This window comes from Pollachius pollachius, assembly GCF_949987615.1.
Source record: "Pollachius pollachius genome assembly, chromosome: 9".
Classification (NCBI taxonomy): Eukaryota; Metazoa; Chordata; class Actinopteri; order Gadiformes; family Gadidae; genus Pollachius; species Pollachius pollachius.
Window position 1 is genome coordinate 3,771,659 of NC_136942.1, and position 72,089 is coordinate 3,843,747.

The 72,089-nt window shown below is 45.1% G+C and overlaps 1 protein-coding gene across 1 annotated transcript; it reads left to right on the top strand.

Annotated features, from left to right (window-relative positions):
• Positions 1-19,704: 19,704 nt before the first annotated feature.
• LOC307080378 (solute carrier family 23 member 1) lies at positions 19,705-51,390 on the top strand (the record flags this gene model as incomplete). Its single annotated transcript, XM_079743056.1, has 12 exons — positions 19,705-19,776; positions 27,395-27,574; positions 33,055-33,212; positions 34,091-34,265; positions 35,388-35,569; positions 36,525-36,642; positions 42,047-42,203; positions 43,858-44,111; positions 45,429-45,593; positions 46,769-46,877; positions 50,921-51,016; positions 51,203-51,390. The coding sequence occupies 12 exons, from the start codon at positions 19,705-19,707 to the stop codon at positions 51,388-51,390; spliced, it is 1,854 nt and encodes a 617-aa protein (XP_079599182.1).
• Positions 51,391-72,089: the final 20,699 nt, after the last annotated feature.

Consider the following 72,089-nt stretch of genomic DNA (forward strand, 5'->3'; position numbering starts at 1 on the left):
GAAAATCAGCGCCCGAAACCACGACAGCGATGAGGCCGCACGTTAGCCTCACAACAGCCCAGCTTGATAGAATGGCTCTACTATTTCGAAACGCACACGCAATTTCTAAAAAGGGAAGACCATTTCAAGACTTCGAATGGCACTGCACGTAAGTTAATTTTTTATTTTTTATTAGGCCTAATGCAATAGTTTGTTGCTGTCGAAAAACGAGCATGTTGGGTAACCTTAGAGCTCTGCTCACTTGTTTGGCAATCAGCTGCTTTCTGTCAGTCTGGTCAAAACAGATGTCAAGTGTGTGTGCTAAGACGTAGGGCTGTTCCGAGTACCATTTTACAGGCTTAGAATACTCGTTGGATATGCCGAGTGAGTATTCCAATACTCGTTCAAAAACATCATTAATAATTGAACAGTAAAAAAGTCGGGGTTCCTTACTTTGCTGTTGTTCCGTTCCAAATCAGCTGTCATCTGTGCCATCATAGCCCTTACAGGAACTTATCAATTCATCCCGTAACGTGCATATAAACCCATACAAAGATCCAATGTTTAGTCGTTTGTGTCCATATTAAATCCATCATTGACCGGGTATTCCTTTGACAAAAGCCAGTCTGTGAATGCGCAATAGCAGGGCTGCATAGCGAACGTACACAAACAGATACGCTAACGAGTTCATATATATATATATATATATATATATATATATATATATATATATATATATATATATATATATATATATATATTTTTTTTAATGTATTCTGACGTTTTTCAATGTGTCTTGCACTTAAGTCATTGTTTCTTGTTCTTGTTTCTTCATGGCCTGTTTTCAAATGTTTAATTTTGAATTCATAGGCAGAGTATGAGTCTTCCTATACCGAGAGGATACATCTGTTGCATTATAGGGGCAGATTTCATTATACATCTGGTTGAATTGAAGAAATGAAAAGGCCATTGCACTAAAAAAAAAATGTTCCTATTGACTTATGATGGTGTAGCCATGTTGTTTTATTGTTAATATGTCAATTTGTTTTTTATTAAATACTTTGTATAGATGAATTATCCCCAAACTTGTCATCGTAACACCTTTGAAGTAAAAATGATTTAACATGGCTGATACCTGTGTATTGTTTATCATATGCGGTAAGAGTGTTACATTTTCAACTCAGTTCCTTGGTAGCACCTACTTACAGTAAAAATCACTTCTGATGGATAAATGATGTGTATGAAAAACACTTTTCTTATCTATTGTTACTATTATATTGTTTAAAATGTCAGCATATATTAAAAAATATATATAGCGTATAAAAAGTGGCTGGTAAAAAAGATGAGTGGCTGGTCGATTTTTAAATCTACCTGCCACAGTGGATGGTGGGCAAAAAAGTTAATTTCCATCTCTGGTGCGTGCACAAAATTAACTCAAATGCGTCACACTTGAATTCATACATTTGCACAGCAAATGTATGAAGAAGTAGAAAAAAAGAAGCCAGCATATCATGTCACATATCTTAGTTACCGAGATACCAAACTGAGTCTGAAATTCACAAATCGATTCCTGGAAGCCCTACGACAGCCCTCATTGATAGTTTGTTTCAGAGATTTATTTCTCGAGCTTGACATAGATTGGTTGATGGAATGTCTTTAGTTGTACTATTTTATACACTTTTAACCTTTTACCCGAGTGTTGTAGACAACCTTAAGATGAACTGATGTTCATCTTAAGGGGGGGTTGTGTATAAGCCTGCAGATTTGCGGCCAAACGATTACCCTTTACACAAACCACAATCACCTCAATGGATCGTATATTATTTTTTATTTCCAACTTTGTGGCAAAGCCTTTAGCCAATGTTGAGATATCATAAATGCAATGCTTAATCAAAGCAGTACGAATACATAAAACAGATCCATTTTCCATCAGTAATAAATCACGTAAAATAAACATTGTCTCTCTGGATGAGTTCAGTGGGTGTTCTTACTGGCTCATATCTGCGGTCTGGGCTGCCATTAAACTTTATTTACTTGACTCATGACCCTGGGGTCACGTGCTTGGCCTCTGCGAACGGCGCGGCCGTTATTTGAAGTAGACCACTTCTCGCTCTCCCAGCGGTATTGTAACGTTGCTCCACATTCCTGTGTTTCCCGGTAAACACAGAGGAGTCTTGAACGCAGCCCTGAGAGGAAGTTCAGGGGGTCAGTGGAATTTGTGCGAGCCCTCTACGCACACCTGATAAGAGGCCCCGTTCCCCAAGCTTGTTGTTGTCGTCGTTGACCTTTTCATCTCCCACGACCACACAGAAGGGCAGACAGAATGGCTGCCGGGACGCTGGGTTAAAATGGGGCCCTCTTGTGAATGACGTGAGGGTGTGGTAGTAAATAAGCGAGGGTACCTGTAAATGACGATGTATTAACATCACTGGGAGGGCTCCTCCTTTGTGGGGCCTGGGGAAAACGTTTAGATGGTGTGGTAAAGAGAGTAAAGACAAAGATAAGTTTAAGAGACATTGAATATATTTGGGTTGATTCAGACAGACGGAACACACACAATGATATCCGCGATGATGAATTCAATTTGACGTTCAATTTTTTTCCCCTTTTTGCTTCCTAATCTCAATAGCTCAATGAGAGCCGATTTATTTCAGATTAGTGGATGAATGGATAGCGGATTTTTAACACATATTGAAAAAAAATATCTCTGCAGAGTGCGTCTATCTCCAACTTTATTACAGTTAATTACCCGTAACCCTTAATAACCCACAAATAATAAAGTATCAAGCGGTTTAGAACCAGAGTCATACTCTTAATGCATTGCAATGCGTCTCTTACACAAGAACGCATGGATCGTTGTAATTTTATAGGTCTATATCAGTAGAATTTGAGAGGCAACAGCTTGCTCCGAAAGGCAACCAGGGCTGATGTCACCGCACACCAAAACGTTGAAGACTGATGTCTTCCTTCTTTCCAAACCAAATTGAATCAATATGTTGTGTAGCCTGCATTCATTGCATCTGAATATTTAAGTGGAACATTATGTTCAGAAAAAACAATGGACCGTAGTTTGTATTGTAGCTGGAATCCAGTCCCCTTTTAAGATAAGACCTCTGCATAGGATTTCAAGATGAAAAGAGGAAGCAAAGGACCACAGAGACAGTTTGCAGTCGGGGTCACTTCTCTTGTGACCTCTGATGTGACCTCTGACCTCAGAGATTCCTGTTGACGCCTCAGGAATGTGGCGGCAAGGCAGATGTTTTTGCTGGCAGGGAAGTCTTACATTCGTGTTTCTGTTTCTCCCTCTACCACCCTGTTGTTTGCCAACGACATGTGCTTATTAAACATCGTTGCTACGGCCTTCTGAAACACTATTATGCAAATCATATGCTGATTCACAAAACAGCCATTACTGTTGACGTGTATGCATTATTTAAGGATTTCAACAAATGTGTCCCAGGATTAGGATTCTATAATATTATTTTTAAGGAAGCCCACACCCCTTGTTGTAAACAACTCAAATGTATTTGCAATAGTAGTGGTATAGTAGTAGTATTAGTATTGAATAGTGATTTGTCAATGCGGCCATTCAGTGAAGCGCTTATTCAGATGTGTCTTTCTTTTGTCTGCGAAAAATGAGAACAAACTACTCGGTTCATGCTAGCGATTAAAATAGTCTCACACACACATAAACATACACACTCATACTCACAAACACATACACACACACACACATACGCACACACACACACACACACACACACACACACACACACACACACACACACACACACCCCCACATCATCATGTGGTGCTAACAGACACCCAATTATTTACAGATTTACACCCGCTTATTCAACACCACACAGGAACTGACCTTCTGATGGAAAACACATGTGTGTGAGGGTGTGTGTGTTTTTGTGTATGTGTTTTTATGTGGGTGTGTGTGTGTATGGGTGTGAGTCTGACGCTATTTTAATCTCTAGCATGAATCGAGCAGCTTGTTCTCATTTTTCAAAGACAAAAGAAAGAACACATGAATCAGAATGAGCCATTGACACATCACTATTCACTACTAATACTACTACTACTATCACTTCTATTGTAGGTACATATGAGGTATTTACAACTAGGGGTGATGGTGTACTTAATGTTTTTTTTTATAAAATCCTAATTCGAAATCTAAATGTTAATGAAAGGAAAAATGCATACCGTTTTTGAAACACTTCATTGTACTGTAAACGGATAACGACACACACACACACACACACACACACACACACACACACACACACACACACACACACACACACACACACAGACTGCTGTCTTGAATGATGTCATCACTAGGCGTCCATGCATAATGCAGCCTCCTGTCTGAGAGAAAGGGCACAAACAAGGCTTTTTAATAGGGTGGTGGTGGTGGTGCTGCTGGCGGTGGTGGTGGTGCTGGTGCTGGCGGTGGGGGTGCTGGTGGTGGTGGTGGTGGTGCTGGTGGAGGTGGCGTTGACGTTGGTGCTGGCGGTGGGGCTGGTGGCAGTATTTGCGTGATGGTTGTGCTGGTACTTTGATGGGGGTGGTGGTAGTGGTGGTGGTGCCGTTGGTGCTGGTGGCGGTATTTGGGTGATGGTTGTGCTGGTACTTTGATGGTGGTGGTGGCCCTTATCGCTGGGTTCCCACACTGGCCTGGAGTACCCTCCTCCGTCAGCCCTTCACTGGGCCCACGGGAAGCAGAGAGCATGGCGATGGGAGACACGGTAGTCTAGGAGAAGAGATCCCCAACTGGGAGAGCAGAACATGTACCCTCAGCCCTACGGCACTGGAGCAGATTCCAGAGGGATCAATGATGGATCAATAACATGATGACACCCAAACTATTAGACCGAATAGATCCCTAAAACAGTTGTTTATAAGTGATAGATGTTCCAATCGATAAAGAGGGTCCTGTGAATCCCCTTGAGAGTGTTACTGTGAATACGGGCGATACACGTAGAAGTGTATAAAATAAAAACACACCTCCCAGATGAAAACATAATCGCTCAATAGCGAGGCAGTAAGTGCTTGGGTTTCACATCCGTACCCTAAAACCTTGATGACTTGAAAACATCCTGTCCTTTCACAAAGTACACATTTGGTCATGGTTATTTACCCAAGACGTGGGGGTCCGGGTGAGTAATTATGGATGAACGGCACAGGAAGCTATGGTCTCTCCCACAGGGCCGTTTACTCATGAATACCGCAGAGCTCTGCTCTGTTCATTCACCGTGGGCTTCCTCACCTGCTAGCCAGCGCACGTGACATCACCTGCCGGTAATATCAGCCAATCAGAGGGAAGACAGCTGGCACGATAGGCCCACGGGAGACGCCGGTAAATGCTTGGAAGACGGAGCTGAGTTCACTCTAACACACACACACACTTAGACATACACACAAATACACACATACACACACACAAACTCACACTGAGACACACACAAACAGACACAAACACACACACGCACACACAGACGCACACACACACACACAGACACATACCCTCTCTCTCTCAGACACACTCTTGTCAATGCACACACTAACACATTCAAGGGAAATACACAAGCATTCATAAACACACACACACACACACACACACACACACACACACACATATTTTGCACAAGGTCTGTGTCTCAGCTGACTCTATGGTAAGTGGACCAGAATGCTTGCATTGTGGGATAATGACATGTTATCGTTCAGATGTGGTTAGCACCACTACACCACAGGGCTTCCTTCCGGATGCTTCTGGTCACGCACGTCAACAAGATACCACACACAGTGAGTGAGCTGAGTCTCTCAGTCATTCCTTCCTCCCGTTGGGCCAGTTTAGGAAAAAAGACGCATGAAGCCATCAGCCACCAACAACTGCCACATCCACCGCCTCTGTGTTGTGTTATGACCTGGACTGTCCTATTGTTTGCATTTGAGGCAGATTACGGTGCATGTATGTGTGGAGTCTGAGAATCAGTTATGCTGGACATGGGGACATCTGCAGCACTATATATAAAATGAATACATAACACTTTATGAATCACAACAAACAGACTTTTTGTGTTTGTGTTTGATCACACTGCCTCCCCCATTCTCCGGTTGTCCCGGTCCCCCAGTCCTTCTCTCTCACACACACACACACACACACACACACACACACACACACACACACACACACACTCACACACACACATAAATACGCACCTATAACACACGCACGCACACATTTGCACACACACAACACGCTCACACACAACACATGCAAACACACACATACATAAATAAGCACCTACACACAGAAAAAGGTACTCACACACACACACACACACACACACACACACACACACACACACACACACACTCACAGCTAGTGTGTGGGTGCGTGATGCGGTGTTGGAGGTGCTAACTGCAGGTGGCTAGCTAACCACAGGTGGCGAGCTATCTTTAGCGCTGCGTTCTCAGCTCTTCTGTCCTCCCTTTGTGTCTGTTGGCGAGCTGGGTGGAACCAACATGCCCCCCCCCCCCCCGCCTACCGGTCCACCTATCTGGTCGGCCGGATTTGTCTTCAGAAGATTGCAACGAAAGACGGAGGCTGACACCGGTCGTGGCCTGCAATCATAGGACTGACCTCATGGGTTTTGTCCTGTGGTTTTTATTGATTTATTTTTCTTTGTTTGTGTGTGGTGAAGATCAAAGCTTGCGTACTGTGTGTGTGTGCGTGTGCGTGTGTGTGTGCTTTGACTAATGAATCATTTCGCAAACGATTAGATGAAAATTGATGTCCGACAGGTCGACTGCAGCCAGACACTGAATGGACACTTCTTTAACCGGTAGATAGACATTCTTGCAGAGGCAGTCCTTCCTTCAACTGTTGTCCTTTACCGGAAAGATCCTGGAAACACAAACATGTTTCGCAACATACAATGCTGATAGCATTAGCAACAGGCCTCAGCTGTCGCTTTGCCCACACATTCTTAAAAAGAGTTAAACAGTAATATTAGCCAACTAACACCGGAGGCTAATCCTGGCAGAGCTTTATGAAATCCATGCTGATTAGCGAATTACCTAAATGCCCTGAATTATCGATGTAAATTTTCTGCAATGCTGTTTTCCCATTCACAACAAAGCTCCCTTTGTTTAGATGAGATTGGCCACTTCTCAGTAAAGTCATTAGAGCGACACAAATTATGGGTCTGCATTACACAACAATTTGAGACCAATTAAGAGCTCCGGAGGTGGATGTCGAGGAAATGAAGCGGGAACAACGATGAGCTAGGCTAGTGGCATGCAACCTCTAAAGACTTGTTATCTTTATTATGAAGAAAATAGGAAGACAAAGGACAGAAAAATCCCCTACTGTTGGTTTATGTTTTACACCCTGGTGCTTGTGGGCATTAGGCTGTGGGCCGTCTGGCCATTGGACCAGCTGGTCAGGTCTTTCTCCCTCTGTGGTGTGCTTTGAGTGAGGTTTGGAAATGTTATTTTGAAATATATGTAATTTTTAATATATATATATATTTTTTTTTTTTGTTTGTTTGTGTATGCGTTTTGTTTGTGTGTGTGTGTGTGTAGGTGTGTGTGTGTGTGTGTGTGTGTGTTTGTGTAGGTGTGTGTGGGGGGGGGGGCTTTGAGTTGCAGCCTGATGGAAGACATCACATTCATTGACCATATGTGGTATGAATCATTCAGGAAGTCAACCCATCAGTCACTGAGAGATTGGAAAGGTATGAGTTGAGTTCCTTACCATTAACAAAAGCTTTTCTACATTATTAGGTCTACAATTAGAATACAATGAATACATATGAACCCTGAGCCTTCAAAATAAAAGTAGATTTATATTGTTCAGGCTAATTCAGAAATACTCATATGTAGATCACTGGAGTCAAGGCGGAGATTATTATCATTATTATAGTCGGTTTATGTGGGTTTGCAAAAACAACCAACTCATTTGGGCTCATTTCTAGCCGGAGTTAAGCACAGGATTGATTCTCCTGTGGATAAAACACACAGAGATTATACTAATGACCTGGTTCAGCACACTATGGTGTTAATACGGTACAAAAACGTTGTCTTTTCATAATAAAGAATAATGATTTTACTTTAATATCGGTTAAATCCTAGGTTTCAAATTTCTGTGTTTAAAAGTTATTTATGTGATATGTGGGTTGGTGACAATAGTTGAAACAGTAATTATACTATACTCAAGAGGCTAAACAGTTTACTCGCCAAAATAATATATTTCTTTATATTTGGTAGCAATCAAATGAAAAGTATTTTGTAAGGGATTGTGATTTGACCGCCATAAATAGCCCCACCCCGGCGAGCCACTGCTGTAAATTCCATTTCTGAAGTGCAGAGGTTTGATGTGTTGAATAAGTCTGCCTCACAAGTCTACCTCTAAATTGCACTGCGCCAGACAAGCTTCCTGCATCGAAACCTTGCAACGCCATACCTTCTCTCTACCCTGGATTATAATAGACTTTATTCTGCAGCTTTGAATGGAAGAAGGGTAGCTCACCTATCACCTAGGCTTACACCGCTCCGATGAGATTTCCCCTAAGAACATAATCCCATCAAAACAAACGGTCGAGCTCAGTGCCAGCTACAGAGCCGGATGCAGTGCTGTCTCCGTTTCCTTTCTCCGTAGCTTTTTAGTGTGGCTCTGCAGCTTTTCTGGGTCAACCCACTATCTACCTCCGGATCTCCCCCCACGGAAGGCATTTCCCCCCTAGCGTTCTGCGCCTCGTCGACACCGAGCCTGTGTGTGTGTGTGTGTGTGTGTGTGTGTGTGTGTGTGTGTGTGTGTGTGTGTGTGTGTGTGTGAGCGTGCATTTCTGTAAGCAGGTGAAGAAGGAGTATCCTTTTGTGTAATACCCAGGTCACAGGTTAGCTTCAAGCTACTAAATCAATTCTAATATAACTGTCTTCCCTTTTATACGCTTCGCTATAACAGTTATTTAAATGTAAAAACTGAAAAGCAATAAAATAGCGAGGGAGCTGGCGTCAAATAAAACAAAGTACATTTTAAATCACATCCATATGCAAAGACACTGATTTTCATTCCATTCCTCTCCCCCCACCCTCTCCCCACCTGCATAACGCTGCTGAATCTGGGCTCATGCCGTTTCCCTGGTGATCTGGCGGCTGAATGGAGAGAGGAAATATAAATGAATGAATGTTCATTCTTAATCTACACTAGCTTCTCTCTCTCTCTCTCTCTCTCCCTCTCTCTCCCTCTCTCTCTCTCTCTCTTTTTTTCCTCCCTCTTCTCAAAGGTCTGTTGCCATGCAGATTAAGTGCCGTAATCTTTGAGTGTGTGTGTGTGTGTGTGTGTGTGTGTGTGTGTGTGTGTGTGGGTGGGGGGGTAAATGGAGTTGGATGTTTCATTCTGGTTCATGTCGCGGTGGCCCCTCCTCCCGCTCCTTCATCATCATCATCATCATTAGCAGCAGCAGCTCCAGCTGCTTCAGTGATGAGGTCATCGCTCTATCTCTCAGTTCATTCAGAACAGCAGCGCGATGTGTGGAAGGGAGAGAGAGAGAGAGAGAGAGAGAGAGAGAGGGAGATAGCTGCAGAGAGAGAGAGAGAGATAGTGATAGTGAGAGGGAGAGGGAGAGAGAGATAGTGAGAGGGAGAGAGAGAGGGGGAGAGAGAGAGAGAGAGAGAGAGGGAGATAGCTGCAGAGAGAGAGAGAGATAGTGATAGTGAGAGGGAGAGGGAGAGAGAGAGAGATAGTGAGAGGGAGAGAGAGAGGGAGAGAGAGGGGGAGAGAGAGAGAGAGAGAGAGAGAACTGCAGAGAGAGAGAGAGGAGAGATGGAGGGAGGGAGATAGGGAAAGAGAGGTGGAGACAGCTGCAGAGAGAGAGAGAGAGATTTAAAGGATGGATGGAGAGAGAGGTGGGGGTGGGGTCAGGAAAGGACACGCAGGACGAAGACAGATAGCATCCAATGTGCCGCCATTGTGGTGAATAAACAAGTGCTCTCTGTGAGGGGATTAAAAAAATAACCCTTACTGAGACAGTGAGAGAGGAAGATAAAGAGAGGGGGGGAGAGAAAGGGCGAGCGAGATGCAGCTACTGCAGTGATCGTCGGGCAGCGCATCCTTTCAACACCATGGCAGAAGCCTTAAGGCCTCACGTGATGACATCGATGGGCGATAGGTCCCTTGCGAAAGGTGTCTGCTGTGAACCACAAAGGACGATGGCTGCCCCACAAAAGACTACAACAGCCAAGGACCACCACCGACTGCGGCCAGTTGCATCTCAGTAGCCTCTCTCCCCAGTAACCCAGCCTCTCTCCCCAGTGACCCAGCCTCTCTCCCCAGTGACCCAGCCTCTCTCCCCAGTGACCCAGCCTCTCTCCCCAGTGACCCAGCCTCTCTCCCCAGTGACCCAGCCTCTCTCCCCAGTGACCCAGCCTCTCTCCCCAGTGACCCAGCCTCTCTCCCCAGTCACCCAGCCTCTCTCCCCAGTGACCCAGCCTCTCTCCCCAGTGACCCAGCCTCTCTCCCCAGTCACCCAACCTCTATCCCCACTAACCCAGCCACTGTACTACCCAACCTCACACACACACACACACACACACACACACACACACACACACACACACACACACACACACACACACACACACACACACACATCGCCACACCTTTGTTGCTATGTCGCATTAATACTCGCTGGTACCGCCGAACACACAGCCATTTCCTGCTAGCATAGGTGAGGTACCCAGCGGGGGGGGGCTAGCCCTCAAATGTTGATTAGTATGTGGGTATGTGATGTCTATTAAGTTTTGGATTTGAGCTATCGTAGCAATGATGCATACGTATCTCATATCTAGGTGCTGGGAGGCCCACACATTCGGAACTTAACCATCTTGAAGATTTCTTGAAATTCCACAGTTTCCTCTGCATGTAATAACATGCTATTCAGATTTCTCTCTTAAAATAACCACATTTTTGCACCAAACGGCTGCAGAGACGTTATCAATTATGCAATGCATTGTTGCATTTATGAAATTACTAAATTAAATGTTTTCCGGGAATTAACATCATTTGAACAGGATACAATTTGCCTACACGAAAAAAAAATACAGTGCATTGAATTAGAAATAATGAATGATGTCCTCCACAAGTCTGTGGTTCTTCACCCATTCGGTAAGGCCCTGTCATCCCATTGTGTATTATTATTATTCAATTATAACACTTCAGGCACTCAGAAATTGGTTATAATTGATTTTATGATTGAACGTTATGCTAAATCTATTTCTATGTATAGGACTTAATTTTGCTTAAAAGGTAGTATGTTGGAGAGCTACTGTTGGAGACCCTGTCTGTAGAAAAACCAAGCAACTGTTTTTTGGATTATCCTCTACTGACACTTAGTGGACAATAAGGAAACAAGGACATGAGGGAATGGTGGAGAAGGTGGCGGTCATGTTGAGATAACGCTTGGCCGAATGTTACAATGCTGAAACAATGTTATTTAACAACATGATAGCATGTTGCTAAACAATGTTGCAATATAATATGGTAGCTTTAAATTCAGAAGAAGCTGGTGATGCAAATTGGACACTTATTAGTAAAGATGTTTTGATAAACACCTGCAGTCTAAAAAGAACGAGACCACCAAACTCGACAAAAGAAAAGGGATTACACAACTTCAAAGTTGGTAAACTGGAAGCCAATGCATTTTTCACTTGGTCATGTTTAGGAAGTTTGTTTGAAGTCTTCATTTAAGGTTTCCCCAGCATGTCATTTTTGGAGGATGTTATCAAAAGAGACTTTAGGAGAGTCCTCAAGGGTGTTCTCACATTCCCACAATTCTCTGGTGATGGCTTGGGATTGAGGCTGGGTCACTGGGGAGAGAGGCTGGGTCACTAGGGAGAGAGGCTGGGTTACTGGGGAGAGAGGCTGGGTTACTGGGGAGAGAGGCTGGGTTACTGGGGAGAGAGGCTGGGTTACTGGGGAGAGAGGCTGGGTTACTGGGGAGAGAGGCTGGGTCACTGGGGAGAGAGGCTGGGTTACTGGGGAGAGAGGCTGGGTTACTGGGGAGAGAGGCTGGGTTACTGGGTGGCAGAGTTAGCCAAGAATGTGGATAATGGGGAAATCTTATGTGTCCCAAATGCAGAGATCAGACTCAGGGAAGGCACCAAAAGATGCTGATGGGAACCAAACCTATGGGGCAGAATAGGGATACTTACAACCCCTTCGAACAGAATGACTAACACAGGGGACAAACATTTCACTAACGACATAAAGGAAGACAGGTAGGGACCACTTCGGCTCGGACATCATGTGAGCATTTCAAATCCAGAGGAATCGATTTGTGTGCCAGGAGAGAGGCAGCATATTGGTGGGGGCAGGGGCGTAGGAATGAGTTTAACATTGGGGGGGACACATATTGGAAACCTGACAGATCCGTTAATGGTTTGTACAGAAATATGTCATAAATGAACTACACTGAAAAAATTCACAAATATATTTTATTCTACTAAAAAGATACATTTATAAATGTAAAGGAAAACACATTCTGAATTGCAGTAATGAACTGATAAATATCAAATCAATTCTTTGATTGCTCAATCATCCAGTTTTTTAGGATAAGAAGCGGTGACAAGACGCTGTGTTGCGCTTTCAAAATAAAATAAAATATTTTTCTCCCCCTGGTATAATTTTTAGGTGGGACAAATGCGCCTGTCTCCAATATTGGAGGGGACACGTCCCCTTCGTCCCCCCCGGTTCCTACGCCCTTGGGTGGGGGCAATTTCTATATTGCCGTTTTTGTTATAAATCAGCATCAAATCAGTCCATGACCTCAGAGCTCACCGAATCCCTGTCAACTCAAACGTATCTCTCTTTTATAGATGAACACAGAGCCGGTTACACGGGGTGGAACTATATACTCGGAAAAAACACCTGGAAATGGTGGGAGAATATTTGTAATAAACCAGTATATTGGTGATGTATCTCGGACCAAAGTTCAAAATTCACACGTGCCAAACCTTTTAAAACAGCGTGCTGCGCTCTCATGTCTGTCACAGTCGACCTCTGCACATGGTTCCTTTATTTATTTCCTTCTTCCGCCTGTACCTCGCCATGATCAGATATATAATCTCTTACACCTATGTGTTAATCAGTATGTTTGTGCCTTCATATGGCCTGGATATTTAATTAGACATGGGGTTATCTATGGATTTGTTGGGTTAGGGTTCATTGAGAAGTTAACACATGGACCTACCTTGCACTTGCCTATCAGGTCTAAAAGAGTCTATTGTAGTGCCGGAGGAAAAGGAGGACGTAGGCAGCGTAATAATAACTGTTTTAATCCAAAAACGACAGAGCAGAACAATCACTCGCAGCGCATGGCTAGAACTCGTGCAACCGCAACACCCGTCCCCCTAGACCCCCGTGACTCATAGCCAGTTCCCTCCCACTCGATCAGTAAGAGGGGAACACGAGCCCATAATGTAGTCACTACACCAGCCCCCCCAGTGTTCACCTCAATATTCAAAATCCCCGCGGCGAGGAGGGCGTATGGCCCGGCCCCTACGACTGTAGGCAAAGTCAGGAGGTGCGGGAGGAGGTGAGACATCGTCCATCACATCCTCTTGTTGTGCGGGGCGGGGGGCAGCGTCGACCCGAGGGCCGCAAGCTGTGGGGGTTTGTAGGGGTTGGAGGGGGGAACGGCCACGGCGTGGCAGGGGGGGGTAGGACTGGGGGGCGGCCCCTGAGCGGTGGCAGAGCCAAGTCCGGGGGCAGTTCAAGGTCCAAGTGAGCCGGTTTGAGGCGATCAACAGACACACACTCCGGCGTACCCCCCATATCAACCATGAAGCTCTTGGCTCCTGCCTCGATGACACGGAAGGGTCCGTCATAGGGAGGTCGTAGCGGAGCCCTGTGGCCGTCGTGGCGGATGAAAACGTAACCCGCAGACTGCAGCTCCGGGGGCACCCGCGAAGCTGGGACGCCATGCCGCGTGGTCGGGACCGGAGCAAAGGCCCTGGCACTGTCCAGCAGGGAGGCGCGCTGAGTGGAGGCGAACCAGGGCTCCGTCGGCTCGGGGATGAAGTCACCAGGGACCCGCAGCGGCTGTCCGAACACCAGCTCAGCCGACGATGACCGGAGGTCCTCCTTGGGCGCCGTCCTGAGCCCCAGCATGACCCACGGCAGTTTGTCGAGCCAGTTGCTGTCCGTGAGGCCGGCCCGAAGGGCGGCCTTCATGGAGCGATGAAAGCGCTCCACAAGTCCGTTAGCCTGTGGGTGGTAGGCGGTAGTGCGGTGGAGCCGGACCCCCAGATTCTCTGCCACCGCCGCCCACAGCCCCGAAGTAAACTGCGGGCCGCGGTCAGAGGAGAGGTCAGCAGGAGTGCCGTAGCGGGAGACCCACACCGCGATGAACGCCCGGGCCAGGTCGGGGGCTGTCGTTGAGGAGAGTGGGACTGCTTCCGGCCAGCGGGTCGTCCTGTCCACCATGGTAAAGAGGTAGGTGAAGCCGTGCGAGGGGGGCAGGGGTCCCACCAGGTCCACGTTGACATGGTCGAACCTCCGCTCGGGCACCGCGAACTGTTCCAGGGGGGCCTTGACATGGCGATGCACCTTGGCGCGTTGACAGGCAGTGCAAGTGTCGACCCAGGACCTCACATCCCTCTTGAGCCCGTGCCAGACGAACTTCGCTGACACCAGCCGTGAGGACGGTTTCCTACCCAGGTGAGATAAACTGTTCACCGCCTCGAAGACGGGGCGTCTCCAGTTGGCGGGGACTACTGGCCTTGGCTGACCCATGGAAACGTCGCACAGGAGCTTGGCCCCTGTGTCACTGAAGAGCACCTCCTCCAGGCGCAGCCCTGTGTTCGACGACTTTAGAGCTTGGACGGAGGGGTCGGCAGCCTGATCCACAGCCATGCGGGAGTAGTCCAAGTTCAGCTGGACCGCACCGACCACCGCCCTGGATGTCTGTGGTGAACTCGGAGATGTAGGAGAGTTGGCGCTGCTGGCGGTCGGACCAAGGCTCCGTGGTTTTGGACATGCCGTGTGTGAGCGGCTTGTGGTCCACGTAGGCCGTAAACTCACGGCCTTCCAGCAAAAAACGGAAGTGTCTGACCGCGAGCCACAACCCGAGGAGCTCCCTGTCGAAGGTGCTGTACTTGCGCTCTCTGGGAGACAGCTGGCGGCTGAAGAATGCGAGTGGCTGCCAGGCATCCCCAACCCACTGCTCGTACACCGCCCCCACGGCAAAGTGTGATGCGTCCGTGGTGAGAGCAGTGGGCGCAGAGGGTGAGTGGTGGGCCAACATGGCCGCGCGGGCCAGGGCCGCCTTGGCGTCCTGGAAGGCCTTGACACGTTCCGCCGTCCAGTCGACCGGTTGTTTCAGAGCCTTGCCCTTCTGGGCCTCGTACAGTGGGTGCAGGATGTGAGCTATGTGGCGGAGGAAGCGATAGTAGAAAGTCACCATCCCGATGAACCCCTTGAGCTCGCTGACTGTGCAGGGGCGTGGGAAGGCTGCAACAGCTTCTACCTTCGAGGGTAGGGGGGTCACACCCTCCGCGGAGACCTGATGCCCGAGAAAGTCAAGGGTGTGTCGTCCGAACTCACACTTTGCCGGATTGACAATCAGCCCATGTTGGCTGAGTCGCGTGAAGAGGGTCCGGAGGTGGGACAGGTGCTCCTCTTCTGTGGTGCTCGCGACGAGGATGTCATCCAAGTAGACGAAGAGGAAGGGCAGGTCCTGGAGCACCGAGTGCATGAGGCGTTGGAAGGTCTGCGCCGCATTCCTCAGGCCGAAGGGCATCCGCAGAAACTCGAAGAGACCGAAGGGGGTGACGACGGCTGTTTTAGGGACGTCCTCTGGGTGCACCGGCACCTGATGGTACCCCCGTACCAGGTCCACCTTGGAGAAGAAGCGTTTGCCCGCCAGATGCGCTGAAAAGTCCTGGATATGCGGGACTGGGTAGCGGTCAGGCTTGGACGCGTCGTTGAGGCGGCGGTAGTCCCCACATGGGCGCCACCCACCGTCTGGCTTAGGGATGATGTGCAGGGGAGACGCCCAGGGGCTGTTCGAGCGTCGAACAATGCCTACCTGCTCCATGTGCGCGAACTCCGCCCTGGCGACGGACAGCTTCTCCGGGTTGAGGCGCCTGGCCCTGGCGTGGAGGGGAGGCCCATTGGTCTCGATGTGGTGCTCCACACCATGCTTCACCGTGGGAGCGGAGAAGGTGGGCTTAGTGAGGTCAGGGAATTCGGCGAGCAGCCGAAGGTACTGGTCGCTGTCGGCGAGCGTGTTGGACAACCCGCTGTAGATCGCCTCCCCCTGCGTACAGGCGAAGGAAGCGAAAGTCTGCGAGTTGACCAGGCGCCTGTTCCCCACGTCCACCAACAGGTTGTGGGCGCACAGAAAATCAGCGCCCAGGAGGGGAAACGTGACAGCAGCGACGACAAAATCCCAGGAAAAGCGTTGTCCACCGAAGCAAACATCCACCGCTCTAGTGCCATAGGAACGGATAGGCGTGCCATCCGCACCCACCAACTGCGGACCGTGCTCCCCCTTCGCCACCTCCGATCCCCCTGACGGAATGATGCTCCATTGGGCACCCGTGTCACAAAGGAATCCGCGACCGGAAATGGTGTCTTTTATGAAGAGCAGCCTGTTGGTGACACCAGCGCTCAGGGCTACTTCCGAACGCCGGCCCTGCCGTTTCCCGCCAGTCCAAAGGAGCAGGGCGAGCGGCATCGTTTGGCCTTGGCGCCAAAAGTGGCGTGGTAGAAACAATGGCCCGCAGCGTTACCCTGCTGGCCCGAGGGTCCGGCGTCGTCCTTCGCTCTCCTGCGACGGTCCGGCGGTGGAGCAGCCGCGGGAGCCAGCAGGTCCGGGGACCGTTGAGGCATGGCCAAGACGAACCGGTCTGCCTCCCTGGCCAGGGCGCGGGGTCCAACGATGGTGGTGTTAGCAAGCGCCATCCTGACCTGAGCTGGCAGTGCGCGCATAAACAGCTCCATGAAGAGGATCATGGGGTCTTCTGTACCGAGCAGGTTAAGCATCTTCTCCATACGTGCAGAGGGCCTCTCGTCTCCCAAGTCCGACATGTCAAACAAGCGGCGCACCCTCTCCGCGGTGGACAGCTCAAATGTCTCCAGGAGCAGGGCCTTGAGGCGCTCATACTTGTTTGTCGCCGGGGGGGCGGACAGAAACCCCACCACACGCGCTGCGGTGGAGCTGCCTAACATAGCCACAGCATGGTTGTACCGGTCGTCGTCGTCGGTAACGTCGCTTTTATAGAAATGTGCCTCTACTATAGTGAACCATGCAGCAGGCATTGAGTCCCAGAACTCTGGCAGCTTAAGAGTGGGGGTGCGCACGACCTGCGTCACCCTGACAGGAGACGGTGATGTCTGCCGCTTTGAACGTCTTCCTCGGGCGGACATGTTGCAGAATTGCAGTGTTCGCTTGTGCGGTTTTTGTAAACGAATAAATTACAAAAACGAACGTCGGGGTCACCAATGTAGTGCCGGAGGAAAAGGAGGACGTAGGCAGCGTAATAATAACTGTTTTAATCCAAAAACGACAGAGCAGAACAATCACTCGCAGCGCATGGCTAGAACTCGTGCAACCGCAACACCCGTCCCCCTAGACCCCCGTGACTCATAGCCAGTTCCCTCCCACTCGATCAGTAAGAGGGGAACACGAGCCCATAATGTAGTCACTACACTATAATGTATTAAAGAATTTAATTAACTTGTTCATGCAGTGTACTGGGGCGGTATTTTGGCACAGGATCCACCAAACATTTTCCCATTATTTTGCCATGTACAAAATGTAGATGATTAACATTCTCTCTTATTATAGTTCATTAATTCAGCAGTTTCCCTTTTCAGTCATGAAACATAGGCTAGCCGCCAGACGTACTAATGAAAGTGAGAAAACATGCAGGCAGCAAAGAAAGTTGTTTATAAGTGAATGTTATGGCCATCAATATATGGCGAGATATATATGCGTGTATATTCTTCTCAAGTGTTCTGACTCTTTAATCGATATGGCGGGGTCATTGTGCCCTGCCCTTTTAAACTAAAACTAATATTTTGTGAAGCCGCCAGCGATACAAACCTGTCTGGCAGATGTTTAAACCTTGTGTTGCGTCAGGTGAGTTCCTTATGATTCACTGTATCGAATCTTCAATCTCCAACCCAGCGTAGAGAAAAGCATGGATAATACCCTGGAAACGCCTACTCCAGACTACTTCACACAGACTCTTGTGACCGTTGCGCTGCGGACTTGAATCGATTAGGCGATCAGGAAATGCGTTTACCGTTCGGTATGTGCAGGGCCGGCCTGGAGGTTTGCGTGTCCCTAGGCGAGATATTGATAATAGCCCCCCCCATCATAATCATTTCATTTAATCAATATAATTATTCTATAATATAACGGTTAATTGTTGGGTGTCAATAATACATATTGTACTTTGAGAACCAGAACTATCTAGACTACAAGGACTAGAAAGTCCTTGTAGCGTCTGCAGAAATCACTATATTAGCCACGGCAAAGTGAAATACTATACAAAATGGTAAAATAAGACCCAGTTGTACGTCACCAATAGCCATTTATAATGTCGTCAACCTGTTTTAGGCTGTGTTCTTCATCACTTTTTATCATTTTCGTTGAAGTTCTCTTTACATCCTGACAGCAATCAATAAATCAATGTTATTGTTGGTAAATCATAACATTGTTAGCATGTTGATAAACAGAGAAAGTCCTATGGCCAATGGGCATTTCATTTTGAGACTTTAACATCTCTTGTGGGTGCGGGCTTGCGTCTTATAGGCATTAATGGACGCTTGCATCCTTTTTCCTGCGGGTAATTTTTCTCACGGCTAGGATGGATCCATTTATATACCCGGCCACCTGCGTGCACCATTCCGGTGCACTCATTGCACATTACCAGAGTCTTCCAAACTGCTTGGTGGACTTAATTCTGAAACCAGCATGCTACTCACGTGTTTTGGAGGAGAGGCTTTGAAGGGAGGGCTGAGGCCTGGGATTTTTCCGTTTCAAAATGTAACTTGGTTTCTCCAAATTGCCTACCCTACCTTTAAGAGAAATGCTGATTCTCGAGAACATGTGACACGTGACAACGTGTGTATTTTTGAGCACATTGGGATTGTAACATTATTATAGTTTTTGGTTATTTAGTGTATTTACTTTGGCTCATTGGGAGCCCACTTGCTGGTTGGAGGGGTGTGACAGGCATGGGAAAATCACAGGCTTCACATGACCGGCACAGGCTGCGACACTAAATTGCCCCCCCCGTGTGCACGGTGAAGCCTAGCCTGGACCAGTCAGAGCAAGGGGAGCAGAGTACAGTAGAGTCCCGAGCAGGAGGGTTCCCTCATTCCCCAGGGAAATGCGTAGTCTCAAGCGTGTACAAATAGAAAAGGCTCTAGTGTTTCGTTCGTTTTTCACTTTTTTCGCTGTTTACTACACTCTCTGAAGGTACTAGGGTCCACCTAATCCTCTCTCTCAAGTGCTCTTGTTCTCTCTCTCTCTCTCTCTCTCTCTCTCTCTCTCTCGTTCCCTCTCTCTGCTCACCTGGATCAAGGAATGGTCTTTCAAAAGTTCCTCTTCTGAACCACTCCCCAAGACTCTTGTCTTTTTTGTTTTTCGATTGTTATTATTTCCTTCAAGTTTTTTTTGATTTCTGGATTCGACCATGCATCTTTCTACGGAGCACAAGATTGAGCTAGGACTGACAGAGCAAGGCACGGACAACCTTGCCTTCGCCGTGAGTACTCCTGTAGTCTACTGATGTCTTCATGTCTTTCAAGACACACACTTCTCCCTATCATCTCCTATTGGACAGGTCCCCTCATCCTCGTCACCCATAGAGTCTAAATCAGACCTGTTGAAGTTTGGGTTTCTGTTGAAGTTAGTTTTCTTCCCCGGTGGTAATGTTTCAAACCTCCATTCTTCTTGAACAGTGGTCCCAGGGTTTTTTTTCACTGCTTGAGAGGAGAGCAGAGGCATTAAGGGCATCATGCATAAATGCCGAGGCAGGAGTGTGGAATGGGCTTGGACCAAAGCCTGCACCGACACAGGAATTCCAATTCAGGCTATAGTTCCGGCTATGTTACGATGTATCAAGCTGATTTAAGCTTGGAGCAAAATGTAAAGAAATAAAAATGTAGGCCTAATTCCATTTATGGATCATCAAAAGAAACAGGTCAATAATATCTAAAGACATAAAGAGAAAGATGTAAATATAGAAGAAGGAATTAAAGGGTTTGTTGTGAACGTTGTAAGGGCAGAGGTCAGACAGCATGGGGAAATGCAGGTTTTCACAGCTGTTAACCCCTAGCCCCATACGTCTCCTAACGCCAACCCGTGCTGTAGAACCACTCAATTTGTGATCTATGAAAGATTTAGGAAAAATAAAAACCATGGGGTCACCAAATAAACAGGGAACAGCTGTAGGAACAAAATAAAATGGGTAATTTTCTTACGCCTGTCCTTGCTGTCACGATGCACCATTTTATAGTTCTAAACGGTCAAGATGGCAAGAAGAAGACGGCTGTTTTGTGTGGTTCATTCTTTTTGGCTCCCAAGCTAATTGACGGCACAGCTTCCTTGTTGCGTCTTTGCATTCTCATTCATGCCATGTAAATGATTTGAATACATCTGGTGGAGATGAGCAAATTCTAGCGTTGTCTTATTTTATCATCCAACTATGAACCCTCTGTATGATGATGACATTTTTTTTGGTATTCCACCACTTTTTTTATTAGGTGTCTCTCATTTACACCAACTTAAGCGACTTACATTGAGCCATGTCATTAGAGCTAGGTAGAACTTTGGATAAATCAGCGAACGTATCCAACCGCAAAAACTGATCCACATGTTCAACTCATGGGTAGTCTCATAAGAAACACACACAAAAGACAATATTGGCAGCGAAAGGAATCTGCCATTAAAGGTAGGATCAGTTTCAACCCCCCTCCCTTGTCCTTTCGGACAGGACAGAGATTCTTTTGTTTCCTGTTTAATTTCCCCAAGAGTTTTTCAGTTCAGGGTCAGAGGTCAAGGGAATGTGCTCTTCATTCTCTCTCTCTCTCTCTCTCTCTCTCTCTCTCTCTCTCTCGTTCCCTCTCTCTGCTCACCTGGATCAAGGAATGGTCTTTGAAAAGTTCCTCTTCTGAACCACTCCCCAAAACTCTGTAACATAAATTGTTACAAAGTCAGTTTACTGGATAAACCAATAATTGTATATATTACAACTGTGAATATAAGGTTACTGCTACCAGTCCCAGGGTACTTTAACTGTCCCAGGTTACTATTAACTGTCCCAAGGGACTTCTACCTGCCCAAAGATACTACTTACTGTCCCAAGTTATTTCTAACTGTCTCAGGTTACTATTAATTGTCCCAAGGTACTTCTAACGTTCCCAGGTTACGTATATTATGTAACCTGAAGTTTGTTGTGGATACCTCCTGTGTGTTTTTGCAGATTTCTCTGGAAGTCGAGGGCTGTCATGGTGCAAAAGTAATCCCATCGGAACGCCCTATTTCAAAGAACAAATAACCAGTGACTTTCCATCTTATCATTGGAATGTCATTTTACTTAACTGCTAACGTGACGTCTCTGCATCCATGATTATTGTCATCACTATTATTCACTTATCTAATGCTAAGCAAATGTCTTCGGAGGCAAGGCTTAGAATAAAATGATTAAATGGCTGTCTGGACCAAGTTGAGAGGCATAATTAATCATTGAAAGAATACATTTGGTATTAGGTTTTTTTTAAACAAATGTTTGTAATTAGAGTCTGGAAATAATGTCCTAATAGAATAACCTGGTGAAAACCATCTACTAGTGGTCAGTATCAAAATACTGGTTGGCATTTACCAAAGCAATCTGTCAAAAGCTGTCACAGGTTACTGCAAACTTTCCCAAGTCACTTACTAACAAGGTAACTGTAACCATCCCAAGTTACTCTTTCTGTTAGTAGTAAACATCAACATCAACAATATTTACAAGTTGTCACAACTGTCAATTTTCTTTAGTGATTAGTGAGCTCAATTTGTAACAGTGTATTGTACAGCTTAATTTGCTGCTAGTTTTGAAACTATAGTAGTTATTATTATTAACCTTTATTTACCCAGGCAAGCAAATTAAGAACAAAATTCCTATTTTCAAGTGAAGCCTGAAAAGAGCTAGAAGCTCTTTAAGGGGAAGTGGGAGGGGAGTGCTAAAAGTGAAAACAAGGTTATATAAATTACACTATAATATATAATATAATATAATACAATACAATACAATAAAACAGTTAATCAGTAGGGCATGACAAGAAAGCCTATTTAGCAAGTGCAGGAGTCAACTTTGATTTGTTGCAGATTTTGTTTGAAGACAGAGAGAGAGGTGAAGACAGAAAGTTTAAGGGTGTTTTGTAGGGCGATCCAGTCAAAGGCTGCAAAGTTACAGATCTTAACCACTAGGTGGGAGCAAAGGTTCAGTTTATGCCTTACGGGTGCTTACAGAACACTTACAGACTTCACAGTGTCAAAAGAGAACGAGAGAACATGTCAGACATTCAATTTAACAATTCTACAATCCAACATCTACAATAAGACAGGCATCACACACACACACACACACACACACACACACACAGACACCACGTCAGCAATGAACTTGAAAGGTTCTTCTTTGAGCGTCAACATAGCTACATGGCCGCTTATCTGCTCAAGAGGAAGGTACAGAATTAAGAATTCCACCTGTCAGAGATGATAGATGAGGTTGGGGCCGAAGGTCAGGTTGGGATCTAAGGTCAAGCCAATCCTTATAATTACTTTTGATGGGAGGAGAACCCCATTTTTTCTTTCTTTTTGATGTCTCATTTATCTATATAGATATATAAAAATATGTTTAGATATATACGTATGTCTGGTTGTTGTGGGCCTTATATCCCTTTCTAATGAATCCCTTGGCGTACTGTTAAAACGTGTGGATTTTGAGCTGTGGATTATAAAGTGGAGGAAAAAAAATAGTCTTCTGCAGGTGCTACTCAGAGCAAAAAAAGATTGACAGAATAAACTTTTTTAAAGATTAAACTTGCTCACTCCCTGTTTTCTATGTTTGTTTTCACTCGGATGCATGTTGAAATGTGGATGCCAGTTGTATACCGCATGTTTATTGAATACTGTCTTTATTCCTTCTGAAGCCATGTGTTTCCAATGGGCGATTTTTAGTTCCTTGAAAGTATATATATATGTCATGAGCTAATCACCTAATCTTAATAATAAATGTTGATGATGAAGTCTTTCGAAGAAATCCATCTTTCATCCAAACTTTACACGGTCAGGAATGTGAGGAGTTGGATCGTATGAGACGCGGACAAACACTCATCGGTTGTTCAACATAAAGGGGCCCACATACAGCCCAGACTCAAACCAACGGCCAACTGCCTTTATCCGACCACTCTGTTGCCCGTCATCTGACCCGTTCGGCAGAAAAGTTGCATTGGAACATACCGACAAGACTACTGCCATCTACACCATCCTGCGCTTGCGTGAGATGCAATAGGTCTCCTGAACATCGGGTGGCCCTCGTCTCGTGGCGATAGTCTGCCCCGCCCACACACCGCACTGATACACAGGTTGTGTGCTAGCAGCGCAAATCTTTGCTAGCAGCACACAACCAATCAGAGTATCCAATGGCTCCAAACCCTCAGACCGCCAACGCTCTTAGACTTTGCAAGTTGAAGCGTCAAGACACTGTCCACGCGGTTCCAAAAGCTTCCAACACAGCTGAACAAACAGAACAGATTTGTTCCCGAACTCGTCCGAGTCTCCCCAAACGTTTCAGATAGCCAACGGTCGGGCCAGTGTGTTCCAAGCTTAAAGGGTCGCCCTGCAGTTAATGCAGAACTTCTCATGGACATCGTTCCACACGTCTTCACAGTCCACTTCAGATTTTTCACCAAGAGAGTACTAGTAACTTTCCCCGGGGTGTGAACTATCTTCCCTGAGAGAATCAACATTTTTGGTGGAAACGATTCAATGTCTCACACACACACACACACACACACACACACACACACACACACACACACACTCCCCTGTCGCCTTCCAAATGATAAACATTGTCGGTGCAAAACCATCCATCGCCCGTGATAAGCGTTGTGTACACAGATGTGAACCTTTCCCAGCATGCACTTGGGGATATCGACGGATGGGTTTCAGGGCCATTGGCTAGGTCAAGCGACATGCGTACGTGCTAAACCGACGTCACGCGTTCCGATGGATTCCCAACAGGATTTATGAATGCCAGTTGAATCTTAATGTAGTCCCTCGTACGTTCTCTTGCTTCACTCAGAGATCTGTGAATAAGTGATGCGCACGTTACCGTACTAGCACCCAACCGCCGCCATGCGACATGTTGACACGTGTTTCACATTATAATATCATATTAACAAGCAGTGCTTTTTTCAAAACACAAATAAACCACACAAGGGTTTCCCCAGGCAATTCCCCATGCGATATTAATACAATATCAGGCATACATAAATAATGTTTTGTCTTGTATGATAATACACTGATGGATTATAATAGAAAGCAGAGAATGCACTCTCTTCAAGCGGGTCTGCCATTGATATGATCTATACATGTCAAATACCAACGTGGCCGGAGCACAAAAGCACCGTTTTCACTTTCAATATGTAACCAAAGATCTCCCATTGGAAACACATGGCGTCCGAAGGAATAAAAAACAGCATTAAATAAACATGCGGTATACAACTGGCATCTACATTTCAACATGCATCGGAGCGAAAACAAAGTTCACAGAAAACAGGGAGTGAACAAGCTTGGTCCTAAAAATGTCGTGCTCTGAGCAGCATAAGACTCTCTTCTTCCTCCACCTTATCATCCACAGCTTGAAATCCACCAGGCTTGGCGCTCCGTGCGATCAGCCTCAGGTGGAATTCCCCGGGTGTAAGATAATACGGGCTCCGGCTGGCGCCAAGTGGCCCGTGATGGCCCAGCAGGTCAGGGCTTTTTCTGTGAGTTTAATTTCGCCATTCCGCAAAATCTCACGGTGATCCCTCCTGTCCTGACAACGCATCTGGTTCCTGTTAGACGACGACCGGCAGTCCATAACTCACGTGCGGCCCTGTCTCCACTTTCTCTACCCATGTGAAGCGAGGACGTCCAGCGAAAATGGTCACTCATAACTCACTGTTGTTTGCTAGGGCTCTTTGCAGCCTTCTTAACATCCATATGGTCCTCTGTGTGTCTTCAAGCAGTTAAGTAGTGCATGTTTCTCCCCATGGCCCCCAACCTAGTGGGCAATATATCATTCATAACTAGTGCTACAAATGGCTGTCAAATGTAAAGTTGTCAGTTGCGCTGTGATATCAGATCTCTAGAGTATAATAACATCAGCAGAAGGAAGGGGGTAGGACACAGAGGAGAAGAGAGAGGAGAAGGAGAGAGGAGAGACGAAGTGATGAGAGGACAGGAAGGAGTCGGGAGGGGATGAGAGTGGAGGAGAGAGGGGAGTAGAGGGGATGAGAGGAGAGACGAGGGGAGGAGAGGAAAGGAGAGGAGAGGTGAGGAGAGGAGAGGAGAGGAGAGGAGAGGAGAGAGAGGAGAGGTGAGGTGAGGAGAGGAGAGGAGAGGAGAGGAGAGGAGAGAGAGGAGAGGGGAGGTGAGGAGAGGAGAGGAGAGGAGAGAGAGGAGAGGAGAGGAGAGGGGAGGAGACGAGAGGAGTGGAGAGGAGAGGAGAGGAGAGAGAGGAGAGGTGAGGTGAGGAGAGGAGAGGAGAGGAGAGAGAGGAGAGGAGAGGGGAGGAGACGAGAGGAGTGGAGAGGAGCTGGCCTTGGTAGTGAGTAGTAACTTTCTTAGTTGTAGCATTGTTGTACTACGGCAGAGTAGCAGGTCTGGACCTAGACAGAAAACTGGCCCTGAGATTTTTGCCCAGCACAACGCACCACAATCTTTTCCGTTGGAAAGTAAGAGGAGGTGGAAATTAGTCTGCAGGCTCAAGAAGGGCCTCAAATGTACATTTGTCAGAAAAAGGTGAACAATGTATCACTACAGTAAGGCTGTTCATAGAACCAAGTGCAAAGCACTAACAATCGCTAGGGGTTAACCCATTCCCTGTATACAAAAAGAGCTAGCTAGGATAAAATGCTAAACCACTAAGTACTATAACTAAGTACGACATACAATAAGTGCGTACATTAAGTGGCAGGACGTACAACATAAAATAAGTGCATTTTTGTATCATAGCCTCATTTCTTTTTTTTGCGCTGATGATGATCGTTGTTTAATGAAGACACTGAGAGCAAAGGTGGAGGCGTTTGAAAATGTGATTGAGGCAGCCCAGTGTCAATCAAGAAAACAACAATCTACATGTTTAATGGATCGGTCACACAAAAAAGAAAACAGTCCTCAGAGAAGACCACCTGGGAGAGAAGCTGTTGCAATTAGATAGATCTACAGCCAATCAGACCAAAGAAACGTGTGACACATGGCAGCCATCTATGTTGTTTAGGAAATTGTCTGAACAGCTCTCCTCCTAGCGCTGGTTCCTCTGTCTGTCTGACCTGGTCTAACCCGGGTCAGGTCTGCTGGAAATCTGTCTGAATGGGAGTAGGCCCAGACACTATGAACACCACAGCAAATAAAACTTCAGCTGGCAGATTGGTCAGAATCTCAGGCTAACCCTGTTGGATTCAACGAGGACAACTTGAATATGCAAAAACGTATAAAACAATAAATACAATTTTAATAACTTGTGAAGTGGGCTATATCCGACAAATGGCTTTCACCAAAGAAAACATAGAAAGTCAAGCCTGCTTGATTGAAGGGTAGAGGGTACACTTAGCTTCACATTAACATTTTCACTTCATTGGTTAAGCGCTTTCTTACCTCAAACCACATGGCTGGGGTTGCCTCCAGGACACTGATATTACAGTTTGAAATGAATGTTGTCCATGTGTCCCAAAGTGTGTCAAGTCCATGTCAATGCATACTCTCTCTCCCTTTCTTGTGCACACAAACACACACACACACGCACACACACACACACACACACACACAATGAGGTCATTTTGAAACAAGCAAACAAACACAAGTCAGCCCTGTAAACCAAGCCCTTCTGTCCGGGCCTTCAAAGATCATTCGGTACACCAAAGGAACCAAAGAGATCTGAAACACTGTTCGATTCCCCCACAGGAAACAATCAATGATAAGAAATAACAGTTGAGATAACAACAATAAAACAAAGAAGGCCCGAACAATGGTCATTCTTTGGATCCGTCTTTATGGTGCTGTTGTGTCTGTGTGTCCTCCTCTTTATGAAGGTGATACGCCTGTTTCTCTTCCCTCATTAACCATTCAAGGGCCCTGAGGTAGAGGACCAGCTACGGAGTGGCAGCACTGGGGTTTCCGGCGACCCCCCGAGGGCAGAGGTGGAGGAGGAGGTGCAGGAGGAGCAGGAGGAGGTGGGGGAGGGTCTGGAACTGGTGTACTCCCTCAACGACCGGCCCCCATGGTACCTCTGCATCCTTCTGGGATTCCAGGTGACTCCTGCCCCTCCGTTGTCCCTCTGTTCGCCCTCTCCTGGCCCCTCTCCTGCCCCTGTCCTTCTGTAACCCTGCTCTTGGCACTTTGAAGGAGAAGCGGAACGGGTACGTCACGCTTACTAGGTCGACGCTGGCAGCTCCACTGGATAAGCAGCCAAGGCCGCTTATAACGAGCGCCCCGTCAGTTTTGGCATTCGGCGGGGAAACTGCGTTGATGGATTTCCCCGCAGGGATTCATAAAGTATAGCCTGGCTCTTCCTCTTCTCCACCTCCTTGTCTCCCCTCTCCTCCTCCTCGTTCTCCTCCCTCTTTCACTCTGCCTTCTCCTCCACTTTCTCATCCTCCTCCTCATTCTTCTCCTCCTCCTCTTCCTCCTCCTCCTTTACCTCCTCCTCCTCCTTGTCACAGAGCTGCCAGAGCAATCCTCGACGGTGAACGCTGTATGAGTGATGACTTTAATCTATGTGCATTGATAGTTTCTTTCCTGAAGTTGCGTAGCTGAATGCCACTCAGTTCTCCAGCCCGCCCTGTAGCCATGAATCCGTGCGTCACCCGTGTATCATCAATGAATTAATTAATTTAAGAAGTAAACTAAGTCTAAAATGATGCATGACATTAACCCTGGTATCCTGGATGAAAGTCTGTGTTGGACCCGTTCACCCAGCGGACCTCATCCCTATCCACTCCGTCTCTCTTTATACTACGTCACCTGACCTGAAGCCTTTCAGCCGGAGGGCCCTGAAGGCAAAGGTCTCGGCTGTGCCGTTGCCCACCGGCTCCTTATCAGACGGCAGCTAGGGCTTGACAAACATAATGCACTCCCCCACGCCTGGTACATGGAATGCCTACAGCTTCATCAAAAAAGCTGCATAACTCCCAAACAGAACCCGCCCCCCCCCCCCCCGCTTCTCCTCCCATCAGCATCTGCTCTGCATTTCTCCATCCTCCCTCCTCCCTCCACCTTCCACCTGATCCTTCACTCTTGTCAAGTGCGAAGGCCTCCCCCGGCCGGTCACCCTGCTACAGTCGTATCTCACTGCAACAAGCAGGTCGCCTCACCCAAGCTTCAAAATGATATTTAGGGATGCGGCATGGCGGCACGACCCTGAAGAAAGCATCCTGACGCCAGGCCGGAGCATCGCAGTCCACCGCTCTCGGTTGTGGCATCACAGGCTGCTGTAGGGAGCCCGAGGGGTTGTCATTCATGACTGCTCTTCAGTCGCGTCCTCTCAAACAACTCCGCGTGACGAATGTCTGTGTGTGTGTGCGTGTGTTGATGTGTTAGAGCACATAGCCTCAATGTGTGTGTGTGTGTGCGAGTAAACGAGTGCGGGTGGCCGGAAGGCACGATCGGGGGCTATGATCCGTAGCCCCCCAACTAGAACCACCTCACCCTTCACCCCTGACACACATTACCGCCACGCCGCCCGCGTCTGATATACGGAACAGCTGCATCACGGAACTAAAAAAGGGCTTGTAAATCTAAATAGAGGCAGTCGGCATCTGTTCTGCGTTTCAATGTATGCTATTTTGATTTAAATAGCTGTAATTCCTCCTGACACTTTCGCACACACACGCACACACGTCGACAAACACACACACGCCACGGAATACCGGATGATGAACCCATCCGGTCTGTACATTCCACCAAAGGTCAGAATCACCTGCTCCTACATCAGTTCCAGCTCCCCCAACGTCCCTTCCTGAACGTCCCTTCATAAAGTACATTTTTATCTCCTGTCCAGATTAGCAATTGGGGTTGAGGTTTGACGACCTCTGCACTCATGAATGTTACCGTTTTTTTCAAATGCTTGAACACTATAGACACATGCTTAGACCAAAGTAACACAACTTGAAGTTTTTGTTTCTATACCTTAAACACATGTAACCATTCCTTAAACAAAAGCGCTGCTTTGCACTTTAGCTGCAATTGTGCAACACACTTGCTCCTTTCTGTAACACACTTGCTCCTGCACACTACACACTATTTCATACATAAGACACTTAATTCAAAAATGACATCTCATTGTACCATTGGGAAAACACATCTATTCAAAATCCTAAACACATTGGTTAATTGAAAATACTTACATGCACACCTGAAAACACTTTCTTCCAAAACTGAACACCAATCAGCCAGCTACAGGAAAAAAGACCACAGTTCAGCCATTTTGAGAACTTTGCAAGCGTGGATGCAGGAAGAGCAAGAGGCAGAGGTAGAGGAGGAAGAGGAGGACAGAGACATCCGTCTCTGTCTGGAGGACGTGGTGGAAGAGGCCGTGCACGGAACATTATTTCCGATGACACAAGAGCAACTTTGGTGGACCATGTCATAAACCATAATCTGACTATGAGGGAAGCTGGGCAGAGAGTCCACCCTAATCGAAGCCGTTTCACGGTTTCATCCATGATTAGGACATTCCGACTGGAAAACAGGAATGTCTTCAACTCTCTACTTTCTACTCTACTCAGACTGTATCTAGAGTATTTGCAGTACTGTACCATATCGCATGTACTGTACTGCAGGGTGGCCAATGCTCCTTTTTGAATGAAAGTGGTAGTTTTGTGACATACTGTGATTACCTACATTGAGATGTTTCAGTACTTTCTATGGTATATACAGTAAAGTACAGTATATACAGTACTGTAAAAAAGAACCGATACAGTAACATTTTGTGGACGCCAACGCCTGTTCACTCAACAGCAGGAACTTGCCATTGTGGACCTGGTCAGAGAAAACGATGCAATCCGTCTCAACCAGCTTCAGCAACAAATACTTGTAGATAGAGAAGTATTCAATAACATAGAGCGAGTAAGCATTTCCACTATGAGACGCATCTTGGTAAAGCACCAAATTACCATGAAGCAATTGTACAGGGTCCCATTTTAGAGGAACAGTGTCAGGGTCAAAGGACCTCGACGTGAATATGTACAGGTAAGTGTTACAGTCCTTAACATTTACAATACAGTATTGGTGTCATCCAGTTACAGCTGAATATGTGCCATTGTATCAGTACCACATAGATACATTCAGAGAAGTACCAGGTACCTGTTTGATGGGGTGGGGGTTCTGTATGTGTAGTACTGTAGTTGAGTGTTTTGAGTAATGCCATCCAAAATATGTATTGCATGTATTTTGTTTTGTTAGAGAGCATCTTGGAGATGGATGGAGCTGCACAGCCTCATGAATTTATTTACATTGATGAGGCTGGATTCAACCTCAGCAAAACAAGACGACGGGGTCATAACATAATTGGCCAAAGGGCAATTGTGCAAGTCCCGGGGCAGCGCGGGGGAAATATCTCGTTGTGTGCTGCCATAAGCCTTCAAGGGCTACTGCACCATCAAACAAAAATAGGTCCCTTCAATACCGAACATATAATAACATTTCTGGATGCACTTCATGATGCAGCTGTACAGGACAGACCAGAGCAGCCCAGGTTTGTTGTTGGCTGGGATAATGTTAGTTTCCATCGGGCTGCTCTGGTCCGCAACTGGTTCACCAACCATCATCAATTTGAAGTCCTATACTTGCCCCATTACACACCATTTCTAAACCCCATAGAAGATTTTATTTCGGCGTATATGATCGCAAACCACATGCTCGCATGCCTCTTCTGCAGGCAATGGAACAGGCCTGCGGAGACATCGACTTAGGGTCAATCCATGGATGGATTCGGCACACAAGGCAATATTTCCCCCGATGCTTAGCGGGAGAAAACTTTGCTTGTGATGTTGATGAGATCCTATGGCAAGACCCAAACAGACGGCAGGATCCGTAAGCCCACCCGCGCACAATTGCCATGTTTTTCTGTGTTTACAGTACAGTAGGGTTTATTTTTGTTTTATTTTTGCTCAAACTGTATTTACTGCACTGTAATGTACAGTACTGCAAATACTAAGTAGTGGTACAGTATTTAGTATTTGATCTTTTGGTTGTGGTGAAAACGTGCCCTCTGTGGAACTGAATAAAAACAGTGAACATGAAAGACTGCAGTGTTTTATATAAAGTAGACCAGTTTCTGCTGATCTGAAAGTGTATTCATATGATGCAAGTGTGTATCATTTTGTCATTGTGCCATTTTTACAAAGAATTGTTAGGTTTCGATAGCCGAGTTTCAATTTGACATAGATGTGGATGGTTTATTTCCCAGCATTGTGTCTTATTTGCTTGTGTGTTGCGCTTTGACACAATGAGCCAAATTTTGCAAAACGTGTTCAAGCAATTAAAAAAAAAATGTAAAGCACGCAGTAAAAGCAAGTTGTAGAGTCAAAGCAGGAAACGTCTGGGAAAAAACTCTGGGCCGACCAATGTCCTGGCAAATAGGGTTATTTCCCAGTTATTTCTCTACTACTCAGAAAGGTGCACGTTTCCATTTACGACGACTACTTGTTCATGTTGTTGTATAAGGTAACGTACTATATAAGGTATAAGGTAACGTATTAACGTAACAATAGAATTACTTTTGTCACCAACCGAAGAATGAACTGCTGAGGGGAGGAGTGTGTAGTGGTGTTCAAGCCATTGGGCATAGCAGGACATAGTAGCATCTGTGAACGTATGCAACGTTCCGTCTCATTGCCATTCATTAGGGGAGTCCATGATATATGTGCTGCCTGCGGTTTATGGGAATGGGCACACACTGGCCAATCACAACTAATTTAGTTTTTTGCGTGTAAACATTAATAGCGTGTTGCTGCAAGAGGGCCAACGGCAGCCATGGGCAAGAAAATGTCAAAGTAATTAAGTTGCCAAAATGACTATGACAGCCATGAGAGGCTCTGGCAACTAACCGTAACGGTTTGGGCCCTCCCCTCGGGATAAGTAAAGGGCCGAATTTCACTCCCAGTACATCCCTGCTTGTGTGTGTGTGTGTGTGTGTGTGTGTGTGTGTGTGTTTGTGTTTGTGTGTGCGTCTGTGTGTGTGTGTGTGTGTGTTTGTGTCTGTCTGTGTGTGTGTGTGTGTGTTTGTGTGTGTGTTTGTGTTTATGTGTGTGTGTGTGTGTGTGTTTGTGTGTGTGTTTGTGTTTTTGTTTGTGTGTGTGTGTGTGTGTGTGTTTGTGTTTATGTGTGTGTGTGTGTGTGTGTGTGTTTGTGTTTATGTGTGTGTATGTTTGTGTTTGTGTGTGTGTGTGTGCGTGTTTGTGTGTGTGTGTGTGTGTGTGTTTGTGTGTGTGTGTGTGTTTGTGTCTGTGTGTGTGTTTGTGTTTATGTGTGTGTGTGTGTGTTTGTGTGTGTGTGTGTGTGTGTGTGTGTGTGTGTGTTTGTGTCTGTGTGTGTGTTTGTGTTTATGTGTGTGTGTGTGTTTGTGTGTGTGTGTGTGTGTTTATGTGTGTGTGTGTGTGTTTGTGTGTGTTTGTGTTTATGTGTGTGTGTGTGTGTATGACGTGTGTAGGTGCGTGTGTGTGGCTGTCTGTGCCTATCCAAAGTGTTCTTCCAGACCTCTCCTCATCTCTCTCTCATCTTGCTCCCCCAGCACTATATCCTGGCATTCGGGGGGATCATCGCCGTGCCCCTAATCCTGGCAGGGCCCCTCTGTATAGGAGACAACAACACCGCCAAGAGCCACCTCATCTCCACCATCTTCTTCGTATCGGGGCTGTGCACCTTGCTGCAGACCTCCATCGGCACCAGGTGACACATCTGACGCCCTACGGTGTATAGGGCTGTACCTCATGAGGTGTTTCCCCTCCCCCGCACGCACGCACGCACGCACGCACGCACACAGGCACGCACAAACACACGCGCGCACGCACTCACACACGCGCTCACGCACACACACCTGGCACGCACGCACACACAAACACACAAACACACGCGCGCACGCACGCACGCACGCACACGCGCACACACGCACAAACACACGCGCGCACGCACTCACACACGCGCTCACACACGCGCACACACACACAAACACATGCGCACACATACGCAAACGCATGCTTGTGAACTTGGACTGTGGGTTTGGGTGTTCCTTGGTTTTGAAATCCTTCAAGGAAAACATCCCTGTTTTATAACTGCAGGAAAGCTAAGCTACAGATAGCACAGTGGGGCGACTCCGGGTTATTAACTTGGTTTGCGGCAAATTTGGCAAAGCAAGGTAGACCCGTCAAAGAGGACTACAACTTTTAACCGAGCCTTCTTGTTGGAGAAACATGACCTTCCTGCTCTTAACAGTAGTTTACTTTAACAATGTATATCCAGATGCTATGGTGGAGCCATGAGTCCACATGCGCGCACATGTGCAAATGTTTCATGTTTCAAAGGCTTCTAACGTTCCAAAAACCATGATGTCTTTTTTAAAGTAAAACAATGCTGTGCAGGAATATAGTTGGGTCAGGACATACAGTTCCAATAAAGGGCCTTCTACCTCCTCGGATGAATACAAGAGAAGACATCAGGAGGCCATTTGTGTTATCCATGTCGAAACACGGCCTGCGGATGCATTGGCTAAATAAAAAAAATTCAATCTACAATCGCTCACCAAGAGTACAACCAAATCAATCCTCCAGGTTACCCATACTCCAGGGAGGTACTTTCAGCCTGATCACCCCCACGCTGGCCATCTTGGCCCTCCCTAAGTGGCAGTGCCCGGTCGCCGGGACCCCCACCATGGACCCGGGAAACACCACCACACCCCTGGCAACGGAGGACCCCGACCAGTTGTGGATGACCCGGCTACGGGAGGTATGTACTTGATATACGCCGGTTTCGGCAGAGAGGCTTATCCTGTCAAGAAGCTGTTGAAATAATGGAGATTTTCAAGTATTTAGCTAACTCTTTGACCCAAAGGGACTGAAGATGATACTTTATTAGTTCCAGATGGGAATTGTGTGTGTCACATCAGAAATGACCGGACTCGTGGATGGGAGCGTTTTATACTTTTTTCTAGTTCTAGTTCCAGATATGTTTTTAATGGAGTATATAGCTGCAGTAGAGTAGAGAAGTGACATAGCGCAGGTTGGTATTTAGTTGTGTTCATAATATGAACTTCACTACGGAGATCTGAGATTTGAAGCAACAAATCGATGTACGTTGTAATGCGTTCTAATGCATTCTAACATTGACATTCAAACATTATTAGGTTAATTCCATATGAATGCTGCCATTAAGCGACAGTAGATCCTCCTGGTCAAGCAGCTTATGTAGGTGGTGTAGGAATATGATACATCACCCCTCCCTGCCACACACACACACACACACACACACACACACACACACACACACACACACACACACACACACACACACAAACACTATTCCACTTACAGATCAGGTTCAGCAAAGGTTCAACTAATTTAATGCCATTACAGTAATCTCCTTATTAAAAAAAGACGGGTTCAGAGAAGTCAGGGGATGGGAAACAATTTGCTAAAAAAAACCCACTGTGAGTGTGCCCTCGTTTTTTACAATGAGTTCAAGATCCCAGTATCGAGAGAGACAAACATCATGTATAATAATGTGTAGCAGAAAGATGATTCCAACCTGCATGTCCATATGACCAATGAGTCCTCTGGGAATCTCCACTTGGAATCTCTACCCCATCGCCGACATGTGCCAGAGTTAGCACCATGTCCTTCCTGCCTGTCTTCAATTTTCCGGTCCACAAAGACATAAAAACCCTGTAAAAAGAAACTATAAAAAAACACCAAATACAAAAATATTTAAAAAACTCAATTGAATATATATATTTGCAAAACCTTTGTATGTATACTTTCTATTATTCCAAAAAATATTTGATGCATAAAATTAGGTGTAAAAAGTTTTTAAAAATTCAGTATTTTTTCCCCTCTGCCTTTTCGTCCCAAGATCCAGGGGGCCATCCTGGTGTCTTCCCTGCTGCAGGTGGTCCTGGGCCTGACTGGGCTGGTGGGTCTGGTGCTGCGGTTCATCGGGCCCCTGGCCATCGCCCCCACCATCAACCTCATCGGCCTGTCGCTGTTCATCGAGGCTGGAAAGAAGTGCGGTGCCCACTGGGGCATTGCAGCCTTGTGAGTCCCGTCCCTGATCCATCCGCAGCATCAGAATATCTATTGAAACACATGTTCAAAAAAGATACATGTATTAAAATGAATTAAATAATTCGAAACAAAAAGGTAGTAGAAACAGGTTTCTTATTCTTAAGAACCTTGAACCCAAGTGAAAGAGTGTATTTAGGATGCCAAATGCAGGTAGGCTCATTAGCTTCAATGTCCTCTTTAGCTTCCCTGATCATCGCTTTTGTAATGAGTAAACTCATTAGATGGTTTTGTCACAATCCGATCAACCCCCTCCCCCCCTCGTCTTTCTTAGCTGTACTTCACCAGGGCTGTGCCATCACTCTCAATGCAGCTCCGTGCTTTCATAACCTTTTCTCTGTCTCCACCGATGGCGACAACATTATTTTTAGTTGATACATGTGGTTAAGGTGCTGGTAGGGATTGAGGCCTCTTGCCTATAGGCTGAGTGGCTGGGGTATAAACTCGGCTGGAAGTCAATTGATTGCTGCATGTGGTGGGCTTGAATGAGTGCTACTTTGCTCATAGTTAGTCTTTTTTTTGATAATTTGATTGATATTTTAATGCAACTCATAGCTGTCAATCTCAAGCCTCCATTGGAAGTGCATTTCTTTTATCGGCAACAGCCTTATAAAAAAAAAAACAATTGTGCCAAAATGCATAATTAGTTTTTGTTCGTCCTAGGACAAATGATCATTTAAATCCAATATTCTCTAGTATTTACTACAATACTTTTTGATAGGAATTGATGACTGTTGTCTGTAGATGTGTTGAGTTGGTCCAGTGCTGAGCAAAGCAAATCCAGACACATCGTATACAAAACATCTGCACAAATGATTGAATTATTTATAACACACAGATCACATGACAATGATAACGTTGCATCAACGACAGTTTGTATGTTTTTTTTCTTCTGCAGCTGATGTTTTTACTTTCGTTTTCTACACAGAACGGTGGGTTTGATTATTCTGTTCTCTCAGTATCTGAGCAAGGTCAACGTTCCCATGATTACCTACAAGGACAAGAAGTGGACGATCTTTCAGTATCCCCTCTTCAAACTGTTCTCCGTGAGTATCACCTGCTCACATGGCTCCTTGCTGTGTGTCACACCTGTCCGGGACCTTTACTCAGGTTACTTTACTTGTTAGCTCAGGCTTAAAAACGATGGTGCTCAGTGATTGCATGTGGCTTACCAACCTTGTGGCTTAAAGAGACAGCAGCACCTCCCAACAACCCACAGAGCCTCCAAAGCCAGCAAGCTCCAACCATAACAACTGGTTGTGCACTTTTGGGCCGACCAAGGATCCAGTGGGCTCAATCCTCGAAGAGGTTTTAGTGGCAGCAGTTTGATGAGGATATAGATAGATAAATTGAGAGAGCTGGCCTAGCGGACCTGAGAGCAATCCTAAGGAAACAACTCTTGACCCTGCGGAGGGCAGAGTTCCACAGGAGGAGGAGGGAAGAGAGAGCCAGGAAGAGAACAGCTTTCCTGGCCAATCCCTTGAAGTTAGCCAAGCAGCTTCTTGGCCCAAAGAGGACTTGCCGCCTTACCTGCTCCAAGGATGTCATTAACAACCACCTCAAGGCCACATACAGTGACCCTACCAGAGAACAAACGCTGGGCCCATGCGATGCACTGACAATACCACCAGAGCCTACATCGGACTTCAACCTGAAAGAGCCCTGCCTTAGTGAAGCCGAGGAAGTGGTGCGGGGAGCAAGATCAAGCTCGGCACTAGGCCAAAGCAGAGTGCCTTATAAGGTGTTGAAAACTGCCCAAAGCTATTACACCGGCTTTGGCGGGCGCTGGAGGTGATCTGGAGGAGAGGAAAGATCGCCCAGTCATTGAGGTATGCGGAGGGAGTGTACATACCGAAAGATGAAAAGTCTGAGAACATCGACCAGTTTCGTGTCATCTCCTTACCCAGTGTGGTGAGCAAAATCTTTTTCAGTATCGTAGCCAAGAGACTCTCCAACTCCCTGTTGAGCAATAAGTACATCGACACGTCAGTGCAGAAGGGAGGAATACCCGGGGTTCCTGGTTGCCTAGAACACACAGGCGTGGTAACCCAGCTCATCAGGGAGGCGAGTGAAGGCGGAAGGGATCTGGCTGTGCTATGGCTGGATCTCACCAACGTCTATTCCTCTACGTCTACTACTACAGCAAGTTCAGCTTGAGAGTGTCCTCTGGCCAGATGACATCTGACTGGCACCAGCTGGAAGTGGGCATAATCACTGGCTGTACAATCTCAGTGATCCTCTTCGCACTAGCAATGAACATGCTGGTCTAGGCAGCGGCACCAGAATGCGGAGGTCCCCTCAGCAAGTCTGGAGTAAGGGAACCTCCCATCAGAGCCTTCATGGACGATCTCACAGTGACAACAACAGCTGTACCAGGAGCCAGGTGGATCCTCAAGGGGTCGGAGAGCGTCATGGCATGGGCTCGCATGAGTTTCAAACCTGCAAAGTCCAGGTCCTTGGTACTTCAGAATGGGAAGGTCACAGACAAATTCCGCTTCAGGCTGGGAGAACACCAGATCCCGTCTTTCACTGAGAAGCCGGTGAACAGCCTTGGAAAGGTCTTCAACTGCAGTCTGAATGACAGAGGTTCCATCAAGGCAACCAGTGCTGAGTTGGAGGGCTGGTTAAGAACAGTGGACAAGTCTGGGCTCCCTGGAAGATTCAAGGCCTGGGTCTACCATTATGGAATCCTCCCAAGAATCCTCTGGCCCCTGCTTATCTATGAGGTCCCCATGACTGTGGTGGAAGGATTTGAGCCAAGGGTCAGCAGCTATCTACGCAGGTTTGCTCCCCCTTTGGTGATGTCAGTTGACCTGGAGAGGCAGCTGAAAATTCCACCACACATCACCCAGACGAGATTGAGACCTGACATCATCTTGGTCTCAGAGGCCACAAAACAACTAGTCTTGCCTGACAGTTCCATGGGAGGAGAGGATAGAGGAGGCTCAAGAAAGAAAGAGGGAGAAGTACCAGGAGCAGGTGGAGGATTGTCGGAGGAACGGGTGGAAGACCAGGTGTATGCCAGTGGAGGTGGGCAGTCGGGGGTTCGCCACAAACTCCCTGAGCAAAGCCTACGGCACACTGGGAATAACAGGTGTAAACCATAGGAAACAACGTGGAGGCAGCGAAAAAAAAGCCTCCAGATGGCTCTGGTTGAAGAGGGGAGAGGAGTGGGGGCAGTAGAATGCCGCTTGGACACAGGCCGGGGTCTGATCAGCCTCAGGGTCGCCTGGAGGAGGGTGTCTGTTGTGAGACCACAAACACCCAGTGACTCCAGGAAACAACACTGATGAGGTGTGCGTCAGTAGATGTATTGTTAACTTTCTTTGTACACCAGCTTAAAAAAAGCCAGAATAAGCTACTAATAGGAAAACACTCTAAATTGTAAGGCCTATTGTTGGGTCCTTCCCTGCTTATGGTATGAAGTCGATAGATAGAGCCCCACGCAGCATCACAGCCTATCAGATAGACCTGAGACTAATTACCTGCTCTCAAAACATATTTATGAGCAAGCAACAACCTTTTGCCTTTCAAAACTGATATATTAAAAGGATCCTATGGTTTTAAAACAGGGACATGCAATTCTGGGGAACTCTTTCTCTGTGAATGAAATGACACCATTGTTCTGCCCTTTTTGTAATGGTTTGCATTGGATTTAATGTTATCAGGTAGAGACTCTGCCAAAATTATCTCTGCTAAAAATTCTCTTTTTCTGCTCTCTTTCACTGTATTCACATCAACACTCAACCCAGGTACTCCAATGCTGTGCTATGACTACCAACTGATAATGCACCCGGTGGTTTTCACGCTATGCATATAAAGGAATTTATAATATCGACTTGCACAACAATCTGGCAGGTTTTTAGCCTCTAGGTGTAGATAATTCTCTATTTTCTTTGGGTATAACCTGAGAAAGAGGCCTACTGATGAAGAGATAAAGCTTACTGTAAAAGCTATAATACATCATAATGTATTTGATGTATTATGTCTATGATGTATTTCTGGTAATGTAAATGTATACCCCATAGTGTCAGAGTATAGTATATGTACAGTGGAGGAACTTTATAATTCATCGTCAATGGCTATAAACACATAATCTTGTTTGAGTCTGCTTGAAATATACCTTAGAAGCACTGGCTGTCACTAGGTCAATACACAGTTTTTCCAAGTGTTGTGACAGTAGGCCTCTTGGTATTTCACCTCAAACAGTGCAGGTACAGAGCTGTATCGAAATTGTTCAAACAATCAGAATCGGAGTGTTGATGGATGAGAATGAACATTAAAAAAACCACCCCTTGGAACCTAAACAAATGAACAATTTAAACGTCAGACAATGTGCATTACATGAGAGTACTGCACATTGTCAGATTTTATTCTTGAAATTGACACATTTTCAATAATATATATATATATATATAATAATTTAATCAAATATATTATAAATAGTATCCAGAAAATATAGTATTATGGCATGTTATCATAAAAAACATAGGGTTTCCTTTGTGTTCTCCATTTTTTTACTTTTTCCATTGATGTTTTAGGTTAATTTGTGCATAAGCAATGTTGCTGTCCTCGTTCTTTCCTCTCTTCTGCTGGCCCTAAGTAACAGTTGCATGTAAATGGGGAGCCGGCACTCTTTGCTCAGCCACAGTAAGCATCTACTGGTTTTTTTCTTCTTAAAACACACTCCAGTCATCTCCACTGAGCCGCTTTATTGCTAAAATAACATTGCACGGGCCCCAAGGACTAAGGCTAATTCAAGGACAGGGTTATATTCTACTTAGAAAAAAGTCCAGTCATCCCCACTGAGCCGCATATTGCTAAAATAACAGCATGGACCCAACATGCCATACCCAGGGGCCAAATTGCCCTGGGTCCCTCTTTCATCACTTGCAAAAAAATAATGAGATCCCTTATTCTAAAGGGGCTGATGACCCAACAACTCAGACAGGATGCACATTACCACGTTTACATTGTTTTTATTGGCTAGAAATACATAAAACTGTCATTAATGACAGTTTTAAGTATTTCTAGCACGGATAAACACAGCACACACTTGTTCATTTGAAGGAAACTCTCCCTGTACTCCAACGGTTGATGGTTTGAAACCATGCCACAAGGAGCACTGAGGATTTGTTGAGGTATTATTTGATAATGCTTACTTAGTGTTGCTAGAGATAAAAGCGTCTGTAATGTATTGTTTTTAAGAGATTGATTCTAGCACAGCAACATTTCTGTGCAACCGTGAAAGTGATCTGAGCAGTCGTAAGGGTCATAGAAAGAAATGACACATCGATAAGATACAATCAGTTGAGTTGGTTTAAACTGATATTTTATGTCTGAATCTGGTGCTTTTTTATCCTCAATCATTAGGTCGGACAGAGTTCTTACGGTTGGTGATTATTATATTCATCTCGATGATGTTTCTTCCAGCTTTGCTGCAAGAAGCATAATTTGCTTCTAAACACAGAAGCAGAAGCACTCGTGTTTAGACATGTGTCATTGCTTCTAAACGCGTTTCTGGTCCTACACACAGCAGGGTACTTACTTATACTTCTTATACTTTGAACCGTATTTTAACTCTTGGTTTGAAAATCGATTCCATTTTTCTCTGAGGAGCTGCAGGTTAGTGACCATCAATGTGGTTCATTTAACCTTTTTCTGCCCAGTAAACAGGTAAATTGCTGCGCATCTTGAATCACCTCAGCAACTTTGAACCTTAAGCGTGTGGTCTTCTCACACTGCTGTCACTAGTCTGGATCTCCTTCAAAACACACAGCTCCGCCTCGTGGCTTCAAGTCGTTCCTTCTGTGGAGTCATTCCTGACTGAAAGGCTTAGGCAGTGGGTGGGGGGCCTTTGGGAGTGCCCCGGACTCCCAAAGTCAAGTTCAGGACTCATTTAAAGGTCATTGTTTCTACATGTAGAGCCTTGCATGGTCAGGCACCTTTATACATATCTGAATATGCACCGGTAGGTCACTGCGGTCAACTGGCCTTTGACATGCGTCGTCTTTTGGACTTACAGTATGTGTGTTGGTAAAGTAGGTTGTTGCTAATGTTTTGTTGTTTGTTTCTTTGAACTGTTTGATAGTATTCTTTTTATCCGACTTATTGAGATTTTCCCCTGTTTAAAAATGTCATTCCTTTTAGTCAAACATAGCACTTTTTTGAAAACAATCGAATGATCAAAAAGACGCCACCGTTCTCACTTAGCCTAAACATTAATCGCAAAAAGCACGGGGTATCACTCAATGAAAACAGTCCCGCCCCTCTGAAACATTATGAGATGAACATTGTGTTGTGCTTGAAACTTGACCCGTGTTTGGTTAGTAGGTTCCCGTGACTTTAAGGTTCAAGAAAACACAGACAAATCAAACGTTACCTTTACCACTGCAGCGATAAAAGCAGCCTATCAAAACGTCTCTCTTGTCCCCTGCCCCCCTGTCACAGGCCTTGTTCGGGATGTGTGGTGGCTGGTTGGTCTGCTACCTATTGACCGTCTTCGAGGTTCTGCCCTCCAAGTCGGACCAGTACGGCTACGCTGCCCGGACCGACATCAACCTGGACGCCGTGAGAAGTGCTCCGTGGTTCCATGTTCCTTACCCAGGTTAGAGAACCCACGACGGGCCTGGTCCCAGGACCAAAGCTCAATACCCAGGTTAGAGAACCCACGACGGGCCTAGTCCCAGAACCAAAGCCCCATACCAAGGTTAGAGTACCCAGGAGAATCCTTGTCCCAGAACCAAAGCTCGATACCCAGGTTAGAGAACCCACGACGGGCCTAGTCCCAGAACCAAAGCCCCATACCAAGGTTAGAGTACCCAGGAGAATCCTTGTCCCAGAACCAAAGCTCGATACCCAGGTTAGAGAACCCACGACGGGCCTAGTCCCAGAACCAAAGCCCCATACCAAGGTTAGAGTACCCAGGAGAATCCTTGTCCCAGAACCAAAGCTCGATACCCAGGTTAGAGAACCAAGCCTGATTAAGGAATCCTCCTTGCACAATCCTTCTTTAACCGGGAAAGAAAACAAATTTGATGCTGTCCGCTTGGCTCTTGGCTATTTCTCCTGTGTACACTTTATCATTTTAGTTCCCATTCCATTGGTTATGCACTTCACAGCTGAGCATCTCCCTCTTCTTCTCTCTCTCTCTCTCTCTCTCTCGTTGCTCTGCTTATTGCTACATTACACATTGCTACATTACCTGCTGAAGACACAGCTGTCAAAACCTTTGTGACTGTTCCAAGAATTGAGGATCTCCAATGCCAGTCCATCAACACCTTTCTCCTCCACTCCCATCCTGTCAGAATGCCAGAGGGAGAGGGAGAGATGTCAAGAGAGAAATAGCAAGAGAGAGAGAAAACCAGCAGGGGATGTTGAAAGACAGCAGGAGACAGAGATAGATGAAGAGAGAGAGAGTGAGAGAGAGCGAGAGAGCGAGAGAGAGCAGGAGGGAGGCTGATGGGAACGGATCTAACTTTCTAGGTTGCATAAAACTGCACTAGTCTATCGTCAGGTCCATCTGAGGCATCTGCCAGAGGGAATAAGATATCAATATGACACTGCAATGATAATAATGAGCTTTCCCCTGGATGTCAGTTGTCCCTTTGAGTACGAAGATGTTTATTTTTCTGAACGTTTTGTACTCCTGGGGTTAGCAAACTTCACGGGTGCTGACAGAAGTTTTTATGATATGCATTGGGGATATGTCTACTCTGAGTGCACACTTTATAAAGGTTGTAGAATCAAACCCTTAAGAGTTTCTGGAGCTGTGTGTGTGCTGTTTGCGTGCGTTTGCACGCCTGTGTGTGTGTATATGTATGTGTGTTTGTGTTGTTTGCTGGTTCGCCATGTATTGTAGCTGTTCCTTTAGGATAATATGTTTAGGCACGCACAACAACCCGTTCAATCTTTGAGTGAGTGCATTTCCGAGGCGTTGCACATGCCTATGTGTGTGTGTGTGTGTGTGTGTGTGTGTGTGTGCGCGTGTGATTGTGTGTGTGTGTGTGTGTGCATGTGTGCGTGTGTTTGTGTGCGTGTGTGCGTGTGTGCGTGTGCGTGTGTGTGTGTGTGTGTGTGTGTGTGTGTGTGTGTGTGTGTGTGTGTGTGTGCATGTGTGTGTGTGCGTGTGCGCGTGTGATTGTGTGTGTGTGTGTGTGCATGTGTGCGTGTGTTTGTGTGTGTGTGCGTGTGCGTGTGTGTGTGTGTGTGTGTGTGTGTGTGTGTTCCCGCTAACACCCATGGGGTGCCCCCTCCCCCAGGTCAGTGGGGGGTCCCCACCGTCAGCGTGTCGTCGGTGCTGGGGATGACAGCTGGCGTGCTGGCCTCCACCATGGAGTCCATCGGCGACTACTATGCCTGCGCTCGCCTCTCCGGGGCTCCGCCGCCACCCACGCACGCCATCAACCGGGGCATCGCGGTGGAGGGCCTGGGCTGCATCCTGGCTGGGCTGTGGGGCACGGGGAACGGCACCACGTCATACAGCCAGAACATCGCCGCGCTGGGGATCACCAAGGTGGGCTTTTGGTTTTTTGCAGAAGCACCTTTTTTTGGGTTGTGCAGAGGCAAGGATCTCCGAGTTCTCTGGAGGATCCGTTGTCAACGGCCTATACCCCCCCAAGGGGTGTCAAGGCATAAGAAGAAGAAGACGAAGAAGCACCTTCTTACACACAGCCGTTCGTCACGCTGTTTGACACGCAGCAAGGAAGGGATCGTGCCTTACAGGGCCTTCAGCTTGGTCGACTGCCCTTTTGAAATGTCTTCAGAACAGGGTTCTTTCCCACCGAAGACGGAGGATATTTTTTTTTATGTTTAACCTCATTTAACCAGGTAAGGTTATGTGATTCATAACCTCTTTTGCAAAGAGGGACGTGGCCATGAAGAAGTATAAAACAAGATTAAACCAGGTTACAAAAAAAGAAGAAGCAGGGCAGGAAACACACTCGGACAGCACACATTTAGCATTATGAACAAAATAAACTAACGCTGAATAAGTTTGTTTGAACATGTTGAATACGAAGGCATTGACCTGTCATTTAACAGGGAAAATAAAAGTATGTATCACTTAGCCGCAAAGAGAGTTTGTGGCTTGAAGATGGGCTGGCTGAAGTTGTGTGGTTGATCACACAGTGTTTGATTTCACTCGACTCCAACAGATGGATTCACGGGGCCTGCCAAAGTTTTCCTGCGTAATAGCTGTCGTCCGTATTCAATTCTAGTACATCCAGATGTGGATTGGAATTGTGAATTCTCTACAATTGCTGTCTATGTATTTTGAACTCTTAATGCTCGCCTATAAGATATGGCCTGTTTTTACATACATTAAACAACATATGTGATATTTTTTTTGATAAACCAGGGAGAAAAACATACTGTATGTGGTATCCACTCTCCAAAAGTTATGTAAAATGTTCTCATTCCAAACAGTACGAAGGTGCCAATAACAATGGCAGTACAATGACAATGGTCGTAAAAATATGAAAATGTGTCTTTAGTTAAATAATAAGAATAATTATAATAGATCTGTACAAATAAGCAACATTAATTATTTCATACACCAAAATAGTGAGCAAAAACAGGAGTGTGTTCACAATATCAGTGATTTTATATGGGAAGCCATGCGGAACCACAAAGAGCGGAAGAACACCAAATCCGTTCAACTTGATGTTGAGGGATTTCTATTCGCTATTCCCACTGCTGGTCCCACTGAGAGTCTTATCTCCTAGAAGACCCCTACTTATGACCCTCACAGTAGATTAAGCCCTCACAGTAGGGCTTCAACAGATACCCTCCCCTGACCCCTGACCCCTCCGGCTGTCCTGTTCTGTCTCAGGTTGGCAGTCGACTCGTTCTTCAGACCACGGGAATCCTGATGATTCTACTGGGAATCTTCGGAAAATTCGGAGCAGTTTTCATCACCATTCCAGAGCCTGTTATTGGAGGGATGTTCCTGGTGATGTTTGGAATGATTGCAGCTGTGGGAATATCCAACCTTCAGGTAGATATTTAAAGGGCCGCTATATTATCATCAGGTGTGAGTGTGATTAGCCAGTAAAAGCCATTTCAAATTCTGCTCTGCGCTGGGACATAGTGACATCGCAAGTGGGAGTGTCAATTCAGATGTTTGATGGATGGATCAGGCTACCAGCCTTCCCAGTGGACACTTCCAACTGCTAGGCTTCCTTTGTGGAATAGTTTGGTTGCCTCTGCTTCTCCGGTGTCGAACAAATCAACTGTACTTTGGATGCTCACAGACCCAGGCCATGTGCCAAGTCAAATGTAAACATAGACGCTGCAGGCTTCATAAAATGAAGGTCTTTTGTCTTCTGTAAGATATCTCCATGTGTTCAAAGCAGCAGGTTGTGGCGATCTCTAGTCTTCAGTGCTGTTTACATTAAAGGTTTCTCTCTGTTTGAACAGCGTTCAGACAGTGTTTGGACTTCTCCAGTCACAATAGTATTGTCTGTATCCAAACAGTGAAGAGAAGATCTAATATTTAAGAAACAATACCTTGGTAGTTTAAGACGATAAAATCGGAGCCATTATAATTTCATTTCAGCTCATGAGAGTGTGAGAACAGAACCATTAACACCTTGTTCGAACCACATCCAGTCCAAGATATATAACAGCATCGATACTCAGAAATATGCAAACATTGGAGTTGGAACATATTTGAATGGTAACCTATGGTAGGTGTGGATCACTACATGATCTTTAACCCGGGGAATGAGGCAGTCTATCTCAACAGAAACCATGTTGGGCGAGAGAGGCTTAAAGTGGAGCTAAACAAGCCAAATAAGGTTTTTTCTGAGGTCAATAAGTTTGGTTGTTTTTGATATTCCCTGCTCTTCCTGTTACTCTGTTAACCTCTCGTGTGTATTCATACATTTTGGTCGCTAGAATCACGTCTTTCCCAAATGTTCCCTCTTCCACTGCCCACTTTTATTCCCTCCCTCACGCTCTCATCCTCCCTTCTTTGTCTTCCAAAAAACATCTACTACCACTTTCACTTCCTCTGTCTATTAGTAGTATGATGGGGTGGGGATCATTACATCATTTGGCATTATGTATATCAAATATATATTTTTATATTTAAATATATATTATTTAGATAAATATTATTGTCATTATTATTTATATTCATATTATAATGCCTGTCTCTGCCTCATGCAGTACGTGGACCTGAACTCCTCCAGGAACCTCCTCATTCTGGGCTTTTCCACGTTCAGTGGCCTGGTCCTACCAACCTGGTTCAACTCCAACCCTGGTGTCATCAACACAGGTGAGAGTCCTGTCTGTAGATACTGATGGAGGTCCAAAAGCTCCAACTACCTCGGAGCTCCTTGGCAGACGCTGAGGCTTCTCATTGTGTAGAATCAAAAAATGAACGTATTTTCTAAAAGAAGAACCAACAACTGCACTCAATGCTTTTGTCCGTTTTTGTTGCTCACTCACTCAGTGCTCGTTCACATGTTCCGTTGCTCAAATGAGTTGTATGCCCGTCCAATTGCGTCCAGAGGAGTTTTGGGCTGATCTTGAAAACGGAAAATTGAAAACAAACAGGGCGGTTCCAGACTAATTCGCATATGCTAAATTTGTCTGGGGATGTTACGCTAGTCCTAGCCTAGCTTAATAACGCAAAGTTACAAAAAGCAATATTATGAAGGCCATAATTTGTCGCTAGTCTATTACTCTACATGCTTAGTAGCCTTATAATTGATTTGTTAAGTAGGAAACAAGAATGGGGAAATATGCTTCCCCCCTGTGGCAGAGGAAAGCGCAGCAGCAGAGGGCACATTTGCTTAATTATACAATATTTTTTTTTAAGGCTGAACCGTAAGCCGTGATGTTGTGGGGAGAGGTTTTACCGTATTAAAACAATTAATATCGCCCAAGCCTTATCTGGACAATCCGGTTTTATAAGAGAACACAGTAATTAACCGACATTCCTGCACTGACACTCCTACACGCACACATACACAGCAAAACACCGGAGGCTCAGATCTGTGCAAGCACAGCACACACGCACACACGCAAATACACACACGCAGACAGGCCTTTATAAATGTCTTATCCAACAAATAACCCTATGTCCCATAAATCTATACTTTTGCGACGTATGTGCTTACTTTCTGGAAACAGATAAGCCAATTAATGGTTTTGACTAATAATAAGTCTCAGCTTACAATCATCCACTCCTTACAATGTGCTCCCACAGTCCCCAATCTCCCACAGACATCAGACTTTGATCCTGGGAGTCATGTGATGCGCCAGCCAACCGAGAACAGCCTGTAATCTAAAGTTCAGGTCTGTCTTCAGGAGGACTTGTCTGGCGCCCACAGGTCAACGGCAGCTTACCACTCAATCCTATTGACTCAACCCGCTGCCGCTCACTGTAATCTGCCCAGCTCAAGGCCCTCTTTCTCGTCATACTCCTCGAGGGCACCATCAATGGAAAGCCCCCACTTTCTTCTAACACCCCTGTCACTCATATCATTTCAACAATGATCTGGTACGTTCTGCTGTGTATTTTGTTATTATTTTATTATTCGCTTTTTCGGAGCGGTTTGCTGTCCGTTCCGAGAACAGCCTGTAATCTAAAGTTCAGGTCTGTCTTCAGGAGGACTTGTCTGGCGCCCACAGGTCAACGGCAGCTTACCACTCAATCCTATTGAGTCGACCCGCTGCCGCTCACTGTAATCTGCCCAGCTCAAGGCCCTCTTTCTTGTCATACTCCTCGAGGGCACCATCAATGGAAAGCCCCCACTTTCTTCTAACACCCCTGTCACTCATATCATTTCAACAAGGATTTGGTACGTTCTGCTGTGTATTTTATTATTATTTTATTATTTGCTTTTTCAGAGCGGTTTGCTGTCCGTTCTTATTGCGCAAGATGTGCTTTCATAAGTTTGTGCTTCACCAATACCTATTATGAATTTTAAACAATTAGAAGCCCACTATATGATCCATTGTGTAAATAATGTGTCCAACACTGAGGACGTGGATGATAGATAACCACTTTTGTACGTTTTTTGTGTAACAAAAAGAGTGAGAATACTCGATATCTTGAGAAGAACAATGAACAGTTTTATAACTCATATGTAGATTTACACAGGGTCAACTGTACATTGAATTGTGTTGTCAGAGAAAAACACAGTAGGAGATAACTATAACACTGACGGAGGCCTGTTGCCAGTGAATTCTGTGCCGCTTCCACCACCCTCTGTAGTTATTTGCAGCTGTGGGCGGGACAGTTTCGTACCAGATGTTGATGCAGAACGTCAGCCTGCTCACGGTTGTGCACCTGTTGAAGTTTGTGAAGATGCTTGGGTTCATGCCAAAATTTCCCAGTCTTCTTAAGAAAACAGGGCAAGGTTTTTTCACCGCGGAATCTGTATGTAATATCCAACAGAAGTCCTCCATGATGTGCACGCGCAGGTACTTTAGACTACTGACCCTTTCAACCCAAACATCACTAATGTGGATGGGGATGTGTCCACACCCCTGCTGTTATCTGTAGCCCACATCATCTCTTGAGAGTGAGGTTTATCTCCTGACTTCCTCTCTGTGGGCCGTCAAGTTGTTGTCAGTGATGAGGCCCAGGTGGTGTCATGGTGTGAACGTTAAGTTAAATTATGAGATTGGACCTGTGCCTGGTGGCACCGCCATAAGCGAACAGTGAACATGGGAGCTCAGGGGAAGATCAGCGAGGAGGAGGTGTGGCTGCCGCTTCTCAATGCCTTGGGCCTGCCCGTTTGGAGGTCTAATATAGAGCTGCAGATGGAGGTTTCGAGACCAAGATCAACTGCCTTAAAGACAAGGTGTGAGGGAATGATGGAGTCGAATGATGAGCTGTAATCGATGAAGAGCATTCTCACATGGCCAGGTGGTTGAGCACAGAATGAGTCGCCCAGAAGATGGCTTGATCTGTAGCCGTGTTGGTCTATATGCAAACTGAAAATGGTCCAAGGTTTCAGGAAGGGGGGACAGATGTGTTTCTCTGGGATCAGAGCTGTGGTAGTTGGACCCCTCATATCTGGCTTCTTCATAAGCATCAGGGTCCCCTGAGTTGAAGGCGTTGGTCCATGCTTTGAGTTTAGCGGTAATCTGCCGAGTGATCCTGGGTTTGTGGTTGGGGTAGTTGCAGACTGTGGCTTTTGGAACCACATTGTTAATCCACTTACTTACATTATATAGCCTATCCCAGAGCAGCTGCATCCTCAAAGATCTCTGTTGCCTTGAAGCAGGACTGTAAGACTGCGGCTGCCTCTTTGTTCCATTTCTAAATGTCCCTTGAATCTGTGTACCTGTTTCCATTTCTGCCTATATGAAGGGAAACAGTAGGATCAGAGGTCGGCCTTTCCAAAGCAGGACTGGGGAGGGGTTTATAACAGCCTCTGAATGGGATTAAACAGTGATCCAGGGTCAGTTTACCTCTGGTGAGAAGTTATATATTGATAGTATTTTAGGCTTACCTTCTTCATGTTGGCTCTGTAAAATAATCCAAAATCACACCAAAAAGTCATATTTTACAAGTGAATGTTTTAAAAAATGTTATTGTGACAATCAAGGGCACAGGTCTAATTACAACAAGTGTTTTCTGAAGGGCACATCAAAAGTATCATCAATGTATATTTAATGATCTGCTGTAACAAACACACAGCAATTAATAGTATTAATATGCAACGGTTCAGACCACTGAGCAAGATACATAGGGGGGACATTAACAAAACCTGAAAAAAGTTTTTATACTATGCATAGTAGCATTTTCTATTGAAATATAATACAATGGCCAGTTTACAAGTAGGTTTAGCCTTATTATAACATAATGTACCATGTAGCATTGTTTATATTAATCTGATCACCGTAGTAGTGGCAGTATTTCTCCATTCATAGGAGACTATATCACGGTGGTCTTAAAGTTTGGCAGTCTCAGCGGGCAGTATTTTGTTTGGTTTATCGTTTAATGATGGACACAGCATAATGTAACGCCATATAGCGGAGAAGGATGTGAACAGCAGGGGGGAACCGTCCAGACTAGTGGGAACACCCCTTCCCTACCACCCAGACATTTTGTCTTTATGAGCCAGGTTCTGAAGCTAGGGCTTAGCTATTTAGTATCCCCTGGCAGAGATGCCGATCCATACCAATTGTCGAGGCTGGAAGATTGTGCGCTCCCTTGTTCCAGAAGATCTTATCAATGTTACCTTCTCACCCCGTTCGATTTTATGGCCATTCTTTTAACATGTTTTAATGTTGGCCACTTTGTTACCCCTGGTGAAAAAAGTATTGTTGTTATTGATGTATCTTCTCTCTTTCTTCAAGGAGTGAAAGAGCTGGACCAGGTTATTTTGGTGCTTTTTACCACCCACATGTTCATTGGAGGTTTCCTCGGATTTGTTTTGGACAACACCATTCCAGGTACAGGCAACACAAGCAGCACTTACGCCATAGAGTTAGGATAGATAGAGACACTCAAGTTATACCATGCAAGTTTAAATCCTGAAAATAAAAGAAACAAAAAATACCAAACTGAAACAAAGCTGTTATATGGGACATTTGATATATCCACCTAAACTGTTCTTGCTGGTTGTTTCCCGGTCAAAGGAAGTGAGAAAGAGCGGGGGATAAGGAGCTGGCGTAAGAAGGTCCAAGAGAACGGACAGGGCCATGCGGTTAACCAGTCCTGTTACGACATCCCCTACTGCAACGCCATCTTCCAGAGCTTCAAATGCTTCCAGTACCTGCCGTTCCTCCCATCCTACAGAGAGCCCAAGAGGAAAACCTCAAAGTAAGCCTAGCCAACCTCAAAGTAAGCCAAGGTGGGGCTGAAAACAACCTTCATTCTGGGATTCAGCTGGTTCCATGGCTTTTGGTAGCACACTACATAGAGAAGTGGGCAGGTGAGATATTGTGTTCGGAATTATGACATTTTAATGAATTGTGTCTTTTATATGGTTGAAATTCAAGCCTATGTTACACTACAGGTAAAGCTTTTGAAATAAATTACAATTTCTACATTTCAAAGGATTGGTCAACCTGGACCTTATTTACCAATCATTCTCATGGGCGTTAAGATGTTGTAGGAAGAGAAATTGTAATTGAGAGCTGGAGAGCAGAGAGATGATTTTGTTTGACTTCAGAAAGCATAGATAAGTTCCCTTTCATGATAAATAAAATCTGAGCCGGTCAGTTGTTAAAACAAGCTACAGCGTTCTCGCTTAATCCTGGACCAATTTCCAAAATTGTTGCCACATTGGTCCCTTTAACCGAACATGATGGGAATATTGGGTTGGGTGTCAGGTTGAAAAATGTCAAAGTGATATATGGCCTTGGAGCAAAGCTCAGTGCAAACCAAAAAAAACACAGAATATACTTTAGTTCCTGCAATAACAAGAATGAATTAAATGTCTTTCTCCTCTAATGCTTTCAGACAATCCTCAAGGGAGAAAACTGATTCATTTACAAAGTATATAAATTACGGCAGTCCTGAATACAAACACTTTTGACAAGTTTTTCAATATATATCATAAGTTAATTAAGCATTAAATCCATTTTTGATATTTAACAAAAACAGCAGAACATATCTAAATCTGTAAAAGATGTGTTTTCAATTGAGGTACAAATTCGGAATAATTTGTCAAGCAGACAATTCTGAACAGGATTCTACCCATATCTTTTTGAATTTCTCAATGGAACACCAAAGGTAAAGCTATTTATGTTGTCCTATTTGTGTTGCTAAGACTACAGTCTACTGTCATGTCCATACATGGGCATATGTCAAGCAAATGACCATTGTTACTTATAATAATAATAATAATAATAATAATAATAATAATAATAATAATAATAATAATAATAATAATAATTAATAATAATAATAACTTCAAATGTGCATTTCAAATATTTGCATCTTTATGTATTTATTTTAATTTACCCAGTTTTACACTTGAAGATGAAAAACATGTTGCTTGTTTGCAGACCTTAAAAATAACTAATATATAAATATATTATGGAACAAGTACAAGTGAAAAAAACATACATTCTGTATTCTTATTGTATATATATATATATATATATAAAAGTATGTTTACAGTGCACGATGGATGTCAGATTTTAACCTTAAAATAGGTGGCAGCAAACCAATCCCCCAAAGAAGTTTAGTTTACTGTTGCTATTTAATCTACCTATTTTGCTGGACAGGGAGTTATTCCCATGAGAGCTTCTTCGAGCATATAAATTCCATCAGTTTGTAAATATTTCTTTCAAAAACTAAAAAAACATTATGCCATTTGTACCCACAAAATAAATAGGAAACAGATTGTGCTAAGCGATAATTTTTCCAAAAGCTTTGAAAGATCAAAGGTTATTTTCCCGTCCGGAACCAGGAAGCCAGAGCCAGAGTCAGGAACTACTTGAATTAATTGCATCTGTGATATGTTAACATAAATAGTTAATGAATGAATGTTCCACACTGCTGTGTGGCTCTTTCAAGGCTCTTATGGAGAAGCCCATGTATCGCAAATTAGGGAATGAACAAGAAACAGTATAAAATAGAATAATCCAAAGAGAGCACAAGTAGCAAAAACTAAAACCTCTAATAGAGATGTCAAAGGGCTCTCTCTGTGACGGCCTGTCAACAATGACTCCACTTTGAACTGATTGTAATTGTTGTGTCTTTGATTACTGTATATGCATAAACAGCTGAGCCTTCTATGTTCTATGTATCTTGCAGAGTAATTGTTCTTTTTCTCATTTGGGTTGGGTCTGATTACCCTGATTAAATGTCCTTTATAAAAATGTCTTATTTTTTCACGTCCCTGCATCCCCCCATTCTCATTACCATGTCTAAAAAGTGAGTTGGTTAAACTGTCTCTGTGTGTGCTGTTGATCCATACAGTTATCCCCCTTTAAACAGACACGGCATGTAGGCATCATAGACTGTAAAAGATATACATATATTGAGGCCAAGGGCGCAGATCTCATTACAACTCAGAGTATTTAGTGGAGGCGATATCAAGAATATACCAACATATATCAAATTATCTGCTGTAACAGACACGCCGGTTACTAGTAGCTTAAAACATATATATTTTAATGAAGCCCTTTTCACTATACATATTTACCAATTGTACAGAGCCACACATCCACAAATGCAGCACCATTAATTTATTCTCTGAAATTAGGCATGGTGCACAACCCGCCAATGGTATATGCAACGGTCAGACCACATACATTTAGAATTGATTTAAATTTAGGGGGTGGGGGGGGGGGGGACTTCGTTGTTCCCTCCGTCCCCCCAGGATTTGTGCCCATGATCGAGGCCTCCCGTGTTCAACGTGATCCCACTGAACCCATTTCAACCACTCAATAGTCCATCAATGTCTCCATGTGCTCTCGGAGCTATTTGGTTTCACTCTCTGTCTGTTGGCCTGAGGCACGTGATGATGGGGGGGAATTTATATTTGTACTTGGGTGCATTGAAATGTGTATTCCCAACATATTTAAAAATGTTGAATCGCTAAAAACATGAACCAAAGGTTTTTGACAATGTGTTGAAATAAGAAAACAGTACTTTATATATAAACCTGTATGTATATATATATATATATACCAATATATATATAAACATGGGTGTGTGCGCGTATGTGGTGTTGTAAAAACAACAGAATATTACATATATAATTTAATATTATAACATTTACAGCACACAGTCTACGGCCTCTGTAGAGTACAGTGAATAAGGCTGTGGTACAACATCCCTGATACATATCCCTTGCCGGATAACACATATCAGCTTGCTTGTTATTGCTTTTAAAAGAAGAAAACTTACTGGCTCAGTGAGTAGAATCTGGTCACGTTTGACAGAGAATAGAAGGATTTGGTTTGTAGAAGTAGTAGAATAAGTAGAATAATGAGTCGATATGATACTAAATGTGCTCAAAATGAATATAACCATGTCTAATAGGGTCACATGGCATCTATGGTCACAAAACACCCAGCAAACATCATTCACTGGGGCAATGTATCTTTATGACCAAATAATGTTGGTGTTTTAATGGCAGAAAACCTTCCCAATACCTGCTTTGCCAACTGCTGTAAATCTATCTTGATTTATTTTCTTGAGACACATTGCTGATTCTAAATCTGATAAAGACAGCCAGGCCAAGAATGTGTAAAAATAATTTTGCCTGGGACTTGGCAGAGATATTCATACCGCTAGCCAATTGAATGGCTGCCTGAAGGTCTCCTTATTGAAAGATTTCTGACAGATTCCTAAAAGGGAGCTTCTCCTTAGCAAACAACCGGAAAGTCACTATGAATCATGTCCCTATTTGAAGTTGATGTGTTATTTGTTAAATGATTTTGTTCTGAAGAGATTCACTGCATCGCTCATCGCGTTTCAGTCGTAAAATAGATGGCCTTTCCCTACTTTTGGCAGAAAGCCAAGAGCAAACAGTGTACCACTGCAAGGCATCTTGGGAGCTTTTTTCTGTGGGAAGAAGCAGCCAATAGACAAACAAATAAATGTACGTGCACATATGTTAATGCTTTTTTAGAACAATGACATGTTCGCACTGCTTCACAGAAACCCAACCCACACTCCAAACTAATATAAATGAAGAAATGAAGAACTGAAGCAGAAGTAAAAGACTAAAGAAAGATCAGAGGGACAAATGTTTCAGGTGTTTCTTTAAGTCAGAAAAAGGAGATCTGAAGTCTTTTTGCAGCTTGTTCCGGTTTGACGGGACTGCGTATAGGAAGAGGCTTTCTGTTTCATCTCAGCCCTGAGTCCATGTTTGATTGATAGATTCCCTTCCTGGTCACATCATAAGTGGACTGTATCAGCTGGTAGGCTAGAGTGGATCTCTCTGATCTGCATCTGGCTGAAGAAATACTTTTCAGTGACGTGTAGGGTTCATGATCAAACTACTTGTGTGGTAGAAGCAGTTAAGTAACACCCAGACATGAATGTTTTTGTAGGAACACAGGAGAACACAGGAAGAATCTGTTGAGTCCACACAGAAAAGCCACAGACTGGTTTGAAGTAAGGACTGTTACAGCCATGCTAACGTTGGGGGAAATGGTAGCCACTGCATTAAAAAATTACACTTTATGTTAGATAGCTGGACGTGTGGGGTGTTAAATTAAGTCGGTCAATGCGGAAACAATGTTTGCCAAGAATGACGTTTCAAATAATGACATCGATTGTGTTCTGCAGTTCCTGTTTCAGCCATAGCAGTGGGTTGTTGGATGTCTCAAAAGTATATATTTTTTATTCTCTTGTCCCTTCTCCAGGGTAAGGTCTCCCTCCGAGTAATACTGGGGGGTGGGGGAAATGTTAAAAACATGGGGGCGCGACAAACAGGAAGGATAAGGGCTGAGTTGAGTTCCTGAACAGCAGGTCAGCATTCTTGCCATGCCATTTAAACCATGGGAGAATTTCTGCATTGATCAGATGAACGATTTGAGCATCTTAGAATTAACCAAACAAGTTGGGGCTTCTGACTAATTTAGATTGGAGGATAAGCAGACATGAATGGGGCTAAAATGTAGTAACTTGCATGACGGAAGAGAGAAAAATAAACTAGTTTGGAAAACCTGCTTTCAGTTATGCAATTATGTATGAAGGCACTGTGAGACTGCATGTTTGTTGACAACAATGCAGCATTCAATGCCAGAGTCCCCTCCAGGCCCGACACCAAGCTTAGGGAGCTAGCAAACAAGCCCAGCCTGAGCAGCTGGATCCTAGAATTCTTCACTGGTCAACGCCAAGTGGTGAGGAGTGGGATAAGGACCTCTGCCTTTCTGACCCTCAACACAGTACTCAACTCAACTCAACTCTGAACTCAACCCCCCCCACCCTATATACTCCCTGGACAGAAACGACTGCCTGGCAGCACACGGCTCCAACTCGGTTCTTAAGTTTAATGATGACACAACAGTGATAGGACCTGATCAATGACAACGACAACAACAAGACGCCTGCAGGAGGGAGGTTTACAACCAGAGAAATCGGCTCTGGGGTAAAACAATCAAAGCCTCTTCCACCTCAGGGGGAAGAGGACTTAAGAAGAAGTTCGGCAGAGGGTCCAAGACCCTACACGCCTTCTACAGAGGCCCTACAGAGAGCCTTCTGACAGGTTTCATCGCCGCCTGGCGTGGGTACTGCACTGCCCTCAAAGGCAAAGCATTGCAGAGGATTGTGTGGTAAGCCCAGCGCATCAGTGGACGTGAGCTTCTCTCCATCCAGGACATTTATAACCAAAGGTGTGTCAAAAAAGCCTGAAGGATCATCAAGGACCCCACCCACCCCAACAACAAATTTGTTCAGCCGCTACTGTCTGGCAAGCAGTGTCGCGGCCTCAAGGCCCAGACCAGCCAACTAGGGGCCAGCTTTTCCACCAGACCACCGGGCTCATAACCAGTGGACTCTCGTGGTCTGTCTGCTGCCTGCCCCTAACCCATTGCACATTGCACCCTTGCTCTTATTATTATAATAATCATTACTGCTGCTGTTCTATTTGAATAAAGATTAATATTTGTTTAAATTGTGTTGTGTTATATCAGGGGTCTCAAACTCGCGGCCCGGGGGCTAATTGAGGCCCGTGGGATGATATTTTGCGGCCCCCTACTTGACATCAAAGTTTAGTGTTAGTGCGGCCCACGCGTTGTTGTCAAACTACACATTTTTCGTGTGGTGGTGTCACACATTGAGTCGCTTGCCACGCCTTTTTATCACTTGTGATAGGGTGACCAGATGTCCCGGTTTTGCCGGTACAGTCCCAATATTGAGTTGCGTGTCCTGAGTCCCGACAAAAGCCAAAGGACGCTAAAATGTCCCGGTTTCCACCAAACACTATGAAATGTCCCCTGTTGTCAGCGATTACATAGCCAAAGTGATCTAATTATAGCCCGATCATTAACTTAGATTGGGTCAGTTGTGCTCCTTTTTTTTGTGGAATACTTGATGTGGCCCAGCCTGACCCAGACTCTACCTCCAGCGGCCCCCAGGTAAGTTGAGTCTGAGACCCCTGTATTATATAGATGATATAACTTGTTTGCTGCTGCTGGGTAGAGGAGCCAGAACAAATGAATTGTACTGCCATATACTTGTATATGACATGCGACAACAATTATCTTGAATCTTAAAAGATTGAACGCCAGTTGAAGTTAAAGGTGTAAAGATTTGTATGTAATGCATACATGTTTTATACGTGCATGGCTGAACCATGCTTATTTCCTTTGAAAAAGGTGCATCACTTGTACATTTGAAAATATTAAACGTCAACCGATTGCGATAGACATTTTATGGAGATAAATTATTATAGCTAGACCATCTGTTAAAAATGAAACGCTGGATTTTCCAGCTAGCCTCATGCGATGTCTTGATTCAAAGAGAACCTGGATTTGAGACAAGCAGAGGATTCAGTACAGAGCAAGTTATGCATAAGTAAAAAAAATCTCAAACCTCTACCTTCTCATACACCTTCTCATATCCCAAATTGCACTGTTATCCTGAACTGTCATTATAATTCTTGAGGCTTCAAATCATATTTGTTTATAGAGCACCTTTTAAATGGTGTTATCTTAAAGCCTCTGATATAGTGGTTTCGGGCTAGGTATGAACCGAATAGTGTTAAAGGTGATGAAACATGGTTTGGGCCTCTGGTATGGTGATACGGCTACGTATGGCTAAGAGTGGTACAGGTTAAACACATGGTTTATTCAGAGCTACAAGGTGAACAGACATGCACTCTGTAGGTGGTTAATGAAGCTTCTGTTGGACAAAGGAAAATCTAAAATATGCATTGATGAGAGAGGTATGGTAAAGAGTTCATCATGGTCTGTTTTATTTAGTTTAATGGTCGAGGGTTGCTTTGACCACTCTGTGAGCAGAAACTAGTCAGCACTGGGATTGGCTCTAATACTGTGTCACGTCCAATGAGGTAATGATGTTAGCTTTAATATTCTGGGGTTTAATGAGGTAATAGATTAAATTAATTAACATCATTCCCCCCTTTGAGGGGGAATGAAAGTCTCACATAATGTAATGTAAACAAAAAAGTACCAGTTAAGACAGTAGCCGACATGAAAACTTCATATTCTTCATATTCAACTTTACAAAAATATTGGTAAAAATGCACAATGCATAGATAACCTTCATCTTCAAGATGTGCACATTATGATCTGCAAAGGCAATAAGTTATATTTGTTCCGTGAACGTGATATCATGTTGCTGTATGAATATATAACACTTTGAACAATACAAATCAATCAAGCAATCAATCACAGATACTGGTCACTGTCCTGTGAGTAATCATACAAAAAGGGGACAGCCTCAGGGGTGGGCATAAGCCATCTGTGTGGCAGCAACAAGTCTTACATTGAAGGAGCGAATGAGTGGAACAACACAGCAAAACAGAATCATGAGAATTACCAAGCAAACCAGGCTCTCCATCTGCCAAACCATCAAACCAGTTAAAAAACACATTGTTATTGTGGTGATGACAATCACTGCTGCCGTTTAGCCTGGTTACTGCTTGTGTCCCGTGTATTTGATTTATGGTGGTGAGTACTCTTCACTGTTGTCACCTTTGGCTGTGTCCGTGTTGCGCTCAGCATCAATGGTGCTTGAAGTATCCTGATGAGCTGGCTCTGGATCAGAGGCTGGCATATGTTTCCTGTTAGCATTTCATGTGGTGTCATGCGGTTTGTTTGCATGTGCATTTCCACCAGGGCAAGTGTCAGGGCATCAACCCAATTGATCTTGCTGTGATGGCAGCTCTTAGCTATTTTGGCCTTTAAGGTGCCAGTAGCGCTCTCTACCGTTCCTTGCGACTGTGAATGGTAAACACGGCCTTTGCTGTGTTTGATGTGTAGTTCTTATAACATTCCTGCAACACCCAGGTTAACTAATTGTGAGCCCTTGTCTGAGTGGATCCTGTATGGAATACTGAATTTCTCTAAAACTTCTCTGTAGAGGAACTTTACCACTGCCTCTGCTGACACACTTCATATTGGAATTCTACACATCTGCGGAACAACTCTATCCCCACTAGCATGTATTGACAACCATTAACTGATTAGCAAATTCTCAATATTTGGGTGTGTGAATGGTCCTTTTGGGCTGGGTATGTATGAGCCTAGTGTCGGTAGGTTATTTCGATAGTTGTGTGCAGCACAGGTGGGGCAGTTTCTGAGGGCGTGGTCAACTGTTGGTGAGAGTTACGAGTGTTTAACTCATCCCCCAATGAAACACAATTGAGCTTCATCTTGCTTTCACAATGGAGATAAAACAAACTAAACCCCAGTCAGGCTACCTCTTATCAGACGGTGAGGCTCAAATCATATAAGGGGGGGGAGGGAATGGAATTATTCTCTTGAGTGACTGACAAAGGCCAGTTGTCGAGAGGCCTCTCAGCTGACCCTGACCCAGTGCACTTTTAAGTGGTTAACTCCCAACATCTGGAGGCACCCGCTGACCAAACAGCAAATCATAAATAGCTCTTGTCTACCTGTTATTATTTATGGTTAACTCAGTTTATTAGTCACAACACACCCTTTGCTCTAAGCACAAGAACGTTATTTATATGTTTTGGTATTTTATCAACATTAACATATTAACCTTATCAATGGTATTCATCAGCATTGCTCTTTTCAAAATTGTTATTAGTTTACTGTGAGTTTTTGCTTATCAACCAGATGAACACAACTGCTAACATAGAAAGACTTAAATGTGAATATCGCATTATTCTTTGATTATTATCTTTGAATAATAACTTCACTATAATGGTTATTACTCTAGTAAACCCTCAGGAAGCATTTAATTGATTTGTTTAGTCAATTCACTAGTTCAATTTCCTAATTAAACTTTTACCATGTTAAACTTCCTTAAACAGCTTAATGGTTTTGTCCAGCACCCCATTTTTTGCATTATTGGTGCTCAGAACCCAAGCAGTCCCTAGCACACTTGCATCAATACACAAAAAACACACAGACAGCCAGACAGATTGGCCCAACAAAAGCTCTTAACACATAATACTCCTGTCCTTTTAGTAGAAGGTTGTCATTTTGTGAGGTGGAAATTTCTTTGAACTGTTAAAAAGAGTCCTAGTTGATACCTGGACTTCTGCCGACGAGCAGTAGGGGAAATGAATGCCAGATCTTTTCCTATGAGTATGCTTAAGAAGAAGCAGAGCGTTAGCTAGACTGATCACAGAGGAGTTTCGGATTTCCTCTTTAAAAATGTATTCTATTAAGAGTCAGAGAGAGATGGAGTGTCAGAGAGGGAGAGAGGGATAATAGGGGGAGGGGAAGAGGATATGTGAGACTGGGGGAGCGACAAAGTAAGAGGAGACGGGGAAGGGAAAATAAGAGAAGAAAGGAGAGAGGGAGAACAAAATAATGCAAAAAAGAACCCCCCCAAAACAATACAACTATCAGACATTTCTCATAAACAATCGTACTGACTTTAACACTTCGTCACACAATCGCACCTAAGACGCATTATATCACAGCTCAGGATAGATCTTAGAAGCACAAATGGCTTACCATTTACAACAAGCAAATGGGTTGGCTCGGCTGCAAAAAACAATATTTAAAAAAAATATATATATTATTCTGACGTTAAATAAATATTTCTTCAGGGAGGATCATTGGTTGCCACCAGAATGATGTCACAGACAGTCGCCAATGCAATTGAATAGAAATGTGTTTTGAGACAAGATTTGAGTATAGGAATTGTGTATGCATGGACACAGCGAAGGCACCTTACTACGGCGGACCCCCAGCGCTTTAATGGGTAGTCTAAGGATTTTGGTTCAGTTTGTTGTGAGAACAAGATAATAACTTATTATCTCTTAAAAACCAATGTGGTGCTGTCATTTTGCTCACCTAATTTAGACGTTATCCCTTATCAGAGGGTTGTGGGTTAAACTGAAAAACCGCAGTCATGAAGCATTGTGTGTGTCAGTGACAATATATAAATACATGTTGGTCAAGTACGGAGATGGTTATCAAGGTTGCAACTGTATAGGCGAAGGGTCTATGATCCTGAGACAACATATTAATAATTTGTTATCACGACAGGTGTTTGTATCACAAGTTATTATCTTGTTATCACCACATAACAGGGACAGAAATAGTGTGCCAATCATAGCTGCTCACGGCTTCTGTACAGTTCCCTAAACGCTAACACATTTCTTTGCAATATATATATCAGGAATACTACCTTGGTAATGTCATGTTAACAAGTTATTATCTTGCTATCCTCACAAAATAGGAACTAAGATAGCAGCTCTCTGCTGTCGTACAGTACACCTTAGTGCTTTTTGTTTACAATATTTAACTAATTTGTTTTGATTACCCCTGTGTTTGGTTATATGCAAATCCATTTCCTCCACACTATTGCCAAGAGAGAAAAGGGATAAATGCCCGACACCTTGTTAATCTATCATACTAACAAATCAAAGGGAAAGCAATATACCAGTCAGATGCTCAGGAACTTTAATTGTGATTCTATAAAAGTTTGTAATCAATTATTATTTTATGCTTGTTGGTTTTTAATTATTAACTTCACCCTTTAATTAAATTAAAAAAACAGACATTCTGTTCCCAGGTAGGAAATCATGCAGGCAAGAACAGTGGTTAATGTTTGATAAGGAGCTATCAGGTGGCCGGAATTTACTGCCAGGGGAAATATCTGTGGGTGTCCAAGAATAACATATTGCGTGTTTTATCCCCATGTTTGTCTCCTGTATGACTTCTTAAGAATACTGTATGACTTCTTAAGCCCCCCTATCCACGTATTATGACCTGCATCGGAAATAACTGGCTTATCTCCTGCGTCTTATTGGTATGAAGGCCTATCTTCAATCTGTCAGGCCCAAACCTGCTCCTTACATGCCTGTGTCTGAATTCACTGTCTAACAACGAATACTAAAGGAGAAATTTACTCAGGATATGATTATTATATACTATACACAAGGGCGTAGGAACCGGGGGGGACGGAGGGGACGTGTCCCCTCCAATATTGGAGACAAGCGCATTTGTCCCACCTAAAAATTATACCCGGGGGAGAAAAATATTTTATTTTATTTTGAAAGCGCAACACAGCGTCTTGTCACCGCTTCTTATTCTAAAAAACTGGATGATTGAGCGTGCAATTAAAGAATTGATTTGATATTTATGAGTTCATTACTGCCATTCAAAATGTGTTTTCCTTTACATTCACAAATGTATCTTTTTAGTAGAATAAAATATATTTGTGAATTTTTCAGTGTATGTGTTATGTGTCCCCCCCAATGTTAAACTCATTCCTACGGCCCTGACTATACATATTAAGAAATGATGACCATTATCTTGCCCATATGCTGCATGAATGAAGTAAAAGTGTGGAAAAACGCTCTCAAAATGGTTCCCTCCGTAGTGGTTAACTTAGAGGCTCATGTTGATTGAGACTAGAGTGTATGGCGGGATCCAAACAAGGAAGATGGCTGCTGGTTGTAAGTTAGATGAGCAGGATGTCAATACCACCACCAATTACAGCTTTACTATCCATTGTAGTTGACCACACATCTCCTTGCTTGAGAGCCACAAATCTGACGATGTGAACATTCGCTACTTTAACAAAGCTCTCCTAGTGGGCATTCAACGGTATAAGAAACTCTTTAAAACTGTGTTTATGGCTCATTCTGTTTGAGAAGAGACTCAAGGCATAAATTATATAATAAATACTCAGGAGATGCTGGGACACGTTTAAGACCGAAGACGAACTAGCACAAGGGAAGGGAAACAAGCTGACTAAATAAAGTTGGAGGGGAATGTTAACGAGGGTCAGGTGAAAACCATCAAGGTGAGTGAGGACAATAGCAGATGCGGGAAATTGAAGGACAGGGAGTGAAGTAATCAATGTAGAGGGAGAGATGTGGCAGTTTTATGTTGGGTCAAATGGAAAGTGTGGTGAACCCCCAGATAACTGGGAAGTCGGAGTTGCACTGCCACTGGATTGTTGACCTTAGAGATAGGGAAGGGACCAACAAACCAGGGAGCCAGCTTACGGCATTCCAGCCGTAGGGGAAGTGCCCGGCTTCAGGTGCAGTGACCCACGAGGGCCCACGAACGAGGGCCTTGGCAGAGAGGACGCTGACCTCCGTCTCCAGCTGAGCGAATATCGGTGGCTGGTAACTGTAAACACACTGGAAGGGGGAGAGACCAGATGCAGAGCGAGGCATCATGTGTATATTCTACCCAAATCAGCCTTCTGCTCCAGGTGGCCAGGTTCTGGGAAACAAGACAGGTGACAGGGCAGCAGCAGGGGAGTGCGATACGGGCCCAATGGATGACCTGAGCATGGTGAGAAGCAGGAACAAACAACCCGCTCTGGGGGCAGCCCTCCGGCACTCGAACATTAACAGATGCCTTTCATACCCCTTCCGTAATGCCCCAAGTGATAGCCACCACCCCCCAGGAAGAGGGCAGGATATTTGTAGGAGACCTTTGAGCAGAACCAGAGTAAACAAACAGGCAAGACAGGGCATCAGGCTTGATGTTCTTCAAACCAGGACGGTAAGAAAGAGTGAGGTCAAATTGATTGAAAGGAAAGAACCCACCTGACGTCTGGCCCCATGCGGCCCGGATGTGTTCCAAGTCGTTCAGATCCCTCCCACCAGTGCCATCTGGTGGGAGGGACCCAATAGAGTTGACAAGATGTTCTAAAACCTGTATGGCCTTTAGTCAATTTCCTCTCAACACCTTTATTCACGTGTCTTGTTAGGGCACTTATGTTTGTTTATGTAAGTTAATACTGTCAGTAAATACAAATTGGATATTGTGAAGTGAAACAGATGGGTTTTAGGACTTTGTTATGACACAAAAAATTGGGATTTCACAACTTTTGGATCCCAATATCTCACCTCCTGGAGTGATTTTTTCTTTTGTCGTTCCGAGTCATTTTAAGAGCGTTTCTGGGTCAAATAAAAATGGAGGGCCACACACAGTGAACACCACATGTTTGAAAAAGGAAAAAACAACTCATGTGGCCCAGGAGATTGAAGCCAGACGCTGGCTTGACACGGACGCGTGGAAAAGGGAAGCCGATTGGACTGCTGTGAAGCATCCACCATCAACACACCGCCAAGACTAGAAGAAGATTACCAGGAGTGTCTAGCCTGCCGCCGGGAGGCAAGCAGAGGACAAATATCAAAGGTGAGGGCTTGTCCTTAAGCAGGATTTGTTTTTTTGGCAGGTGAGGTTCTTTAAGTGAAGAGCCACCTTTCGAGCCGCAGCAGGATTTGGGCCAGTCATGTCTTATGAAATATATACATACCTGTACCAAATCAAGAACACAGAGTAAAAATGCTTCAATACAAAGATCAATAAGAAATATAAGCATACCAAAACCCTCAGCAAAATCGCGAACGTTTTCTGAGTCACCCATTTTCAATCGAATGTACGATTCAATGGATCGATGAAGTTCACGATATGAAACATTTAAATCTGGAGATTTAGCCGAAGTCTGGTTTTGTTGTCTCCCATCTTGCGTTCCTCCTAAGCTCCTTTCTGGGGCTTAAACTCAGAGGACACCGTATTGAATTAGTCCCGGTGCCCAGGAGGCTGGCAGGTTTTTTTAGGGGCCGATTAAGGCCAGGATACTTGGGCTATCACCCATCTCGTCTGGCCTCCACATGGCACTGGGGACCCTGAGAAGAACGAACCCCCACTTTCTCCTCTCATTACCCATGGGACGCGGCCCGCATCTGGGCACCTTCGTGAGGTCCTGCTGGGGGCAGATTCTCCATGAAGTTTCCAGACAAAGCGGTGCACAATACAAACACTGTGTTTTGGTTGGGTATTAGAGTGCCAGACGACATAATCCAATAGAGGTGGAGAGGTTCCTGACGGAGGTAGGTCAGCAGGTCCGAACCAGTGCCAGAAGGGACTGAGAAAAAACAACTAAATGTCAAACTCTTACACACATTAGCCTTCAACAGGCCAATGTCTCCAGTGCGTCATTCAACCACTGCCTCCTGTGGGGTTGTACAATTGAATCAACTTAAACATTGAAAAATGTTTTTCGGGGGAAAAGTTATTGTGAAGTAACGTTAGTTACTTAGTTAGATGTTAGTTATACAGTTATTTACTGATGCCAGGAACAACATCATCATTAATTGAGGCACGAATTTAAAAGTTCTGCCTGTCTGTATGTCTGATGTGCATGTGTGTGTATGGGAAATTAATAAGTAAATAGGATGACTAGCTATGAGTGGTGTATAGCTATGTGTGTGTGTGGCTGATGTGAAGCATCTGTTGATTGGATTCTCATGAGTCAGCAGAAGTTCGAAGACAAGCCGTGAAGGAAAGAGACCAGTGCCACTTCCTACTCAGTCAACAAGCTGTGTCCGTGTGTGTGTGTGTGTGTGTGTGTGTGTGTGTGTGTGCGACTGATTGTTAGTGTGTGGCTTTTTTGTGTGTGTTTGTGTATGTGTGTGTGTGACTGTGTGATTGTGTGTGTATGTGTTTGTTTGTGTGAATGTGTGCTTTTGTGTGTGTGTGTCCCTCGGTGTTTAATGTTGTATTTAATTTGCATATAAGTAATTGGCATCCACAAGCTCATCTTGAGTTGAACCAGAATTGTGGTCTCCCATATTTTTGGTTGTTGTTATGATGAGGAATACTTTGCTCCCTCAATGTTTTTCAGTCTCCTCATTGCTGCCTCATTACTTGACCTTTTATGTTTGGATATTGTATATTTTGGTTTTGCTAGATATCTTGTAAATTAATGACTTTATTGACTTTATTTCCATGCACTATTTTCCTTCATGGCCTTTTTTTGCCTAGAGCAAAGACTCTCAGGTTGGTCATCTCATGTTAAGATCAGCTTCCCCTAAACCAATTTAACAAGAAGTAGGTATGGACGCCTAATTCATTAATTCTGGTAAAACGTTATCTTGAGTATTCAGTAGAATAGGCTTTTAAAGCACTTAGGAATGCGGGAAGGTGCCCAGACAATTTTTTTTATCTTGGCTCCAGCTTTGTCTGAAATGTATTATTTCCACAACAAAGTAGCAATAAGACCATAACAATAAAAATAAATTTGTGGCCATAAAGGCAGTTTTCTTAAATGAATACCACTTAACTTAATTAATAAAACTTCCATAACTACGATCCTGTCACCCACATTTGTAATGGGCGTGAGGTTGGACCCAAGAACAGCACAGACTGTGACCAGCGTTGGAACAGTTAAACAGTTTATTGTCCAAACAGGGTCTTAAAATCCACAGAAGGTACACAAGAATAGTCCACAGCCTGAGCTAGCCAGGCAGAGGAGTCAGGGACAGAAAGCGGTTCAGGTTACCAGGGCAGGGACAACGAGGACGGATCAGGGACAAGCAGGGTCGAAACCAAGGAAGCAATCGAGGAAATAATACTGGAGTGCTTTGCATGCTGCTAAAGACAATCTGGCAGAGACTGGGTGGAAGGAGTGGGTTTGAATCAGGCAAGGGACGGCCCCAGACGTCCCAGCCCGAGCTGGGAGGGTGGAGGGGGCCTGGAGGAGGGGTAAAATTCCTCAGAGGCAGCAGAGTCCACGTCCTCTGCAGCAGAAGAGGAAGATGAGCAGGAAGAGGCAGCCACATCGGTGCCCCCCCTCACCAGAGGATCAGAAGGTCCATCAGCAGATGGACCCGGAGAAGGCGCAAGTGAGGACGGAGCAGGCTGGTCAGGATACAGACGGTGAAAGTCGGAAATGAGCCGAGGGTCCACAATGAACCGAGCTGGCACCCAGGAGCGCTCCTCCGGACCGTGCCCCTCCCAATCCACAAGATACTGCATCCCACGTCCATGGCTGCAAGAGCGAAGGAGGCGCCTGACAGCGTACACAGGACCACCATCAATGAGCCGAGGAGGTGGAGGAGGCAGCATGGGAGGAACCTTAGGACTCTCTTGGACTGGCTTGATCCTGGAGACATGGAACGTCGGGTGGATCCTCATGGACCGGAAGCCGAAGACGTACCGCCTCTAGGTATATGATGGGAGCGATGGAGAAGGGCCCAACAAACCTGGGAGCCTGCTTGCGGTTCTCCACCTTTAGGGGCAGGTCATGGGTGGAGATCCAGACCCTCTGGCCAACCTGGTAGGCAGGAGCAGGCGTGTGGTGCTTGTTGGCGGCGGCAGCTTAGCGGTCAACAGACTTGAGGAGAGCAGTACGTGCCCGGTCCCAGGTACGCCAGCAACGGTGAACGAAGGCTTGTGCCGATGGGCAGGCAGCCTCCCTCTCTTGGTTGGCAAATAGTGGGGGCTGATACTCATAGGCGCACTGGAAGGGTGAAAGTCCAGTGGAAGAGCAGGTGAGGGTGTTGTGGGCATATTCTACCCAGATCAGTTGTTCAGACCAGGAAGCAGGGTTGTGGTTGATCAAGCAGCGAAGAGTGGTCTCCAGGTCCTGGTTCATTCTCTCAGTCTGCCCATTGGACTGGGGCGGGAAGCCAGAAGACAGACTGACGGAGGCCCCAACTAGACTGCAAAAGTAGGCAGTCCGTGGAGACGAAAGATGTTCTGGAGAACCAGTTCAGCTGTCTCTTTGGCAGAGGGAAGCTTGGAAAGGGAAATGAAGTGGACCATCTTGCTAAAACAGTCGACAACTGTGAGGATGGCAGTGTGGCCTTTGCATGTAGGTAGGCCAGTTACAAAGTCCAGGGAGATTTGTGACGATTTGTGGCGATGAGGAACCGGCAATGGGTGCAGGAAGCCGGCTGGTGGACGACAAGAGGTCTTGTTCTGGTTGCACATAGGACAGGCGTTGAAATAGCCTCGGACATCCGTCTCCAGTGATGACCACCAGAAGCGCTGCTGCAGGAAGTCTCGCTGAATGCCAGGGTGGCAGGTGAGCCGGGAAGCATGCCCCCACTGGAGTACATCGGAGCAAATGTGAGCCGGAACAAACAAGCGGTCAGGGGGACAGGGACTAGGACCAGGCTGGTCCTCAGTGGCAGCTCACACCCTCTCCTCTATCTCCCAAGTGACAGAGGCAACGAGACAGGAGGCCAGAGGTGATGGTGGAGGGCTCAACCGTTTCATCAGGACGCTCAGGAAACTGCCGGGAAAGTGTATCTGGTTTAATGTTACGAGACCCGGGTCGATAGGACAGTGTGAAGTTGAACCTGTCAGTGACCTGTCAGAACAGTGACCAGCCGGCCTGTCTGGAATTCAGTCTCTTGGCAGATCGAATATATTCCAGGTTGCGATGATCAGTCCACACAATGAATGGCACCTTGGCTCCCTCTAGCCAGTGGCGCCACTCCTCCAAGGCCAGTTTCACCGCCAGAAGCTCCCTGTTACCAATATCGTAGTTCCTTTCCGTGGGAGTTAGGCGTCGAGAGAAAAAGGCGCAGGGGTGGATCTTCTGGTCGACGGAGGAGTGCTTAGACAGAACCGCCCCCACCCCCACACCGGATGCGTCCACCTCCACAATGAACTGGCGCTCAGGTTCGGGGATCTAGAGGATGGGAGCAGTGGAGAAGTGAGTCTCGAGGGTGTCGAAGCCGCCTTGTGCTTCGTCAGTCCAGCAGAAGGATGTCTTGGATGAGGTGAGGGCCACGAGGGGAGAGGCAATGGAGTTGAAACCTCTGATGAAACGCCGGTAGAAATAGGGAAACCCCAGGAAACGCTGCAGTTGCTTGTGTGTCTCCGGGACTGGCCAGGAGGTCACTGCTGAGACCTTAGCTGGATCCATCTGCAAGCAGTCTTTGGCAATGATGTATCCCAGGAAGGAGACTGAGGGTTCATGAAATTCACATTTCTCTTCCTTGACATACAGGGAACTGTCCAGGAGGTGGCGGAGGACAGATTTGACGTGAGTAACATGCTCCTCCTGGTTACGAGAAGAAATCAGGATATCATCCAGGTAAACAAAGACAAACTTGTTCAGCATATCCCGGAGCAGGTCGTTGATCAAAGTTTGGAAGCCAGCCGGGGCGTTGGTCAAACCAAAGGGCATAACCAGATATTCATAATGTCCTGTTGGTGTGTTGAAGGCCATCTTTCACTCATCTCCCTCCCGGATGCGGACCAGAAGATAAGCATTCCTCAAGTCGAGCTTGGAGACCACTGTTGCCCCCTGGAGCAGTTCAAAGGCTGTGGAGAGGAGTGGAAGGGGGTAACGGTTCTTAACTGTAATGCCATTAAGTCCATGATAGTCTATACAGGGCCGCAGAGACTTGTCCTTCTTATCCACAAAGAAAAACCCTGCACCAGCAGGTGAAGAGGAAGGACGGATGATCCCTGCCGCTAAGGAGCCTTGTATGTACTCCTCCGTGGCCTTTCTCTCAGGGGCAGAGAGAGTACAAGCGTCCTTTGGGAGGCGGAGTGCCCGGCAGTAGGTCTATGGTACAGTCATAGGGTGGTGAGGTGGCAGGGAGGTAGCCTTAGCTTTGTTGAACACCTTTCTCGGAGGAAAAGGGGAGCGGCTGCAGGGAAAAGATGATGGAGCAGTAGCAGAGAAAGGCGTTACAGGTGACAGGATTGCCATCATAACGCTCAGGTGCTCCCACATTAGGCTCACGGAGCGAAGGGAGAGGAGCAACGACTCCTGCTGAGACAGGTGGCGAAGCAGCAGTCTCTGATTGCTCCAGAGACGGCGCGGGCGTGGATGTTCGCCAATTCATGCCGCACTTGTGCCAGGCCCTGCTGATCCTCTGCTGAGGCGGCCGTAGAAGCAGCTAACAGCTGATTTAACATGGTGGTTGGCCATGCTCCACTTCAAAATAAAATAAACTCATAATATAGCTGCCACATAGCTTTTATTTTGAAAGGCTATTGAAGCTAGTGTTTCTGTCTTGTGTAATCTGACCTTGAAAGGGTGGAGGTGCATGAAGCGAAGGGTTCACTTGCACTTTCAGTGGGATAGAGGGGGTGGAGTTATTGCCAGCTGATCAGAGGCATAGGGCAGGTAGAATGGTGGTCGTGCACCACACACACACACACACACACACACACACACACACACACACACACACACACACACCACACACACACACACACACACACACACCACACACACACACACAAGCAGACATAGACACACACACACACACACACACATACTAACTAGTTAACAGTATAACTTAGTATTACTGCCCATTACTTAAACAAATTCTAATTATCTCCCTCCTCTCCTCTCATCCGTGTTCCTTCATAAATTCACAATTAATCTAGTTATTTTGTTCCAAGGTTTCTGTTGTAGCTCAACTTGATTCTTGCAAATATGATTTAAAAATTATATGGAATAGAAAGAGCCTGCTTATTGCCCTGTCCAGGAGAAACATCTCGAGTCTCAGAATGATATGGTTCAATTTATCACCTCAATTATTGACTTTCACTTAACATTTTGAATGGCATATTTTGACATAATAAATAATTTTGACATCGTTATTAAACATATACTGCTGTTGTGCAAAACACCCCATGTCCTCTTTTTTAAACATGTGTAATATTGTTGATTGTCTGAATAGTGATTGTCTCTCTGATTGAGTAGGCTGTAAAGTAAAATAAAGTAACCTTTCAGAGTTGTCACAATACTTTTGTGAACATTTTGGAATGCATCTATCGCTGAACCTAGCAAGTTTATGCTCAAAGACTAAAAGGGATATCCGGTGTGCCGCTGGCGGACTAGAAACCTTGATGCATCAGTCATAACTGGGCTCCCCTCTGGCAGAACAGATGAGATTGGCCAGGTTAACAGTGACTACAAGGCCGTTGACTCTTCATCAAGGTCATCCCTCGGCAGCTGAATGGAGATCATGGCCACGCCCTAAGCCAGCAATGGTAGATTCTGGAATATGATGATGCTGTCCCGGAAAATCTATGTCCCTCCAGAATTATTGATTTCTCGCAATAGGAACATTGCAACATTTTAATATACATTGATTCTGAGGCCGAACCCTGTTTAAAGATGGTTTCATATGGAAATTAAACAAATATCTTATGCTGATGGTTGATGATACATGGGCCCAATCCCAAAGTGAGCCCTGAGGACTAAGGACTCACAGACTTAATTGATCTCAGGTGCTAAGTGAGGCCACATGGGCTCAGATAGGTATATATGGGATTGGGACAGCACTTCATGAGAGCACATGTTACCTTGGCAACGTTTAATGACAGAGATGCTGCTGACACTTGCCGGTTTGGGAATTCTCTTTTTTTCTTTTTCTTTTTAAATGCAAACATGAAACATGAAACATGAAAACAACCGGCTACCTCAATTTATTGATATTAGAAATTATAATTTTAACTTTTGAATACTACTTCAGTATAAAGGATGTATTGAATTAGGTGATTATTGGCCTACACATACTAATCATGAGTCAGAACGGGCTACATTTGGCTGAATTATAAAAGGTATTATTAGTAATATGAAGAGCTGTTTGGGAGCCAAAAGAGCCGGCTCTTGTTGGTGAGCTGATCCAAATGATCCGGCTCACTAAAAAAAGGCTGA